Raw genomic sequence first — 70,942 nt, 5'->3', positions numbered from 1 at the left:
AATTTGTTCATTTCTTTTCTTCTTATTTTCACTGACAGCAGTTTAAATACTTTCACTGACTCATTTATCAGGTACATCTTTGAACCGAGTTGGACCACCTTCAGCCCTCAAACATGTCTTCATTTTTTGTGGCACAACAAGGCGCTAAAAACATTCCTCAAAGATTCTCAAGACATATTGAAATTACATCATCACACAGTTGCTGCAGATTCGTCAGCTGCTCTTACTTGAAGCAAACTTTCCGTTCCACCACATCCCAAAGGTGCTCTGCTGGATTGCGATCTGGTGACTGCGCAGGCCGTACATGATTTGAGCGCCGTGACATGGTGTGGTATCCTGCTGGAAGCAGCCATCAGACGATGGGTATTTTTTGGGCATAAAGACATGAATGTGGTCAGCAACAACCTTCAGGCAGGCTGTGGTGTTTAAATGATGCTCAGTGGTTACTACAGGGTCCAAAGTTTGCAAAGAAAATCCCCCACAGAGCATTACACCACCAGCAGTCTGAACTGTTAGAAATCAACTCATCGGGCAAGGCATCGTTTTTTTAGTCTTCTGTTGTCCAGACTTGCAAACTGTAGCCTCAGCTTGCTGTTGTTAGAGGACAGCAGTGATATCCAGTGTGGTCCGCTCTGCCTCAAGGTTTGATGTGTAAACAGCATTTTTACCCAGAGAATCACAGCTCACTGGATATTTTCTATTTTTCAGACCATTGTCTGTGAACAGAGATGATTGTGTGGGAAAATCCCAGCAGATCAGCAGTTTGTGAAGCACTGGGACCAGTAACATGTGCCATGTTGCTCTGTTTGAGCATTGATTTGCTGACATTTTATTATTTTATTAACCTTTATTTAACCAGGAAGATGAAGCTGACATGTGATTGACAAATGAAATGAACACTGAAATATTTGTGTTACACCCTGAACAAGTATACCTCATAAAGTGGCCAGTGAATGTATATAAGCAGTTGGACCAATTTCAGTTCATAGTAATATTCAGAAAAGATGCAAAAGAAGAAGAAGACAAAAGAAAAGAGCACAGTGACAATATTTAAAGCTCTGTGGTTATAAAACTGGGGTTTCATTACTTCACTCAGAGTTTCAGTAGACGTAAACTGTGTTTGATTTGTGTTTTGATTTCCAGGAGATGAAAGTAAATGATTTTACTGACAAATGCATCTTTTCAATGATTTAGACACAAACGAGGCCCACACTTCAGCAGACAAATCTTTTTCCGTTTATCTGCCCGGTGTTGTGATCATCTTTATAACTGGAGTTATCGTGGGATTTATCTACTGGAGGAAAAGTAATGGGTGAGACTATTTTTGCTGCAGTAATTCAAAGATGATATAGATGTAGAGAAAGTAAAAGGAAACATCGCATTTCAATAAATGAGAATTCGGTGTATGTTAAACATCATGTCTAGAATGAACACTTTTTATCCTTCCAAAAATAATTATCATTATTAAGAGAGAAGATAATATAAATGTAGATGTTCTTACTTGATTTTTCTCTGTTTGAATGTGAATAGTGTTACACTAATGCTGACATCCTTTCTTATCAACGTGGCTGCTTAAGGTCAGGAACATCTGGAGTGTCTGTACCTGAAAATCCCAACGGTTTGGTGAGCAATTTATTGCTACGATCTACAGCAGCTAGTTAAAAGTTTGCCAGTAAACATAAAACATGTACATTTATGTTTTAGGATGTTAACTACTTATATAGATAATTACAGATTAGTGTTATAATACTATTAGTGCCAACTTCAGTGTCCTTTATTTTGTGAAGAAGCTCTTACAGAAATGAGCAGAAACATTAAATAATCCAGGCAACAGATGGAGAGATTTAAAGATCAATAGAGTGTGTGGGTAGACCGGGTTGAACTTGATTAATACCTAAAATATTTCACTTTTCTAAAGGATGACGATGAGCCAGATCAGCCCTATACAAACCTTCAGCAGCCATCGAGTGATTCCTACCAGACTATCATCTCAGTGAACCATCAACACGACAACAAGACACGCTCAGCAAGAAGCGCAGGAACTGTGGGAGTGGATAATAAAGCTCTATGAAACATTTTAAAGTATATAAAACTTTAGGTGACATACTAATATAATAATATTCATATATTATAATAAACGTCCATCTTTTCACACTGGATAGTTGTTTCCCAGTAATGGAGACCATTCAGTCATAATACTCCAACTCAGGCTCTCAGATTTAATACAATACAAACACAATAAACTGTGGCAAACATGACTCTTTGTATCAGACTAGTTTTGTTTTTGAACAAACATCTCATCATAATTTGAACACAATGTCCATCCAGATAAACAGAGAGATCAGTCTGGCTTAAACAATGTTGGTGGTTTACCTTCTACTGTCCTTCCACTTTTATGCACTTCTATTTTAGACATAGTAAAAGTTTCAGTGTAGACACAAGAGGTGAAATAAGGAGGGTGCAAGTCTTCCTGCTTTCACTATAGTCTACCTCACACTGTCAGCCACAGTTACTTCCTCACCAGCATGACTGCACGGAAACTCTGCTTTCTCCTGCTTCTGCTTGTGGTTTTTAGCAGTGAAGGTAAATATATATAATTAAAAAAGAAAAGCTGTAAAGCCAGGTGTTTAAGAAGAAAGCTTTAGTTAGGTTAGTGAAATAATATATGTGATTGATTTTCCCACAACAACAAATATATAGAAACTATAATCCCGATTTTGTTTCATTTTAACTGGAACAATTTATAGAGACTCTTGTGAAGACAATTGGAAAGAAACCCGATTCCACTCAAATATGCAGCAAAACAACTCTGAATATTACTGTGATGATACTGTGTGAGATCAGCACAGAGAGGAGCCGAGGAGAACAGTGTCGTCTGCTCTATCGTTACGACCGAGGCTTTATTCATGGCTGTGACTCCAGGTTCACACTGATCAAAGAAAATGAGACTGTGTTTCTCCACCTGCTCAACTTAACATCTGAAGACAGTGGGAACTACACCTGTGAGTGTGGATTTCGTGGTGGATTGTATGTTCTCCATCTCTGTGACTGTGAGAGGTAAAAACATTTTCTATTTATACCCACACCGCAGATTCAAGGTGGATGTTTGGAACTGCGTTAACACTTTCTTTTCTGTCATACATGGTTTGAGGTCGTCATTCCCGCCTGCAGCGGCTTAATGAAAGGTTTCAGTCAGGAGATGAACATCTGGAATGTTTTTAAGCTCTTCTTCTGGCTAATTTGTTTAAAATTTCATTATAAAACTGCTCCAATCACAACTTTGGTGTTATTTCATCAGTGAAATGTTTGAATGATGCAATTGTAACTCTAATGTAATGAAAAGATAAACATGTTTTCCACTTTAATATAACAGGCTAATGCAAATTTCGTGACTTTTCATGTTTTCAAAATGAAGTTTTTTTGTGTGTGTGTGGCAACATTCAACAGACGATGGAGATTCTTCTGGCATGAAGTTCATGGCTACAGTTCCCATCATTTCTGCTGCTGCTTCACTCATCAGTGTGGCTGTGATAACCTGTGGTTACAGCCTGAGGAGAAATCCTCGCAGGTGAAAACTTTTACTGACGCACTTAAACTCATGAAATGACCCTTTGAAATCACTTGAGCACATTACTGCATACAGCAGCCACTGTGGTGTTCAAAGTATCTCATAGGTTCTTTTCAAACACCACACATTAGTTGTAGACATAGCTAGTCTTGTTTTTGAGGTATTTTTCACCCCATGACCTCTGATGTTTTTATCCTAACAGAGAAAACAGATCAGGTCTAACTAACTTAACAGGATCTGAAACTCGCCAGATGTTTGTGAGTTTTCCATAGTTCTGTTTTACACTTAATTGTGCCGAGGCTGCAGTGCATTATGTCTGTGTTTTAAGCTGCACTTTAATTAAATGTAAATGACAGTGTAAATTGTTGTTTAGGACAAAGAGGACCGCTACATGAGCCTTCATCGGCAAAACATCGATGTCTACCAAACTATCTCCTCCGGTCGCCTTCATCATGATGCTGAGGCCACTGCATGTCACAGTCATGTACAATAATAATCAGAGATGGAGTTTTTACCCTGACTACGTGATCTATAAAACTATGATGCTAGACATGCTATCTATAAAAGACACTGACATTTTAACTTGCCAGCATCATGTGTACTGTTAGTTTGTTTTGCACTGAAAAAAGAGAAAAATATTAACGTCCAGTAAAACTTGTAATGATGTTGTGAATGAATTGCCTTAATTCATGGCTTTTAACACCATTTAATTTCTGTTTTTTATCTGGTTTTAACGTTGAAAATCCTGCCACTTGGCTCTGTGGCCTCTGCCACCATTATGGTTTTTGCTATACTGGTCCACTTGATAGTCATATTTGATGATGATTTTACTTTATTTTGAGTCATTAGAATCAGAACGGGGGTCAGGAAAGAAGAAAAAAGATAAGCTGGGGAGAAAGTTAACAGAAGAAGAGGGAAAAATAGAGAAGAAGAGAAATAGATGGAGAGGAAGAGAGAAAAAATACTGAAAATCTATTTCATCATCTGCTGAAAAACACAAGGAAAAACCAACACAGTGGGGAACCCACAGCAACAACCAATAATATGCAGTAACTAGGCTAGTAAGTAGTAGTAAATAATAGATATTAAATGTTACTGAGCAGTAAATGGGCCCAGAGGGCCGAGACCTGAGGGCACCCCACCCGCAGCACAGGCCCAACAGAGCCAGGGGGCCGGGCCCCACCGAGCAGCCGCCCAGAGTGAGCCACTAAACACAGAGAACCACTAATGCACTGTGGGTGGGGGCACCAGCTACTGGCAGGAAGTGTGGTGGGGGGAAATAATACGTGACTATTTTTATGTGGAGTGGAATTAAACTGCCATAGAATATGCTTGTGGTGGATTTGACTCAACACAAGCGTATTGTCAAAGTGTTCTTTGGCATGCATCGAGACAGTTTCTCAGATACTGAAGTGACTTGAGCAGAGCCAGTTAAAGCCTACTGTGCTTGAGTGGGCAGCTCAAGTTTCCATGTGGAAGGTTTAGTGAGACAAAGACAGGAAGTTAAAGCTGCTGACTAATAATCTGCAGGTTCCTGATTTGAGTCTCTGTTAAGAGGATGGTGTCTCTGAGATAATTGCTTTTGTGCATCGATAAATAAACAGGGAAATAAATGAATAGAAAAAAGCATCCGAGCGGATGTGCACCGACGGTGTGCCCACTGGTCTTAAAGTGCCTTTGTGCCCCTTACCATTTATGGAGGTCCCATTTGGGCACATTGGCATGGACCTATAGTGTACATGGATATTGCTTTGTATTAGTTCTGGTATATTATACAACACAATAACATGATGCAGTGCTGCTGTGCACCATTTCTGCAAAGAGTGTGGTGCAAGCAAGGAAGATAAGATAACTCTTGCACAGTCATACCTAGTGCAATAATACAACAAAATTGGAAACGGTCCCACCATAACACAATCATTTAGATACAATATTGGACTTTGTTTACATGTAACTGCACAAATAGAATTTAGAAATGTAATTATTGACAAGAGTGAACAACCACTTATAATGTAATCTACAGCTGTGACCAAACAGCTAGATAGAGAATCAGAAGTGTTGTTTTCTACAAAGTTTGCTGTTTCAGTGAGAGTCATATGTCATATCATTTCAAACAGTGGCGATCCAGAAATGTTGTACAAACGAGTAAGACTAACTACAGACTTTAGCCAAAGTTGTTAAGTTAGCTAAAGAGTTGGGATTGTGTGTAAGGCATAAATAAACCTAAAATGCAATGTTTTGGACGTTCTTTGGCACATTTCCCTACTGTAGGGGTCTCTGCAAGCATACGGGGCTCTGAGAGGGAACAAGATGACAACGAGGAATTCTACTGGAAACAGTCGATCATGTCTGTCAAAGCTGAATTCAGGGCAAACTAGGCTAAATTAGTGTTTTTAGCTAACAGCTACAGTAAGCATAAAAGTGACTGTTGGGCTATTATTTGTTAACAGGGGCGATTTTAGCCCATTTTTGGGGTGCTTTGGTTCATTTTTGGGGTGCTTTGGTTCATTTTTGGGGTGCTTTGGTTCATTTTTGGGGTGCTTTGGTTAATTTTTCGGGTGCTTTGGTTCATTTTTGGGGGTGCTTCAGCACTTACTTACTTTTTTTGACAATATTTCCTGTTTGTGTGACACACTACTACTAAAAATATAAAAGGCAGAACTTGGTTGAGAGGTAACATTTTAACAACAAAAGTATCCATAATATTTTTTAATATTTTGTAATAATTTATTTGTAATAATTTATTCTGTTTCAGGAGTGTTTTTATGCATCTGTATTATATTATACAAACACATTAAAAGTGAATCTCTGTCCAAAATATGCACTCAGTTTACTTCTTACTCACTGTGAGCATCATTCATTATTCTCCTCCAGTAATTAAGGTTAGGATATGTATTTTTTTTATTCCAATCCATTCTTCTTTGGCAGCATTTAAATAACCTTGATCAGAATTGATGGTTTTGTTACAGACTTTTCAAAAAAGTGTTTTGCTTTTCTTTCACAAATGTGGGATTAAATTGTTAAAAAGTACAAAACAGTGATGTCATGTTTTGTGACGAGGACCCAGGCACAGAGAGACTTAATGAATTTAAGAATCTTTTGATTTAATAAAGAAATTTGCAGACTTGCACAGAGATGGTAAAAGGCGAAGACAACATGAGGACAGGGAGGATGCAGGGACCGACAGAGACGGTGAAGAAGTCTCATTGTGACGAGTAAAGTGTATCTTGGCTGGCTGGGCAGCTCTCTGGGTGCTCAGCCCCCCGAAGCTCTGATCCTAGAATCCTCCCTGAATTGTGTTAATACAGTATGTCAACATGAAAGCATAACTGTACAGGGTGGGCCAGTTATATGGATACACCGTAATAACATAGGAATGGTTGGTGATGTTAAAGTCCTGTTTGTGGCACATTAGTATATGTGAGGGGGCAAACTCCTCAAGTTCGGTGGTGACCATGGTGACCATTTAGAAGTCGGCCATCTGATACCAAATGATACCAAACAAGGCAAAGTAAATAATTTTTAAAAGTGAATGTAGAGGAAACATCAAAAGTTGTCACGGCTGGGGCAGCAGTCGTGTGGTGGAGTGAATGAGGACCAAGATGCAGACGGCGGTGGAGATGCGAGTGGAGATTTATTTACAGTGAAAATTACAAAGGTGAGGGAAGAAGCGAACATCAACCTAAACTGGGAAGAACTAACAGACAAAGCAGAAAACATGAGGGCAGCAGGGAAACACAGAGATGACACGAAGAAGACAGAGAGACGTGGAGACACACCGATGGACACGGAGACTTTTCACCTGTTCCTTTTGTTTGAAGTGGCCGAACTTGGCCACAGTAGGACGTGGTCTCCCGGTCGCAGCCCGCATGGGGCCGATGCGATGCACTCTATCAAAGGCGATGTTCTTCACCGTGTCCTCCAGCAGCTTCAGGTGGGTTTTGATGAAGTTTTTGCACTCTGAGCCTTCTTCATCACAAGATCCTGGAAGCACTGATCAATGTAATCTTGGAGAGCCTCTAAACTCTCCCCGTTGTTCTCCAGGGTGTTGGAGATGATTTAGACAAATATTGTTAGTTAGAAGACTATTGATAAGTGTATTTGGTAATACTGAAGCTTAAAGGAATTTGTTCAATTCTAAACTACCATTCGCTTTAATTTTCCGCCAAAATCTCCGGCGTCTGACGTCAGTTACAACATGAGTCGCTTACCTCTGTCACTCTGAAGTCACATTGAGTTTTCCTCACTGACTGTTTCAGACAGGATTGTGGGAGCAACACAAAAAGCAGCTTCAGCTGGAAACACACAGTTTAGTGTCTTTGCTGCTCGCTTTAAGTCACAATAAACAGGAAACTCATTGTGTCTCATGTCAGAATCACTCATATACAGGACAGGAAGAGGCGGAGCTTATTTCCTGCAGGGAGAGGTTAGCAGTCTGTGTCTTTCTCATTTCTGACTCCTAAAGAGCTGAAAAACACAGGCTGTTATTGGCTGGCTGACACTGGGATTAATGTCCTTGAAGCCAGCAGTCTTTAATGTCCAGGTTCAGAACGGGCAGGTGAAAAACAGTCCTTTATGTCCTCTGATGTTCAATAAACTGTCCTGATTACTGAGGGAGCAGAGAAAGTGTCTCCATCACTCACCACAGCTGGATGCTCTGAAATCCTGGAATCCAGCTGTGGAGAGGAGCGCCGGCGGCGTGGACGCAGTTTAGTAATCAGGGAACGGGAGGCAGGAGGGAAACACAGCTGGGACCAATTACACACACGAGACAGGAAACAGTAACACAGGACTGTCAAAGTAAAACAGGAAATATAACACAGAGTCCAAAGTAAGGAGACGTGGGACACAGTGAAGACACAGAAACAGAAACCAGAACTATAATCACAAAACAAACTCAGAAACATAAAGAGTGAATCAGCTGATTCAGTGTTTGTGACAAAAACATGGATCCTGGTTAATAACTTTTATTTGTTTGTTTCTGTATTATTTTGTGTATCGTTCTTATGAGCTGTTGTTTTGTCAGTGAAATATTATTTCATTGTTTTAAGCTTTTTGTTGACTTTGAAGTGCTTAAGTTGATATTTTTGAACATTTAATTTGTTCGATTATTGTCGAGTCGATAAAACTGTCAAACGCACAGCTGCTTCCAGCACGGCCGGAGGAGAGGTGGCCGAGCAGACGCACAACACACACAGCTCACAGGTTTGCATTTCTAGATATTGCAGATGTTGCAGAAATTGAGAGTAAAGAACTCAGAGATCCAGCGCTGTCTCCTGCCCCTTATTTATACACCACAACACAACGACAGGCGTAACTCACACAAACGGGTAACATGAGGCTCAGATGCTTTGGACGTGTTCACATATACTGGACACAGAATGATGAAGATGGAGCTGCAGGAAGGAGGAAAAGAGGAAAAACACAGAAAAGATTCACAGATGTGGTGAAAAAGGACACGACAGCTTCTGTTTGTTAGTTTGGTTTTTCTTTATTTGGTAAAGATTCAGAAATAAAGAGAAGATCACATGTTTGAATATTATATTAACGTTCTGTAATTACAACAAGTTGTAAAATCTTTCCAGAGTGAGACAGAGACTGTGCAGAGACTGTAGAAGGACAGAGCAGCAGCAGAGCAGTCCAGATACACTGATGATCCTCTGTCAGATCCAGAGGGACACACAGGGCTGATGCTGGACTCTACATTGTGTCTGACAGTGGAGCTGTTCTCAGAGCAGTTCACTCTGCAGCACTGACAGTCATCTGCACTTCATTCCTCTGTCAGTCACTGCTGGATGAAGCTCTCCTCTCCACCTCCCAGTAACATGGCCCAGTCAGAGCGTCTCTACACACAAGCTGCTGCTGCTTCAACCTCTCTGGATCATCAGGACACAGCTGCTCCTCTCTCAGCACACACACCGTCCTGTTTACCATCATCACCTCCACCTGCAGAGAGAAGGAGGAAGAGCAGAGGAGATAAACGAGTGTTTCCAGAGACTCTTCATCAGCTGTCAGTCAGTGATGCAGCACATCCAGTATAAAGAGCAGCAGGGACGTCAGTGCTGGGACTGTACTAGGACTCATTGTTGCTTCACTTTTTCTAATCTTTGGATTTTTATTGAAGTTGCTGAAAATGTTTTTCCCTCCTAGTTTGAGTTTGGACTTTCATTCATTAGAAGAACCTTGGTGTGTCCACTCTGAGCTCTGTAGGAACCCCAACAACAAGCCCAACAATCCAGATGGACGGTTCCAGCTGTTAACTGGAGGAATTCCATCCAAACATCTGCTCTCACTAAATTCTTCCTCACCTACAGACTGTGTTCTTCACTGCTTTAAACTTGGAAATCAATGCAGTCATTGGTCTGCGTGCTGCTTTGTTCAGAGAGCTGATTGGCTGTTGACAGTGTTTGATCAGAGCGTGTCAGCCGTTACTACGGTGACCATAAAGGTGAGAAACAGGAAGTGTTTGTGTCCAATCCTGAAGCCTGTCACCGTTCTCCTCTCACAGCTTCACTGAGAAGCTGCAGCTTTACAGGAAACACTGGATCTTTGTTTCATACTGACTGTGTTTAGTACAATACTGCTGACAGCACCACCCACTCACTCCATCACTCTACTGACCACAGAGTCTCCAGTCTGTAGTCTGGACTCTGCTGAAGATCAGACAGCTGCTTCACATCTGGATCCTTCAGGTTGTTGAACTCCAGGTCCAGCACTCTCAGATGGGAGGGGTTGGACTTCAGTGCTGCTGCCAGATAATCACAGCTGATCTTTGACAAACCACAGTCCCACAATCTGTATAAAGAATGAAAGATGTAAGTTTATTAGACAAAGTGCTTGAAATCATTCAGTGTTTCATCATCTGTTCAGAGCTGAAGAAGGTTCAGAATGTAGAAGTTTAGAAAATGGAAACTCCAAACAGCTGAAGCCAACAGGAAGCAGCTTCAAACAGGAAACTGTGCAGAGTTTCAGACTATATGTCCTGATGCAGCCAGTTGGATTTTGGAGATTTGAATCTCTGTTCTGTGACTAAGTCCTTGAATCATTTCTTCCAGTTGGTCCAACAAGACAGACTAAGTATTGGACATGTGTTGTGGCTCCATCAGGGGAGCTTCTAAATGTGATGTGATGGCCCCTCTGGGTCTGTCAGGTCACAGCACTGAAGAGAGCTCAAACTGGGCACACAGCTGTTCCAGTCTGGACCAAAGACTCTATACTGGGACTGAGGGACTGCTTTGACTGCACCCACTGGGACTTTTTAAAGGCTCATGTTCTCACTTAGATCATCGATTTCTACTGACATTTCTTTCTGGGAAAAATGGGGATTACTTTGGAAACAGGAAGTATTTTCCCCAATAAGCAGCCCTGGATTAGTAAATCACTCCAACATGTTCTCAGGCAGAAGAAGCTGTCTTGTTATGAGGGAGAGAAGAAAAAGATTGAGGCACAGAAACCTGTTGAAAGAGAGATAAAGCAGCTAAAATCAGGTGTAAAAGTAAAGCAGAGGATGAGCTGAATAAAGGACACTCAAGGCTGGCTTGGAAAGGAATGAAGTCCATGGTGGGGATGCAGAACAAGGAGCAAAGATGAATGTGATGCTGAATCAGCAGAAGACTTGGACTCATTTGATTCCAGCTTTGATATCATTGATTTCAATGAAGAGCTTTGTGATTGTAGCAAAGGGCTGGTAGCTCTGAGAGTCCCACTGATGAGGTGTTTGTGTGGAAATCTCTTAGTGGGACCAAAGAGAGAAAAAGCCCTGGTCCTGATGCTGTGGGAGGGAAATGATTGAAGTGTGCTGTGAGGAACTGACTGGGAGATTTTCACACATTTTCCAGTCCTCCTGGGAACAACAGGAAGTTCCCAGCATATGGAAACAAAGGTTAAGTGTCCTATGGCACTCAGTGATGATGGTGCTGTGGCCCCACCACCTCCACCTCTTTGTAAAGGAACTAACTGTAATCTGAAGCTTCAAATGGAACTAAGACTTCCTCCACTAGGTGGCAGTGTCTGATGAGAAAGTGTTAGTGGAGCTGGCCTGGAGTCAGAAACAGGAAGATGCAGGATTTGGGCTGAAATGGGCAAAAGTGGTTAGCACTAGTGCCTTAGAGCAAGAAGGTTGTAGGTTGAAGCTTGTTGGTCAGCTGGGCCTTTCTGTGGAGGTTGGATGTTCTCCCACAGTCCAATGAAATGCTGCTTAGGTTCATTGGTGCTTCTACATTGGCTGTAGGTGTGGATGTGAGGGAGTGCTTCTCTGTCGCTCTCTGTTGGCCCTGTGATGGACTGCTCACCTGTGCAGGTGGACCACGCCTCTTGCCCTATGACAGCTAGGGCACAGGCTGCAGCCCTGTGAGCCTAAGCTGAATAAACAGTTAGCAAAAATGATCCATAGATGGCCTGAAATCCCCCAGTTAGCAGTTTGGTAGATAGCTATGACATGCTAATCCCATCCAGCAGCTGTATTCTACCTGTAAGCTGATCCCTGCTGAGCCAAAGCACTTTTTCATATACAAATTACAACCTTTAATAGAAACCTATTGGTCAGCATCTTATTAGCCTGCTGTTAGCTTCATTCCACAGAAAACTGAGAGAAACTAACAGAGTTGATAAAGAATAAAGAGAAATGTGCTGATTTAAAGCCTTTGAAGTGCTTCAGATGATCTCTGTCCACTTCTGTCCACTCATTCATTCATGTAAGCTTTCTAATGCAGCTTTGATCTTCACAGTCTGCTTGATGAAACTCATTCTAACCCTGAATGTCAGAGTGTTCCTCCTTCTCTTTCCCATCATTCATGCTGGCAGTGGAGGAGATTTGGATGTTGGACTGTGTTTTGGATGATGTGTGTATGTTTGTGTTGGACTGCTGTCTGTAAAGCAAACGCACATTTTGCTTTGGATTTCAGTGTCACACAGACTTTAAGGTGCAATGAAGAGTTTGAGAGTTTCACAGTGAATTTTCCAGTGGAGGATTTTTCTTCTTCTTTGAAGGTTTGAAATGCGAACATTGTTCTGCTGCAGTCAATGGACTAAACCAGAGAAGAAGAAAACAGACTTTACCATGAAGATCCTCAGTGTGGATCAGTATAATATCAGCCTGATGTCTGCAGTTTAGTGTCAGCACAACTTTCACATCATATTCATCTCAGCACAACTAAAACATGCTGACTGACCTCAGAGTTTCAAGTTTACATCCTGGACTCTCCAGGAAACCACACAGATGCTTCACTCCTGGATCCTGCAGGTTGTTCTTGTAGCTCAGGTCCAGCTCTCTCAGATGGGAGGGGTTGGACTTCAGTGCTGCTGCCAGATAATCACAGCTGATCTCTGACAAACCACAGCTCCTCAATCTGTATAAAGAATGAAAGATGTAAGTTTATTAGACAAAGTGCTTGAAATCATTCAGTGTTTCATCATCTGTTCAGAGCTGAAGAAGGTTCAGAATGTAGAAGTTTAGAAAATGGAAACTCCAAACAGCTGAAGCCAACAGGAAGCAGCTTCAAACAAACACAACAAGAGAAAAAACTCTGAATGTTTCACATTAAAGTCGTACATTTCTCATAAAAACAGGACAAAGACTTGAAAAAGTCGTGTTTTTCCTTCCAGGAACCACATGGCTTCACTTTTAAAGGTGAAGTGTGACAGAAATGGACATATTTGAAGTCCAACACCTTTTTCCAGTCACATTATTAAAGCAGACAAACTACAAGCTCATTTTCATTCCAACAAGTCATCTTCTGACCTGGACTAACAACACTGGTCTCTATGTGCAGCTGGCTGTGAGACCAGTGCTCAGGGAGCGTCTACAAAGTGCAACACTGAAAGAACATCACACACTCATTTGCTTCCAGCACTTTCACACAAACATCTACTGTCATTATTCATGTTTGCAGTTCATGCTGTAACTCTGTGAATGTCCTGGAACTGTCAGCAGTGTGGTTACGTCCTTTTGACCTGAGTTTCCACAGCTCTTATAACAGCAGTGTACATTCACCTGCAGGCACACGCTGCCTCTGCTTCAGCTCTGTTTATGAAGCACAAACTGCAGGAACCAAACTCAGACTGGCTCATTTCAATCAAGTCTGCTTACAAAGACACTTTGAAACTCTTATCAGTATGTTTCCTGTCCTACTAGGAGGGATCAAACTCTGGACCTTTGTTGTGGATCAGTGAAGGATGCTTAGAAATCCCTCCTGCTGCCTGAGCTTGAACATCATCAGCACTTTAACACTGAGCAGATGGACGTGGAAAAGGCCTTCTGTCTTTGGTCGTGTCCAAATTCATGGGCTGCATCCTCCTGAGGACCTGGCCTTCGCGGTCTACGTGGGCCGGGTCCTCAGAAGTTCGGGTAGGCCGGAAGTAAACGGCCGTGAAATTGGACGGTCTAGCCTTCTGATTAGCGTCACCGCTGTCTCGGTGGAGTTTAATAAACTCAGCCGTCTGCTCCTTGCTATCTAAAATATAACAGGACACTGGCGTAAATTCTCGACCGTCTCATACTTCTGTTTAATCAGTTTTCTGTTTGACGTTTAGTCAGCTGTGTAAAAACCAAGGAGGAACCCACCTGGGGGATTAAGTTTTATTTTATCTAATCTAATCTAATAACTTTAATCTCAGCCAAACCGATTTACTCACGAACAAACAAAACACTGAAAAGAGCCAAACAATAACATTTTTAGGTTGTCTAAGTGACTTATATCTTACGTTTAACCCGAGTAGCGAAAGTCCGCGGTGATCTGAAAATGATGTGCCGTTCTCGGCCGCATCAGTAACCTCGAGCTCCCGGCGAGCTTTCGAGCTGGTGGGTAGCAGACGTCTCCGAAAACGTCGAAGCACTTTTGCAAATATGCGATATCTTGATAAACCGAGCTGATATTTGATGTTTACACAACTACTTTCTCGCCTGAAAATATGTTAAAAGTTTATTTTCTGACCCAGAAAGATTAGTATGAGTAATTTTAAAACTTAGTAGCGGCCGCCATTGTTGGAAACTGGAGTTTGGCTGGGCCGCGCTATGAATTCTGGGATATGGTAGGCCACGAAGGACACACCCGACCCATCCTTCAAATTCGGGGAAAAGGAGGACGCATTTGTTGGCTGCATTCGGAGGAGTCTACGAATTTGGACAGCCTTCGGCGCGTCGCTGTGACGTAATCGGTCTACAAATGCGGCCTCAGGAGGATGCAGCCCATGAATTTGGACACGACATTTATCTGACTCAACTGTTTCCTTATGTGGGCTGAAGAAAACACAGTTGTAGACTTTATTTATATGAAACATGTATATTTAATGCATTTAATGTATTTGAACCATATTTAATGCATATTACAGGATGTAACAGCTGCATATGTGTCAACAATAATGGCTTTGATTTTGCCCCCTATGAACATTTCTGTAGCTCCGCCCCTGCAGCAAACGTGTGTGAGAGCAGCCACGGCCCGCTCCTCCATGGTTTCGTTCACACTCATCTCATACTGAACACACACACTTTGTAGGAATCATCAGTACTTTGACTGTTTCTCAGGTTAGCTTCAGGTTAGCCATTTAGCATTTCTCCAGTCTGAGTCACAGAGCGTCACATGACGTGACAGAAGCTGATTGGTCAGCTGCAGTGATGGTGGTGGAGCAGCATTAATGATGATGCTGTAGAACAACAGGAACACGGGGATATCAGACTGTTAGTGGGTTTAGTCATTCCTGCTGCACTTTGTCCTTCTTATTGAAGTGAGCTGCTGAGAGCTCACACTGTTCTCTGTAGAAATGATGTCAGTCTGACTCGTCACATGTTTGGAGGCGTGTTTGATGTTTGCTCTTCTGGAAACTCTCAGTATCAAATATGGAAGATGCAAAGGAGACACGCTTCAGTCTGTATGGACCCGTTTCTACATGTTTGTACATCAGCTTATCAAATCCTGTCTGCTGTCTTCATTTATTACTCTTCACCTGCTTCACTGTCACTGTGTGGGCGGAGCTGCCTGAGCCCCGCTGTTAGGTTTTGTATTGTTGATTGTCATTTATGCTTAGAAATATTTAACCATATATGCTTAGAGGTGTATAATCAATTGTGTACTGATAGGATGTGTGATCTTTAGCAGGCTGCAAAGGCTTGGTGTGTATTCCACACTGGAATGCACACCTACATCCTGGGAGCACGAGAGAGGTCGTACCTTGTTTTATTGTTTTATGGCAGGATAAACGTGGCTGTATCTGTTTTAGGCTAAGTGCCTTTTGTTTAGATGAACTGTTGGACTTCCAGACCAGCAGGTTTAGGGAAGTCATTTATGGGGTCACACTCTGACCCCCCCCCCCCCACACACACACACACACACAGTATTCTTTGTTCACATGTATACCTATGTAGACGTCATATGTTAATGACCCTATGCATATTCATGTAACCACAATAAAAGGAGTGCAATGGGGAACGACACTTGGCTCCAGGCAGGTCTCCCTCATGCATAACTTTCTGCTTCTCATTTCAGATAAAACTGAGCTTATTGTACTCGGCCCTGAAAAGCTTAGAAATATGGTATCTAAGCAGATTCTTACTCTGGATGGCATTACCTTGGCCTCCAGTAACGCTGTGAGGAACCTTGGAGTCATTTTTGACCAAGAAATGTCCTTCAACGCACATATTAAACAAATATGTAAGACTGCGTTCTTCCATTTGCGCAACATCTCTAAAGTTAGAAATATCCTGTCTCAGAGTGACGCTGAAAAACTAGTTCATGCATTTATTACTTCCAGGCTGGACGACTGTAATTCATTATTATCAGGATGTCCAAAAAACTCACTGAAAAGCCTTCAGCTAATCCAAAATGCTGCAGCAAGAGTCCTGACAGGGACTAGAAAGAGAGAGCAGATTTCTCCTGTTTTGGCTTCCCTTCATTGGCTTCCTGTTAAATCCAGAATTGAATTCAAAATCCTGCTCCTCACATACAAGGTCTTAAATAATCAGGCCCCATCTTATCTTAATGACCTTGTAGTACCATATCACCCTATTAGAGCGCTTCGCTCTCGCTCTGCAGGCCTACTTGTTGTTCCTAGAGTATTTAAAAGTAGAATGGGAGGCAGAGCCTTCAGTTTTCAGGCCCCTCTTCTGTGGAACCAGCTTCCAGTTCGGATTCGGGAGACAGACACTATCTCTACTTTTAAGATTAGGCTTCAAACTTTCCTTTTTGCTAAAGCATATAGTTAGGGCTGGACCAGGTGACCCTGAATCCTCCCTTAGTTATGCTGCAATAGACGTAGGCTGCCGGGGGATTCCCATGATGCATTGAGTTTTTCCTTTCCAGTCACCTTTCTCACTCACTATGTGTTAACAGACCTCTCTGCATTGAATCATATCTGTTATTAACCTCTGTCTCTCTTCCACAGCATGTCTTTTATCCTGTCTTCGTTCTCTCACCCCAACCAGCAGATGGCCCCGCCCCTCCCTGAGCTTGGTTCTGCTGGAGGTTTCTTCCTGTAAAAAGGGAGTTTTTCCTTCCCACTGTCGCCAAAGTGCTTGCTCATAGGGGGTCATATGATTGTTGGGTTTTTCTCTGTATCTATGAAGCGCCTTGAGGCGACTTTTGTTGTGATTTGGCGCTATATAAATAAAATTGAATTGAATTGTATTGAATGAGTAACAAGAAGAACTTTGCCTACTTTGTGTCTTGCTTGCTGTGTAATTATATTGTCTTCAACGTTCCAGCGAATAGGTTCAAGCTACAAACCTATCACCCACCCACACAGAAACATTTCCTCTCTGGAGCTAAACTTCTGCTTCATCTCCGCCTCTTTTCTTCATCCTCCACCTCTCTTTTCTCTTCTTCAGTGTTCTGCAGCCACAGAGCCTCACAGCCGTTAGCACGCCCATACCTGAGCAGCTAGCATTACCCAGCATGCCGTGCAGCAGTGTCAGTTTGTAAATGTGCAAGAATTCCTGCTCCAAACTGTTTCACAGAGTGCTGTGTGCTGTGACCTTTGACCTGCTAAAGACAGTCAGCTGTGGATTATTCATTGTTGTGTCTGATACTTAGAACTGTGAGGAAGAAGCTACACAGTTAATCAGGGTCCCCTCTCTCTGAATCAGGAAAGGTGGGCAGGCCGCGTGTGGGCCGCGGGCCATACGTTGAGCATCACCGTTTGAAATGTGAACATTGTTCTGCTGCAGTCAATGGACTAAACCAGAGAAGAAGAAAACAGACTTTACCATGAAGATCCTCAGTGTGGATCAGTATAATATCAGCCTGATGTCTGCAGTTTAGTGTCAGCACAACTTTCACATCATATTCATCTCAGCACAACTAAAACATGCTGACTGACCTCAGAGTTTCAAATCGACATCGTGGATTCTCCAGGAAACCACACAGATGCTTCACTCCTGAATCCTTCAGGTTGCTGTAGGTTCCACTCAGGTCCACCTCTGTGGGATACGAGGGGTTGGACTTCAGCGCTGCTGCCAGATAATCAAGGCCAATATCTGACAAATCACAGCTCTTCAATCTGTATAAAGAATGAAAGATGTAAGTTTATTAGACAAAGTGCTTGAAATCATTCAGTGTTTCATCATCTGTTCAGAGCTGAAGAAGGTTCAGAATGTAGAAGTTTAGAAAATGGAAACTCCAAACAGCTGAAGCCAACAGGAAGCAGCTTCAAACAAACACAACAAGAGAAAAAACTCTGAATGTTTCACATTAAAGTCGTACATTTCTCATAAAAACAGGACAAAGACTTGAAAAAGTCGTGTTTTTCCTTCCAGGAACCACATGGCTTCACTTTTAAAGGTGAAGTGTGACAGAAATGGACATATTTGAAGTCCAACACCTTTTTCCAGTCACATTATTAAAGCAGACAAACTACAAGCTCATTTTCATTCCAACAAGTCATCTTCTGACCTGGACTAACAACACTGGTCTCTATGTGCAGCTGGCTGTGAGACCAGTGCTCAGGGAGCGTCTACAAAGTGCAACACTGAAAGAACATCACACACTCATTTTCTTCCAGCACTTTCACACAATCATCTACTGTCATCATTCATGTTTCTGCTCCTCTGGATTCACACGGAGCCTCTGCTCATGCCGTTGCCATGGTGAATCATAGTATGTGGCTCCATAACTGATTGGCCTGACTCTGATCAGCTGATCTAGAAGAGGAAACTCTGCTATATGTACATTATTACATCTACACCTGAATCACAACACTCACACAAATATATCAACTGTGTTTAATATTTTGGCATGTAGATCATTTATGTGCTTCAGCTCTTCTTACATTTTACCACCAACATGTTTCAAAAGGAGCAGCTTTTACTTTGAAGGCCAGCTGTCTGTGTTTCCTGTTTTCATTGTTGGATAATGAAATAAGTCGATGCTTCAGTGCTTTGAATTGTGTTACACAAAGCAAAGTTTTCTCGTTGTTCAGGCAGAATCGAGCGTTGAAGAATGAATTCACACGTCAATAAACATTTTCATCAGCACAAGCAGGACAATGAAAGCAGGAAATACCCCAAACTGCCATTTCTCATTCTACAACTTCAACAACTGCACATGAATTATACTTCATACACAGACCCACAGTCTCTGATTGCTCTGAAATCTCACTGACAGCCAATAGCAATAAAGAAAAGTCCAGACTGACAGTCTCTGTGGGGTTAGGCAGTGAACTGCTCACGCTGCGTTCAAGTGCATCACAAACTATTGGAATTGGATCCAACTTTGTGAAGCAGATTTTTTCTCAGCTGCTGTTTTGAACATTTCCTCATGAACTGTATTAAACTCTGTAAATGAACTGAGAACTATTTCTACATTTGAAACTATGGATTCATTTTCCCGTTCACTTCTGTACGTTAGTGTATAAATGAATGTTAGACTGGGCTCCATGGAAACACTTGGACTGGTCTCAGCTGCCTTCTTTCTGTAGTCCTTTCTCTTCTCCAGCTTCTGTTTGAAATCCTCTCACAGAGCCTGAAACCTGCTTTGCTGTCATGTGTGGGCCTGTGTTCCTCTGCTTTAACACAAACCTCACCACAGCAGCTGTGTGGGTCGTCTCTGTAGCAGCCAGATCAGCTTCTGATACATGAACATCATCACAGCTCCTAACTTCACCTTTATTAGCTTTGACATTCATGTCTTTCTTTTCTCTGTCTGTTTCCACACAAGCTCAAAGTCTCTGCAGCCTGTTTTTATCTGCTATCATCAGATCTCCAACAGCCTCATTCACATCCATCACACACTCTACAGCCTCACCAGTACTGACTTCATCTTCACTGACTGACGGAGCACAACATGAACCTGTGGAGGCTGAAAAGCTGTCCTGACAAACATCTCCCCGTCACCACTCCACTTCTGTCAGCCTTTAAATGAACGCTGCTCAAGTCTGTCACTTCTATTTGGAGCCAAGAGGAAAAACTGTTGTTCAGTCGTTTGGAAAGACACAACATTTCTGAAAGCACTCAAAGACACATTTGTCTTCAGACACATCCTGAACATTTAGGAACTAAAGAACGTTTCAAATATCAAAGATCAGAAATATAGAAAAACAACAACAGCTGCAGTCAGTGAACTCACCTCAGAGTCTCCAGTCGACAGTTTGGACTCTCCAGTCCAGCACACAGAAGCTTCACTGCTGAATCCTGCAGCTTGTTCTCACTCATGTCCAGTTCTGTCAGATGGGAGGGGATGGACTTCAGAGCCGAGGCCACAACTTCACAATGAGTCCCTGAGAGTCCACAGTCAGCCAGTCTGTGATCATAGAAAATACAAAATGTGTTATTATAAAAGCAGAAAGTCTGCATTATAAACACAGACTGAATGTATATGAAGACAAAACAGAGTGAGGTCATAATCTGATGAACATCTGCTCTTCACATCTGTGCTTCAGCTCCTCTTACTGTGTTTGACATGACACAACGATTGAGTCTCTCTCAGACCTGCAGACTTTTAATGAGAATCTTTGTTTGGCTTTAATCTGCAGATGAAGGAGGAAGATGGTGTCACATTTAGGCTTCCATAATGTCCACAGTCTGTCAGTGAGATCTGATCCAGAGTCAGAGTTAAGACACACATGTGGACTGTTTCCTGTCTTGAATCCAGAACATTTTGAATGAGCTCAGCTCAGTGAAGAGTTCCAGCTGGAAAGACGATCTCTGTTTGCTACCTGCTGCTGTCAGGTACGACTGTTCACGTCCACACTCAGGAAAAATCTGCTGACTGTCACCAAACGGAGCAGAAATCTCATCACTGGACAGTAATGATGAATGAACTCAGAGCTGCTGATATCACATCTGATTTCAGGGGAACTAAACACAGAAATGATTGGCTCGTTTTAGCTTTCTGAGCCATTAGTCTGCAGGTTTATCACTAGTTGGCAGAAACAGACTTGTATTAATGTTCAGCGCTTCAGTGTTTATGACTCCAGATCCAGGTGACAGCAAGTCAAAATGATGTTACCTGTCTGTGTCCAGCAGCAGCCTTTGAATATTGTTATAAACTCACATGGATCAGTTTGTCTTTGATTGGTTTGTAAAGTTCAAATTCATTTATATTCATCAACTCTAAATGAAAAATGTTTTTCTTCTTCTATGTTTATTATTAGAGTAACAAATTCTTATAGTTTCCTGTTGTTGAGAATTTCAGTGTAAAACCACTCGACCTGTGCATCACTGCACACTGTGAAAGTATTACTGCAGTTTAATCTATAATCCTAATCAGTGTGTTTACTGGACTGTAGTCAGACCTCCGTTATACCAAAGGAAACACTGAACGTCTTCAAAGTCACAATAAATTTATACTAAATGCTAATAAATACTGGAGTGTTAGAAAAGATGCTTCCAGCGTGTTTGTCTTTGATAGGGTTTATTCTGTTCGTCTACAGTCTGACCACTTGGGGGCGCTTTTGTCTCTTTTGCTCTGAGCCTTGGGTTTATTCAAACTGATTTTAATAAACTATTTTCTGCAAGTTGAAGCTTCATCTCCATCTCCAGTGGTTGTTGCATATTTTATGACTATATTAGTAACAGTCAGAGAGTTTAGAGTAAATTAGATCTTCACGTTTGATTTTTGACACAACATAAATGGTGAGCCGGTGTCAGAGGAAGTGACAGCATCCACCGAGGACCGGGGGGAGTGGGAGGACTGGGGGACCAGGCCAACAAAAAGGTGATCACTGATACAGGTCAGCAAATATTTGCTCATTTGGTGTCTTAGAGCAGACTCCGCCCAGCTTTGTCGTCCATGGTTGCTCTTTCAAAGGAATCTAGTAACATATTATTTTACTTAATGATCTACTGACACCACTGACTATGCAGGACAACCCCACGTCTGGAGCCAGTGCACATGTGCAGTTCAATTCCTGGGCAGGTTCTGAAGATGGCCGAGCTGTCGAGGACAAAGTTACTAATGTGAAGCTAATGTGGTTAACAAAGATCTTCATAACCATGTGGAGCACAGTGTGCTTTCACCGTGGAGAAATCACACTGAAGAACTCGGCACACATTTTGGGGGCCTTTCTGTTTGTTGCTACAATCTGCAAATTTCATTAAAAGTTTAATAAACTATCATCTGGTCTTTATTTTTAGTTAGCACATACCTTAAAAACTCTAAGCTGTAAGCTAATGATAGTTATATAACAGCAGATGCATGCTGGTGCAATAAGCTGTATGTTTTATTTTTGATCTGATTAGTCAAATAATCACAAAAATAATCGTTTGTGGCAGCCCTAGTGTGACCTCAAATAAGAAATGATTGCAGTTTATGACTGAGTAACTAAACTATCACCAACTGATAATATTAATGATCACATCTGGACTCACCGAGCCTTTCTGAAGTTCCTCACAGCTGGAATCAGTCTCAGTCGTCCCTCCTTTGTTGTGTTGTACTTCTTCAGGTCCAACTCATCCAGAACCTCCTCTGACATCTGCAGCATGAAGGCCAGAGCTGAGCAGTGGATCTCAGAGAGTTTCTTTGATTTGTTCTCTGACTTCAGGAACTCTTGGATCTCCTGAGATAATAAGATGTCGTTCATCTCCATCAGACAGTGGAAGATGTTGATGCTTCTGTCAGGAGAGGATTTTGTCTTCCTTTCTTTAAGATTCTTGATGACTCTCTGGATGGTTTCTGGACTGTTCTCTGTCTGACCCAGCAGACCTCCTAAGAGTCTCTGGTTGGACTCCAGACAGAGGCCATGAAGGAAGCGAACAAACAGGTCCAGACGACCATTTTTACTCCTGAAGGATTTTGTTAGTGTTTCCGTCAAAAAATTGTCCAGAGATGACTCTTTGTATTTTTTTCCCAGGAAGTCCTTCAGCACCTCTGACTTCCTGTTGGTGAAACAGTGGAACATGTAGACTGCAGCCAGAAACTCCTGGATGCTCAGATGAACAAAGCAGTAGACTGGTTTCTGGAAGATCACACACTCTCTTTTGAAGATCTCTGTACAAACTCCTGAGTACACCGAGGCCTCTGTCACATCCAGACAACACTGCTCCAGGTCTTCTTGGTAGAACATGATGTTTCCTTTCTCCAGATGTTCAAACGCCAGCCTCCCCAGCTTCAGAAGAACTTCCCTGTCAGCCTCCGTCAGCTCCTGTGGACTCGTCTCATGTCCCTCGTGGTACTTGTTCTTCTTCCTCTTTGTCTGAACCAGCAGGAAGTGTGAGTACATGTCAGTCAGGGTCTTGGGCAGCTCTCCTCTCTGCTCTGTAGTCAACATGTGCTCCAGAACTGTAGCAGTGATCCAGCAGAAGACTGGGATTCTACACATGATGTGGAGGCTCCTGGATGTCTTCATGTGGGAGATGATTCTGCTGGACAGCTCTTCATCACTGAATCTCCTCCTGAAGTACTCCTCTTTCTGGGCGTCAGTGAAGCCTCGTACTTCTGTTAGCCTGTCAACACATGTAGGAGGGATCTGATTGGCCACTGCAGGTCGGGAAGTTATCCAGACGAGAGCCGAGGGAAGCAGATTCCCCTGGATGAGGTTTGTCAGCAGCTGGCTGACTGATGACTTCTGTGTGACATCAGACAGCAGCTTCCTGTTGGTGAAATCCAATGAAAGTCTGCTTTCATCCAGGCCGTCAAAGATGAACAAAAGCTGAGAGACAGCCAGCTTCTCTGCTGTGACCTTCTGTAATGTTGGATGGAAAACATGGAGCAGCTCCAGAAGACTGTACTGCTCATCTCTGATCAGGTTCAGCTCCCTGAATGAAAGCAGAACCACCACACTGACATGTTGGTTCTCCAAGCCCTCTGCCCAGTCCAGAGTGAACTTCTGCACTGAGAAGGTTTTTCCAACACCAGCCACGCCGTTGGTCAGAACCACTCTGATGGGTCTCTGTTGGTCAGGTAAGGCTTTAAAGATGTCCTGGCACCTGATTGGAGTGTCATGGAGGGCGTCCATCTTGGAAGCTGTCTCCAGCTGCCTCACCTCATGTTGGCTATGAACCTCTTCACTCTGTCCCTCTGTGATGTAGAGCTCAGTGTAGATCCTGTTGAGGAGGGTTCTACTTCCTGTTTCATCACTTCCTTCAGTCACACGTTCACATCTCCTCCTCAGACTGATCTTATGTTCATCTAAAACCTCCTGCAGACCAACATCTGCTGAAAGAAAGAAAAACAGAAAGAAAACTCTTCAATGTCTGAACAACAACAAGAAGTCCAGTTTTCAGAAATGAGTCCATCAGCAGACAGATGTTCAGTCTTACTTTGTACACAGCTGCTCTGACTGGCTGTCTGCAGTCCAGCTCTGCTTCTGGATCTTTCTCCACACTGGGGACAGGACCAGTCTCCTGATGAAGCAGACTGGTCCCAGTATGAGGAGATGCACTGTCTGCAGAACCAGTGTCCACAGCTGGTAGAGACTGGATCCTTCAGGACGTCCTGACACAAAGCACAGCAGGACAGCTGCTCCTCCTCACAGACACAACTCCTCTTCCTCTTCCTCCCTCTGTGAACACATTTCTTTATCACTAAAATCATTGACTGTCAGTGACAAACATCCAGATTTGATGACACTGTGCAGAAGCTCTGATGGTCACAGAGAAAAGTCAAAGTGGAGAAACTTGTGTTTGAGTTCAGAATCCAAGTTTCCTTTGCTGTTCCTGCCTGTCTTATTAAACACAGAGTGATCAGCCTACAAACTCCACAGTAAAAGCCTTCATCACAGAGCTGATTATGTCCTTCACTGGATGTACTGGAAGTTTGGGATCCATCACTTTCAACTGACCTTTGACCTCCTCTAAAAACTGTGGTGGAGCAGCGGTGTCACATTCAGAGCTTTCAGCTTTATTTTGAAAGAGTTCAGTCATCAGGAAGTGAACTTCTGGGTTCTGATTTCCTTTCTATTCTTTTACAGAAGTGAAGAAGAAGAACTAAAAGCTTTGAAATGATCTGAGTGATATTTTTGAACATTGCCACCAAATTGAGTTCAGCCTCCAGCAGTAACTTTGTTTCATGATGCCTCCCTGATGATGTGATGTTTGATTACAAACCTGTTTATGTGTTAGACATTAATCACATGAACACAGGCAGAAAAAAGAAGCCAATGAAACAAATGACAGAAACGTGTTCATTCACTGCCATGATCCATATTTGATATGTACAGATGTTTGTAAAGAACACGTGTGCAGCGCTTTGTTCTGAGTATCTGCTGTCAGCACACAGTGCAGCAATAACTACAACCACACGTTTCTGTAGATCCTGAACATCAGCCTGGAGGAATCTGACCTCAGGTCTGCACACAGAGGAGCTTCACCTCTGGGATGATGCTGGCTTCAGCTCCTTCTACAATCAGGCAGAAGCTTCTGCACCATCAGGACACAAACAGAGAGGAGCTTCTATCCTCAGACCATCCAAGTCCTAAATCAGAACATGCTCCCCTCATAGCATCACCATCAGGGTTTAAACAGGACCTTACATCATGTTCTTGTCTCACTGTCATATTTCAGATCATACCTGATTCATTATGACGTCACACGCTGCTACACTGATCCTGCTGCTTCATTACTGCTGATATTACTCTGCTCACTCTGTTCAGTTACTCTGTTTACATCACTTTGCTCATTTGCTTTGTTCTGCTTGCACTGCTCTGTCAGTACATGCTGTGCTAATGTGGCACAAAGCACTTTAACATTACATCTGCACAATGTTTCATTATTTCATTTAATGATTGTTTCTAATGTTTTGTCCAGTCACAGGAGCAGCTCAGCACATTTCACTGTGTTGTACGTGTATGACGATGCCTGTGACAAATAAACAGCCTCGGACTCTTCAATCTTCTGCATTTCTTTGGAGATCAGCTCAGTGGCCTGTTGAGACCATCTTTCTGTTTCTGATGACTCAGTTCAGATTATTATCCTGATACTTTCTTTTAAAATGTGATGAAATCATTTATCTGATGTTCTGACACAAATACACCAAAACAATCCCAAACAGCATAAACCACCACGTTACACACAGTGTAATAAAAATACAGGCAACTACAAATAAAAACACTTTTAAAATATAAACTAAAATTACAAAGTGGTCACAGAATTTCAAACACCCGTAAATGAGTCAGCAGCTCTCTTACATGGTCAGCTGAGCTCCATGATTGAAGAACATTGTTGCTGCAGGTTCATGACTGAAATATGGAGGAAGTATTTCTTTGGACCGGTCACTCCTCACAGACACACAGCTGGATACTGGAGACTGTGACCTCTGACCTCTGCAAACACAAACACATCACATGAATTACTGATTAATCTCTGTTTAAAATCTTTTAAGCAGCTGCAAACACACAAACTGGATGATGTGATGGTTTCTGTCAGTAATAGTTGTCTCAGATTAGAGTACAGACGGCTGCAGAGACGTTCACAGCAGCAGAGAAGAAATCATTACCTTGGATTGCATTACTACTACGATTGATACTAGCATTATCGTACCCGGACCACCATTAGGAATCATTTATGATGTCACTGGTAGAACACATTTATAGAAACAACCTTTGAACTCTGACTCAGCAGCTCTCTTACATGGTCAGCTGAGCTCCATGATTGAAGAACATTGTTGGTGCAGGTTCATGACTGAAATATGGAGGTCCCTCTTTGGACCAGTCACTCCTCACAGACACACAGCTGGATACTGGAGACTGTGACCTCTGACCTCTGCAAACACAACCACATTGCATTCATTTCACATCAATTAGTACACCACAAAAGGCATGCAAGAAACACAGTATGAAGGCAAACTTCTGGCTTCAATAACATTCAACAGGTCAGGTGGAAACTTTTCTCAGATTTGATTCATGTTTTTATAGAACGATCCAGCTAAAAAAAATATACCATTAGGTCAGGGGTCAGCAACCTTCAGGACCCAAAGAGCCATTTGGAGCCAGTTTCCACGCAAAAGAAAACACTGGGAGCCACAAATACTTTTTGACATCTAGAATGAAGATAACACTGTATATACTGTTTTTTACCTTTATGCTTTGTGTGAACAACTAAGGTGTGTTGCTTATGAAATCCATGAAGTGCTACAGAGAAAATTACAGGTTATTTATGTAATGAACACATTTGAACTCTTAAAGAAATATAACCAAAGGAAAGACACCCAGCTGAACTAAAATGATGTAGCAAACAAAAGCTGCTGTGAGCCGCCACCCTTATATCTCCTTTGGGCTTTTGGAGCCTTGACCTGACTTTTAAAAAATAATTGGAATAAAGCTCTATGCTGCTGAAAGATGAAAAATAGATATTTGCAAAATTCTGCCTAAATATGTATTTTACCTGGTTAATGTGTGTGGCGGGGCGTGGTCTGCAGCGCCGCTGCAGGGGAGGCGGACGCACCTGAGCGGCACCCGCAATCACGCCTCGCCGCCTTAACGTCTGTGCTGTTGTGTGTCGGGCTGTGAGCTGCAAAGCTACAGCTGGCTGTGTGCGTACAGCAACCGTGTGTGAAAAGTGGTCAATAAAGAGAAGCTGAAAAGCGAGTTCATGCAAACATCGTCGGGTCTGCCGTGATATGTTTACAACGGGACTTCTGCTCCTGAACCTCTGCGCACAGCGTCTGCAGGTCGGGGCTGTACGAAGTCACTTTCATCTTTACAGGACTGTAAGCTGTCGTCTGTGAGGCGTGAGCGGTAGGGATGGGTATTGATAAGATTTTCACGATTCCGATTCCATTTTCGATTCTGTTTAACGATTCGATTCTTTATCGATTCTTTTTAAAAAAGGAGAACACTAAGGTCGATTAGCTTAGAACTTTGTTTTATATCTTCTCTTTGAACAAGATAGAAATTTAGGAGTAACATGGCCTTACAAACCCAACAGTGAGATCTTAAGAGATCCAGCCTACGGCTCTTCAATGTGGTGTCACAGGGACCCCGGGGAAAAAAATTGTAAATGTAAAATAATAAAATAAATATTCTTCTGTAGCAATAACAAAGTATAACATAAATTATTCTGTAGCAATTACACAAGAATATCCAGTAATGTCCCTGCCTACAATTAAACACATTCACTTACCGAAAATCGGGGCATCTGCTGTGGCAAATGGGTGCAAGCCTTTGACCACAAACTTAGTCACTGCTCGGTAACATTAGTCTATCCTGGCTTGAAAGGAGACGCTACCGGTAGACTGCAGCGAGAACTGCCAGCGAGCGCCAGCCAGACTCTGTCTCTCTCATCATGGTCACCTAAACGCGCAGTAATGGCAGTAATGGCAGATAAGGCAGATCGCGCTAACATAATATGCACTGTTAGCTGATTATTTACCTGCCGCATTAACGGGAGAGGACGTGCAAACGTTACCGCTGCTGCTGGGTTGAGATTCACGAGTCCGGAGCGGAATTAAAAACACGACATTCATTTAAGGTCATCGTGTGTTTTGTGAGCAAATGCTTTTGCATATTCGTAGTGTTTCCTCCCTTAAATGAAGTATCTACTTTGCAAGTATTGCAAGTTGCCCTGTTGTCATCCGTTCTCGTAAAGTATAACCAATCTTTTTAGCGTTTGAGCCGCCATGTTTCCTGCCAGGTAAATGACGCTCCGCAACGTGGTGACGTCATTCAGGGTGACTGGAATCGATAAGGGAATCGTTTGCAAAAATGGCAAACGATTCCAAGGAATTGAAACAGTGGGAACCGGTTCTCAACAAGAACCGGTTTTCGATACCCATCCCTAGTGAGCGGTGTTTGTTTTTAAACATAGTTCACGGTGGAGAACAGCTGCTGACATAATGTGGATCCGAAGAGCCATAATTGGCCTACCTGGGGCTGAAAGTCTCGATAAATGCACGGCGTTTCGGCGGGTACACCGGCTTCCGCGAGTGTGACGCTTATTTGAACGATGAAAAAATAATAAAATATAATTTTCTTTATATATTTCAATATCACAATAATCTTCCAATTTAGAACTACAAGTTAAAAAAGAACATAAATAAAATACACTTCAGCTAAATACTTCTAATTTATTTTCCCAAACCACGAGGAGCCGCACTGTAAGGACTAAAGAGCCGCAGGTTGCCGACCCCTGCATTAGTGTTAGTCAATGTTGCAACTGAACTGAAAAACAAAAGATTTTGGTCCAAAGAAACAAAGTCACTGTTAATACAACACAACCCCCCCAAAAAGAGCCATGTAGACCCCGGGCTCTATGGGTCTTGTGCTCGGAGCTTGTTCCTGTGCTGCCATGATTAGTGCCTCTGTGCTGTCTTTCAGTCCAGCTTTGTTCAGCCACTGGTAGGATTTCTGGATGTCAGCCACTTCCTCTGCCTGCTGGTGGTGCAAACTGTGTTGTTCTGAGTTTCATTGGACGTCTTTGTCCAAAGCACCAGACAAAGGGCAAAGTAGATGCATTTGCATCAGCAGGAAAATACACCCCAAACTAGCATCATCATTATACAACTTTAACAACTGCCACTAAATGATACTTCATACACAGACCAGTGTTAGGTTAAGTTATGATGTCACTGGCAGAACATTTATAGAAACAACCTTTGAACTCTGAGTCAGCAGCTCTCTTACATGGTCAGCTGAGCTCCATGATTGAAGAACATTGTTGGTGCAGGTTCATGACTGAAATATGGAGGTCTGTCTTTGGACCAGTCACTCCTCACAGACACACAGCTGGATGCTGCAGATGCTGCTCCGTCCTCTTCCTCCATCTTCTTGATGTCAGGGTGGAGTTAGTCTGAGAGGTAAACACACACACTCAGAGGTGCTGTTGTACTGGAAGCATCACACTGACGGCTTTCTAATGTTGGAGCTTTGGCCCTAAAGTCCAAACCAGTTATTTTAGAGGCTCAAAGTCTTTAAAAAACACCAAAACCATCACATTATTTAATAAGTACATGATCAGGTGGATGAAGGAACTCAGTGTGTTTGGGATCATCATCATGGTGAGGAGCCCACATGTTACGGCTCCTTTGGAGAGAAGCTGAGGATCACTGCAGGAAGTGAGCTCATGAAACCAAACTGCTGTTTGTGAGCAGCATGACTCTGTTATTGGACCTGGGCCCTGTGCTTCGTACGTCGCTTACTACATCCAAGATCAAATGAAACATCCAAGACCAAACCATCGCGCTAACCGTGAGCGCGCTAATCCGGTTCCCCGAACACACCTGCTGTTGACGATTAGTACAGCTGGACGCAGTAATGTGACATCACTGGGTGTCGTAAAAGGGGCTACGCATCGATAGTAGAAACATTGATCGGCAACCCTCTGATTGGTCGGCGAAAATGTCGACGGAGCGCGCTCGGCTCGGTATTTTTCGGCAGCAGAGCAAGAACTCTTGAGTGAGGGATTTCAGGAGTTTCAGAGTTTAATCAGAACGCAAGGGAACACTGCAAAGGCTGCAAAAGCAAGGAGAGAGGGCTGGCAGGAAGTTGCTGACAAATTAAACTCGTAAGTAATTTAATAATAACAATAATAATGGAGTGGATTGATATAGCGCTTTTCAAGGCACCCAAAGCGCTTTACAATGCCACTATTCAGTCACTCTCACATTCACACACTGGTGGAGGCAGCTACGGTTGTAGCCACAGCTGCCCTGGGGCAGACTGACAGAAGCCAGGCTGCCATATCGCGCCATCGGCCCCTCTGGCCAACACCAGTAGGCGGTAGGGTAGATTTATTATATTACACTATATTATCCAATATTATATTACATTATATTATAATATGTTATATTTTATCCTCTTTCACATTAGAGCCACGACAGGACCCACTAGAACATGGGAACAGGTAAAAGTGAAATATAAGAATATTCTACAGAATGGTAATATTTATCACTTATATTGCTTTTTGTCTCTTGGAAAGAGACCCTGGAATAATCTGTTTGTTTATAACAGCAACCAAGAAAAGGGCAGAGCAACAAAAGACAGGTGGTGGTCCTGCACCCCCTCGTCAACAAGTTGGTTAAGTAAATAATACCCTCACGGGAAAATCGATATCTCTCTATGAGCACACTGTCGCGCTGAGCTAAAGGATCCTGTCTGTCCCGCAATATACGCTGAATTCTGAGGACTCTCCTTATCAATCTTGCACCTTCCGCAATGGGTGGCTCGCGTATACGGACAGGACATGGCTGCGACAGACTTCCCAAATCCACCTTCGCTTTTATAGCCGTGGTCTCTCATCTTGATTACACGAAGTAATTTACAATTGCTACTCTGAAATATGAATTACATCTGTAATAATCACATACATGTAATAGAATGTTAATAGTACATTTCCCTTTTTTAGGAAATGACCTGTATGTATCTGTGTGAAATCAATAAATGGATCAGGTGCTGCATTGTCTTTAGTTACATTGATGTTATTTATTTATGGTGAAACAGTGGTGGAATATCGCTGTTGCTTTCGTATGAATGACGCGGGCATACCTGCGTGGCCGCGATCTAATCCTGTTTACATAAAGTAAACCTGCTCCCCAGCAGGTTTACGCTTACGGCTCTGTTGCTATGACAGCAAGTCCCGGATGGGCTTCGGGGAACCGAACGATCCAGGATCACGCGAAATCGTCAACAATCTCATCCAGCTAACTTACTTAGCGCGGTACGAAGAACAGGCCCCTGCTCTGTGTTCTACATATGATCAATACTTCAAATATCTGTAAACATCTCATCTTATATTTGTTGCACTTGGTCACATCTGTCTTTAAAAATAGATTTTTAATGTCACTGAGAGTTCTTTTCTACCTTTATTGATTTATTTTGGAATAAATTAAATATAAAGGTGCCAAAAACTGCCTGCAGCTTCTGCTCTGTGACAGGAAACTACTGTCAGGCTCAAAATGACTTCAGATTATTCATCACAGAGTGTTTATGGATCACAGGACACGTTACAGTTTTACAGCCTCACGGACATAAAACTCTTAAAGTTTGTTTCTGAAGGGATTTTCAGATCAGACCTGATGTTTCTGCCTACAGCCTGTTTACCGATATAATCAATATCAGACATCAGAGCAACAGAAACCTCGGTGATCAGGACGCCGGCACTGAGAACAGGAAGTGGCTCAAACGTCGCACTTTCATAAAGTGAACTCCACTCACAGAGTTTCTGTCGCCATTTTAGTTTTAAAAGACGTCGTGATAAGGGCGGGTCTTACTGTGAACCTGCGCGCTCATTGGCTAATAACTTGAGATTGACAAGTCGTTATCCAATGAGCGCGCGGCTTCTCCCAACATAAAGTAGTTTCCTTTGAAAAACCAAAGTCTGATTATTTTTGCCTCCACTGACGGAGCCTGTTGTTCCCGCCACAGAGACACAGTAATGTCAGAGCGGTGTTAACACTCACCTGCCTCAGCACAGCTCTCACTCTCCTCCTGCTCTCTCAGCTAAACTCACTTCCTCTCTACTTACAGGAAACCAGCGCTCAGAGGAGCCGACCGGCCTCACGTTTCACCCACAGACACGAACAGCGTGGAATTATTTTATGTCATAAGAAGAAACATATTCATGTTAACACTCGCCTGCCTCAGCTCCACCTTCCTCCTCCTGCTGCTCTGAACGGAGGATCAACACTTTCACTTTCACTGCTCCTCCCTAAACACAGAGGATGCTGGGACTTGTAGTTTTTACCTTGTGTGATATTTATGGCTGTGACACTAAATCACAGCACGAAGACTTCCTGCAAATATGTCACAGGCGATAAAAGTTTCACATTAAAGGTGAAGTTATTTTTCTGTCTCATGTTCAATAAACAGTGAGCTGGGAAAACTGAAGAACAGACTTCAGACGTTCCCTGCAGAGTTTCTGCTGCTCGGTCGTCTGCATGTTGCTGAGACTGAGCTGATGATGAAGCTGTGATGGGTTTATGGCACGTTTGGTTCTGGAGAAGAGTTTTACTGTCGGTGCAGGTGAAATGATCAGAGGTTACAGCCTCTGGTTAAAGTGGAGGCAGCGATCAGGACGGCTGAGCAGCAGAGGTCTCGAGGGTCCTAAAGTGTAAAAGCATCAGTGTTAGTAACACAAAGATCACAGAATGGGATCATCCACACAACACTAACATCTAAATCCACGGCAGGAACTCTTCCAGTGTCCTGAAAAATCTGTGTGCACGATGCTGAGATTAAAATCTGTCTGCTCATCTTAATGCAATATTGTGAAGTTACAATTCTTTTCTGTAAAAAGAATTTTCATTTTTGTATATAAATAAATGTTGATGTTGTGCTTTGGGATCGTGTGCTTCAATTTGACTTATAATGTGCCAAATGACTGCAACAGGCGGCTTAAGGCAATGCCATCCAGAGTAAGGATCGTGTTAGCCACAGTGTTTCTAAGATTTTTACGCCCCGTTACAATAACCTCAGTTTTATCTGAACTTAGAAGCAGAAAATTAAAGCTCATTATGTGTCTAAGACATCCCGGCAGTTTAACCAATAAAAGCGGGTATCATATGCATAGCAGTGAAAATGTATGCTATGTCTTCTAAAGCACGTATAATGTAAACAGAACTGGTCTTTGCACAGAAGCCTGTGGAGCTTCATAATTAACCTCAGTGTGTGAAGAGGACTCTCCATTTAATAATAGCTGTAATAAAATGTTCTGGCCAACGGTGTTAAACGCTGCACTTGGGTCTAGCAGGGAAGATTTCAACTTTTCAATATGAATGAAGGCTGAAAACTGATTAGATTAATGTCTGATGATCTTTTCTGTGCTTCTTCAAGTTTGTAACACCGAACATATTAAAGGATGATATAAGGTTCACAGGAAGAGTTTAATTAGACACACATTTACTATTTTTCTTTATACTCTTTCTTTCTTGACATGTTTAATATGCTTACTATCAGAGGAGAAAATGAACCTTGTGTAGTTTAAAAACTTTTTATTTAATCAAACTGTAATGTTGTTGAACTCTGACGGACGTGACTTTTAATCTTGTCAACAAATCCTTAATCACCTAAATGTGTCATTTATCATCTTGTAAAATGTTCCCTCTGCTTCTGTTGCACATCTCCCCCGACACTCTCTGCTTCACCAGCCCTGTGCAGCTGGTCCAATCGCTGCGTCCTTAAACTGGTGTGTTTAAATCTCTTTACCTCTGTTGTGAACTTCACACAAAGTTTGTGGTAACAAAATCAAACTGAGGAGGATCTGGTTTGAAAAACACACACTCGCGAGACAAAATAAAAACAGACTGCTCAAAGCAAAAGCAGAGCCCTCACAGCTGGTAGCACAAAACACAGTGACAACGTGCGTATCAGATACCCTCAGTGCCAAAAGCATAAATATGAAAACATGGGATCACCTAAAAATGGCATTGAGGGGGTGTTACAGTGAAATAAAATGAAACATTTTCATCTGAAAATGTTTCATTTTAGTAAAAACAATTCTCTGTAGTCAAGAACAACACCAACACAGAGAAGAAGAAGAGGGGGTCGTTTTACTACACATCATAAAAACGCAATCATTCATCTTCCAACTGTATCTTTCTGTTCTGGATTTAGAATCATTGGTTGTTTACTGATCTGTACTTTGGGAGTCATACTGTTGTGATACTGGGGAGAAAAGGGTAAGGTTTGATAGACTAAACCATTACACACAAAACTTGAAAAACCTAAAGAGTGTGTGAGACTGCTAGCTGTGTCGTTCAGCAATAAACTCATCTATAAATGTGTTAGTAAAGAGTGACTTGTACTTCTGTCCCATTAAGCAACGGTTTAACAAATTTCACTGCAAACTATAAAAGTCATCTGGATTTAAATAGAACATAGTAGTGCAGGAAACACTAGTATAAGGTGTCTATGGAACAAATCTCCTTCAGCGTTCAAAATGACCAAAGTGAGGCCTACAGGCGTTTCTCTCAGTTGGTTGTGTTCAGGGAAAAAGCAGCTAAATACACTGAGACTGCTCCACATTGTTAGTGAGTTAACTCTGGATATCTGTAGGTTTGTCAAACTTGGAGTGAACAAAAGCAGAAAACAGTAAAAGATGCAGACAGTGAAAGTCTGGTTTATTTCATGAACACAATGAAACATTGTCGGCAAAGTAGCATACATGATAAATAGATACACATAACACGGACAGTGAGAAGTAAAACTCGTCGTCTTACCACATGTTATATTCTGTAAACTTAAAATAAACCACAGAAATGAGTGTTTTAAAGTCATTATTAAAAACATGAGTCAGCATTACTGAAGTGACACTTTAACGATGCTTCACATCACCGTGTTTATGATGATAAAACATGTTCTCTCGTTAGTAGATGTCTGCGCTGACACTTGTCATGAAAATGTCCTGAGCCAGGGTTCCTCTTCAATTATCACTGATCATTAATAGGGTCACAAAAGATTTGTCACATTATCCCCATAAACAAAATGCTTTTATAGAAATCATTGTGACACAAATATTTAGATTCTTGTTTCACAATGTGCATGAACTCAAAATCTTTAGAGTTTCATATTTATAAAGTATCGCAAAGAATACATTTATACCGTTGTATGAGCTACACTTCTTGTAAAAAACTGATTGGAAATGCGTTCGAGAAAAGCTCCTGCTGTGACCTTCCTTCTGTGAGGGCACACACACACACACACACACACACACACACACACACACACACACACACACACACACACACACACACACACACGTACGTGTCTATATACACACATACACAAAGCTGTGTAAAGCAACTATTGGCGACTGTCAAGCCTTTGAGTCGCCGAGCAGCTGAATAGGCGAATAATGTTGACGCGCCCGCTGTTTAAAACGTAAGTCAAAGTTCCAGGTTAAAACTCCTTTATTTGTTATCAAATCCTTAAAATCGGTAGAAAAACAGTGATCAAAACATTCCAAGCTTGAGCGGTCAGCAAAAGTCGACTTCCCCCATCACCCACTCATTCACAAAAATTCCCTCAGGACGTGAACAGATGATATAGCAATCACTATTACCGACACCACGTGACCCAAAGCTACGCCTTATCCACAACAGCAACTATAAATAACGAATCTAAACGTATATACATAAAATACAGAAATGAATGAGGTGGAATGAATACTACAAATGTACATAAGGTGCAGCTGCAGTCTGGCAGTGGGAGCAGTGTGACAGGTCAAGTGTTAAGAAGGGAGATGGCGAGGGGAAAGAAACTGTTCCTGTGTCGGGTGGTCCTGGTCTGCAGGCTTCTGTACCGTCTGCCAGAGGGCAGCAGATCAAAAAGTCTGTGTGCAGGGTGTGAGGGGTCTGTGATGATTTTCCCTGCCCGTTTCCTGGTTCTTGAGCGGCACCCCCCTGCCCTCCTGGATGGCAGGGGGGATTCGATTCTGAGAACTCACGGCAGTGTGCCTCCCCGAGATGTCATCCAATTTGTGCCCAGAGATGTTATTCCGAGCGAGCCCTTCCGAGATGTATCCAGTCTGCAGTCAGAGATCTTATTCTGAGTATCCACAGCAGCCGTAGCCTCTCCAAGATCTTCTCCGTGCTGACTCAATGAGCCCATTTTGAGAAACTCACGCCTCTTCCCATCGTTCCAATCCCAGCGGGCAGCCTTGTGGGGGTTTGAACAGCCGGTTCCGCTTTCTCAAGCCAGCTCCGATCAGCCAGAACCCTGTTACCATGGTTCCGAATAGGTAGATATCTTCAGCACGCAGACTCACCCGAGCCCAAACTTCTCGTTGAGAAATTGCATTTAGGGACCAGTTTTCAACAGGACAATGACCCCAAACACACCTCCAGGCTGTGTACTAGAAGAAGTATACTAGATGGCGGCGCGCACAGACGCAGCGGCTCTATGCTCTCCACTTGGGTGCCTTTCTTTTTTGTTTCTCCACTTTTTCTTCTTCTTTTGTTTTCCTTATTGTGAAGCCAAATTTTCCTACAACCATCTGGAATTATGCAAGATCGGATATAACAGCCAGATCCCCATTACCAGTGATTATCAGAGGGTGCACAACATCCCCCCGGAGATAGCGAGAACATCGGGTGCTCCGTGGATTGTTATCGGCTCTGCCAAGAAACGCAGGCGGCGGAAGGAACACAAACAAAAGCGGGGATGCCTGTCGGGCCTGCTGGCCAGGCTAAAGAAGCAGCCTTTCAAACCACCGCTCCCGAGCATCTTTCTGACCAGCGCACGGTCGGTCGTCAACAAAATAGACGAACTGAACCTACTTCTCGCCGCACAGCCAATCGTCCGTGACTGCTGTGTCCTGGTCGTCACGGAGACATGGCTCACTCCGCGAGGCTCCTGCCTACGACAGCCGTAACGCTCCGACAATCCATCAAGCGGTGGTAGCTTAGCAAAGTCGTACTGAAACATCTGACAGATTTTCGAGCGCCGTGCACATAAAATCGTTTCGAGGTCAGTAAACACAACCAGAGTTCATACATAAGGCACACGGGGTTATAAGGGGCTCTGTCGACTTTCAGAAAAATCAAAGGATTGATTTTAAGTGCGCCGTATTTTCCAAACAACACGGTAATAACGACGGCCCGCTAGCATGCTCTACCAAAAATAGTGCTTTGTTGTGTATCTGACGGACGAAAGCTAAACCAGTTCCACACCACTGAAGCTGCAGCATTTTTACAAACCAGTTCTGGTTCATCCGTTTCATTTAGCGATCCACTTTCGCTCTTCTCATTCTGCGTCATCATCCAATTCCACCTGTGATCTTGTGTCACCATTGCTCTCTGAGCTTTGTGTTGCTTCTTCTGTCACCTGACAAATAGGACATACATGACAATAAGAATAAAATGTGGAGCTGCTTCAGTGTGTCTGTCACTTTGTGCAGATCTTGACTGATCAGTAATGTTTGTAGGCTGAGTGCATTTTTAAAACAAGTTGTGCAAACTGCACTACAAGGTGGAATATTTGCAAAATCATAACTATGACCTATGAATACGTCAGTGCCATTAAGATGAAATTCTTGTGTCACCAACATTTTAACGTTAGGCATATAATTCTAACAGCCTCTGTAAACTAATATCCTGGCTGCTCGAGGCTGCTGTTTTCTCTGACAGCTTCACTTAGATTAGAATTAGAAACGCTGCTCTGAGACTGAGAGAACTAACAGTGCTGCATGTTGTGCTGTTAGTTTCCAAAACACGTTATTCATGGTTACATACAGTTTTAGACTGATGTGGGCCAAAGCCTAGCATAGCCTGCAACGTTATTGTGACGGACACATTTTATGTGTCAGACCCAGGACCCTGAGCAGTTATGGACTAATATTATAATGTATGTATTTTGTATTGCTGTCCCTCGTTCTCCCTGCTTGTAGACGTGTGTGTGTGTGTGTGTGTGTGTGAGTGTGTGTGTGTGTGTGTGTGTGTGTGTGTGTGTGTGTGGGGCCCTGGCAGGTGATTGGCCACACCTGCAGCTGATCAGGCCTGTCGGAGGAGCTATTTGAGAGTGTGGTGGAGCTCTCTCCGACGCTGGATCATTGCGTGGCTTCACGTCAGTCTCTCGACCAGTTCCTAGTTTGAGTCTGCTGCATTATTGTGTGTCTGACGGCTTCCTCTCGCTTATGTCCCCAGGAGTTACGGGGAGACGAGAGGACAGCGAGCACGGGGTGCTCATCACGGAGAAGCGGAGACAGGAGCACTAGCACTGGGAAGAGGACACGTCACGGGAGTCGGGAGAGCACGGGATTTATTGTCATGTCTGTCCATCGCTGTAAATAAACGCACTGCTTGTACATAGAGCACCGCGCCTGTGTCCTCCTTCCCTACACCCCCACGGTCTGCCAGCCAGACCGTGACATTATGAGTGAACTTGGCTTTAAGTGACTTACAGGTTTCTCTGAAAAATACTTTCTTATATCCAGGTTCTTCCTCTTTGCTGCCGTCCTCCTCTCCTCCTGGGAGCGCAGGCTTGCCGCTGCTAAAACTCAACGGAGCTCCCTGAAAGGTTCAGCCAATCACATTGGCCATATTTGTCACATGAGGTAGGACTCCAGTACAGGACGTAATTTAACTCTTTCGGCACCGCTGGGTGAATGAGACGTTGACAGATTTTTTTTTCTTCTTTCTATCAGGTTTGCTTTTCTTTACTCGAAGAGATCAAATTATTGGTGAGGACAATTCAATAATCGCTGGATATTGGTGGGGACATGTCCCCTCCGTCCATGCCAAATCGACGCCCTTGCCCGAATCGATTCAATCCATGATTCGATCCGATTTGGGGAAATTTTGCCTCAGACAGTCAGCAATATTATAATTTAGATCATACCCCCCCCCCCCCCCCACACACACACACAGCCTTATGGGTACAGTAGTCTCCTGCTACACCTCCTTTTAGCTAAAGACATACTTCATAATGACTCACTCAGCTCACAAGAACAGGAATGCAGAGCATTATCAAACGTTAAAATGATACACATCTCTCACTTGTTCACTTACATTTAAACGAAACACATAATTGTAAACATCTCTAACAGCCTAAGCCAGCTTTGAATAGGGCCTGAATGGATAACTTCAGAGAATTACACATCCAATCTTACACGAGGTCTCACCGCTCGACCAGATCTGGTAACAGTCCCTGTTGGTGTGAGGTGGCTCCTATTTCTCCTTAGAAAACCTGTCTGTCTCTACCACATAAGATCTGGGAGCACTGGCAGGTCCAACTACTGCTCCAGTGGTTCCTTCAGTAGTAATCCACACCTTCTGTCCTGACTCTATGTCTGCGGTTGTAGTGTTTTGCCTGCTCACGCCTCCCCTCCTCATCCTTCTCGCGAAAAGCCTGTAGGTCGGGCCACTTTGGCACCAGCTTCGCAGCAGCTTGTGGCAGAGAGGTACGCAGGTGTCTCCCCATGAGCAACTGTGCCGGTGAGAGCCCATGTTCCAGTGGGGTGGCCCTGCACGCTAGCAGTGCTCTGCTGTAGTCACAGTCCTCTCAAGTCTTTAATGGTACGATCAGCGCGTTCTGCCTCCCCGTTGGCTTGGGGGTACCTGGGGCTGCTCGTTTCATGTGTGAACTGGTACTCTTTAGCAAAGTGCTTGAACTGTTCTGATGAAACTTGCGGCCTGTTGTCCGATACCACAGTCTCGGCAACTGCATGTCTTGCAAAGGCCTCTTTTATAGCATTAATAGTGACCTCTGCTGTTGTGTCTCTCAGTTCAGCAAGTACCAACGACCAGATTTGGTGTGTGGTAGTAACAGGCAAATGAACTTTTGTTTTTTAATGATTTGAATATATATGAATGCTTGTGCATAAATACACAAACAATACACATATGCTTTCATGCTTTCAATTGTGTCATTTACGTGATCTAGGTCAGCGGTCTCCAACCTTTTTTGCACCACCGACTGGTTTATGCCCGACAATATTTTCACGGACCGGCCTTTAAGGTGTCACGGATAAATACAACAAAATAAAACTAGTACCGGTACCGAAAAAGAAGATTTATTCATAACACACGTGAAAAGACCCAGGAAAACCGAGTTAATGATAAAAACGATAACAAAATAACGCTGAAAAGCGATAAAAACCCTGAAAACCAGACATTTCACACCTGAGCCTCAACTCTCGCGGCCCGGTACCAAACGACTCACGGACCGGTACCAGTCCGAGGCCCGGGGGTTGGGGACCGCTGTTCTAGGTAGCTCTGTTTTGGAAGTTCAGTTCAAGCTAGAAATGTGCTTTGGAGTTTGTACGTGTTTTGTCTCTAGGGGCCACCACATATATTTCTATTTACATTCAGGTGACAGCAATCCATGGATGGTTTCGACATGCAAGAGGATATTTTCCCCGGTGCCCAGCGGGAGAAGACATTGCTTGCGATGTCGATGAGGTCCTGTGGCCAGACCCCAACAGACGGCGGGATCCATGAGCCCACGTATGCACAATTGTCATGATTTTTTGTGTGTACAGTATAGTGTTTTTTCTATTACTGTATTATGTTTGTGTTTTGCTTTATCTGAATTCATGGTGCTGCAGTGGACAATATTGAGTAGGCCTATTTGCTTTTTTTGTTTGTTTGTGTCTCCTGAAAATGTGCCTTCAGAATAAACAATGACAATGAAAGACTGCAGTGTTTTATATGAAGTAGACTAGTGTGTCCCCCTGATCTGATCTGCATGTGATGCAAGTATGTGTCATTTTGTCAACAGAGTTACATCTTGACAGAGGAATGTTAGGTTTTGACAGCAGAGTTTCAGTTTGGCACAGATGTGAATGGTATATTTTGATGTGTCATGTTTACTTGTGTTTAGAGTTTTGGCACAATGAGCGACGTTTTGCAAAATGTGTTCAAGCAACGGGCAAAAACTGTAACATGTTTTTCACCAAAGATTTCAGCAATTATAAAAATTCAACTCAAGCTATTCAGCTATTAGCATTCACACTGCATTTTCTACAGGAAGTACATTTTATATACCAGTTTCAGTTCAAAGTGCATTAAAAATAATAAATAATTATTAAAAATAATACCATCAATATGTTACTGCACTACACTTACTGGACTTGTGGAAGTATTTTGAGAACCATAAGAGATTCTTACAAATGTTTGAAAGAAAAAAAATCTTTAACATAGCTGGAGACTCGTGTAGAAATATGAATGAGTTTATAAAGTTTCTGTCATGGTGTGCTGTGACAGGCAGGTAGTAGGACCCAAACACAGGACTCTTACGTGGAATGAAACTTGAATCGGCAGCTTTTATTGCTGGAAACTCAGGTGGACTCAAGAAACTACAAACTAAGAAACAAGAACTAGGAAAACAAATCAGGAACTATGAACAAGAATCAAGTAAAGAACACGGAGGAGAAAAAACACCCAGCCCACTGAAAACTAAAGAAACCCCCAAAAACATGAAGAACAATCATTAAGGAACATATTTACATATTTAGAGTTACTGCAACACCAACACTGGGTCACAGCTTCAGTGTCAGTCGGTGACTTTTGGTCTGCAACAGCAGCAGAACAGACTTCTCAGTCTTTTGAAGAAGCCCTTTTTCTTCTTCTTGCTCTGACGGTCTTCGGACTTCATTCTGGCTTCAGGTTCTGGAAAAGGTTCCTCAAAGGGAACATCAGGAACCGGCCCAATTTCAGAACAAGATCCGTTGATCATATGATCTTCACCTTCAACACAGGATTTGGACTCGCCATAGGGTTCCTCACAGGGAGCGTCGGGCTCTGCAACACTTTCTGACAGAGCTCCTTCGATCGTAAGGTCTCGAGTACTCAGACTGGATGCCCTTTCAGAAAGAAGTTCCTCACAGGGAACGTCGGGCTCTGCAACACTTTCTGACAGAGCTCCTTCGATCGTAAGGTCTCGAGTACTCAGACTGGATGCCCTTTCAGAAAGAAGTTCCTCACAGGGAACGTCGGGCTCTGCAACACTTTCTGACAGAGCTTCTTCGGCTGGTGGAACATTTGCCACTGAAAGGCCGTCAGAGGAGCGCTCACCATTTGTGCTCTTCACATCAGGACTTGAAGGGGGCTCAAAGATTTCACATATCCGGATCCTTGCTACATCAGCAATGGTCTTCAGCAACAGGGGTGCAAAGTTTGCAACTTGGATAGACAGAATTTCTTCAGGAAATTTCTGTCTAATCTCCGTCAGGATGCTGTCGACCAGATCGTCTCGGATAGAGCGGGTGAAGACGGCCTGTGTTTCCATCGCCGTGAGGCTCTTGGAGACACGATCTAAAGTGGCCTTGGTGACACTGGTGGAGAGGATACTTAGACTCTGGGAGGCCATGTTTAGGAGGGGACGAGGAGGAAGCTCCCAGAAGCCCTGGAGAACGCGGGGAACTACCTCGACCACTACCTCCTGCGCGGTGAGCAGTTTGCTGTTAGGCTGTTCCTGCTGCTTCTTTTTCAGGATTTCAACGTAATCCTTCACCGCGCTGAGGAATTTAGGTGCTCTGTAGAAAAACATGATAAGAGTTATCTGTTAAACATATTCAAAGCATCATTTAAATATTGAAACACTGTAGCTGGACTGTTAACCCTGTAACCACCTTTGTATCATACATGAGTTTCTGAGACCTCGATCTCATCAACATGATCAATACTTGCTATAATTTCTAAATGTTGTGGACAAAACTCTTTTTTAGTCTAAAGTTAACATTGTCGTTAACACAAAGTTGCCAAAAACACCCAGTGTATCAAATGTGATACAAAAAATAAATACACAATAAAAGTAAATCATACACAGCATGACATAGCAAAGAACTCATGTGTGGCTTTTGTTTAAAGGGTTGATAAACATCTCAGTTCCAAAGAATCTGAATTTTCTGGCTGTTTTTTGATGGGTTGGGTCTTACAGGGTTAATAACTGTATGTTACATGTGACTCACTGAAATTTAGGAGGTACGGCCTCTGGGAACTGAAGAAGCAACCTGGCTTCAAATTCAACGTCCCTCATTTTATTGCTGACGTTCACCGCCCACACCTGAAACAGAAAACACATTTACAGTGCGCTTATGTGTAAAGGTTATGTGCACGTAATGAAAAAAAAGTCTTGTGGGTTTTCTCGTCTTACCAGCCTTAGAAGAGGTTTGGCTTCCTCTTCGTCAAAATCCTCTAACTCAAACTCCCACAGCCTTCAAAAGAAAGCAAAGCAGAGGTTTTCTCTCAGCACTTACACGTCATCACAAACAGACTTTCAGGTGTGACAGTAACTCACTGCTCTCTGAGCGTCTCCCTGCTCTTCTCCACCAAAAGATCTCTCAGATCTTCAGCAGTGAGGTTCGGTGGAATTAGATCTTCCTGCTGAAGTCTGAGAAACTCCGTCATTATCGCAACCTAAAAGTAAAGGAGACATTTAATCACCACCACTCTCAGGTCCTCAGAAATGACCTGATATTTTCTGTCAGCTTTGGTTTGCATGAATCTGGGTCTAACCTGAGCCTTGTAGCCCGGAAGATACCAGCAGATCTTTACAGCTGTTTCATAAATCGGTGTGTTGAACAACACCTGTCAAAGAAATAGCAATTTAGTCATTGTTACTTAAAATGATTCTCAGTTTGTCAACTTTTAAAACGACATCAAATTCTTCAAATTACTGAAATGCAGTAAAAGCAAAAGCGTCACATACCCTGATAGGCTTATAGATTCCTTGACTCTTTTCCATTTAAACGTGTTCAAATCAAAGTCAGGAAGAAAAACGTCAACTGCTCTCCAACGATGGCGTACGGGGGATCTGGACCTGAAAATGCTCTCAGCTCGGTGGTCTCGCACAGATGAGCTCTTTTGACAGTCTGATGTTTATTTATGAATGCAGAATTTCTTGAGCAGTCACCATGGAAACTTGATGCAGCTTCATGTTGTTAAATTAAAAGTAAACACTGTGTATTTTGCACTACACTCCACTAAACTTATCATATAAGTAAATAAAGTGTGGGTTAGGTCCCTCCTGTGGAAAGAGCCACACAAACCGATGGATCAGAAAAGACAAAGTCAGCTACAGCATGCCTTTTCATATTATGTGCCTGCTTATCTCCATTTCTTTACAGTAGATGGGAACTTTTGCAGTAAAGCAATGGCTTACAAACAGTGGACTGTGGACTAATGCAGACATCTGAAGCCTGACAGCAGCTGGTATATACACAGCTTTGGACAAACTGGCCCTTTAAACAGCCCAGAGGAAGAAGAGACCTCTGCGTTATCAGTGCAGCCTAAAGCACAATAATAATAATACTATTAATATGATTTTTAGAGCAATAATGCCCCAAATAATGAAGTCATTAATTACACATTCATCATGCTTCACAGGAGGTCAGGAGTGACCGATGAACGTGATGCTACATTAGAGTCTGTCCTATGAGTTCAGCAGGAGGAGGTGAACCCACAGCTGGGACCAGTTCTCTAGTGGGTCCAGTATCATACTTGTGTTCATCCTGGTCTGAACCTGGTCAGAAGAACTGACTTCACTTTTGAAAATTCAATACTTATAAAAGGTAACCCCAAACAGTCTACAACGGCTGTTTTCTGTCCACCGAAGCAAATTTGATTGACGAGGTTTTTGTACCTTCACTTCTCCAAAAAGCAAATAAAGAGATTAAACAAAGATTTACTGAACGACCGTCAGAATTCCCAGAGCTAACGTAGATCGCTTTATGCTCTTGAGTCAGGAGGGATAAGAAAAGTGACTGCAAACATTGTGGAACGATTCATAGCGTTTGATTGCTTGTGTGAATGTATTAAACAGGAAACCAGGAGCTGCAGAAACCCAGTAATGCTGAAGACGCATGCGTGTGCGTTTATTACAGGTTTTTCTGAATGCTTAAACCCTAACTGTGATTCTTACAGCACAATTCCTAAAACTATTGATACTTATAGCAAAACCACTCACTGAGTGTGCAAAACTAAAAGCACAAACACTGCTTTGCACTCAGTTTGCCATTTTGTAACACACACTTTGCAAACCTGTAGCTACAATCCACTGCACAGCACTCTTTTTGCAGAACTGTAAACACAACTCACTGCTTTGCACTCAATTTCCAAATGATCAACGCACTCCTAGCAAAACTATACACATTTATGGCCATTATTTACACTATTTTGTCAACTGTCTGGCACACTGCCACATGTGAAAGCTTTTTTAGATAATTAGTTCACTTTGCAATCAGCCTAAGCACTATGATACAGGTAAGCTCTGTGTGTGGAGTACAATGGAGGGAGCAGGAAGAGTGAGAGGAGGCCGAGGAAGAGGACGTGGAGGTGAAGAAGTAGGATGAAGAGGACGACAAGGACAAGGAGGAGCAAGAGGAGGACGAGGAGGGGGGAGAGGACGGGTAAGAAGAGTAAGAAATAGAATTGCTGATGACATCAGAGCTACAATAGTGGACCATGTCATCAACCGTGGAGTGACCCTGAGGGAAGCTGGCCAACGTTTTTTTTGGTTTTTCTCAAACTTAAGTAACTGAAACCTTTCATTGAACTACAGCAGAAACAGATTGGAAATGCCAAGTTATTCTAACACTAGTGGACTTGTTAAACAAAACATTTGTTTCACTTCTTTCTCAACATGCAGCACCATTAAGAACAGTGGACCAGCATAGTTGGTCTGCATGAGCACACTTACTGCAACAGTTGTACATGCTGAAACTGGTTGCTGGCAGCTGATGTGAAGAAATGTCTGGACACATCAAAAGTTTTCTTTTTCATTTTTTCCCTCCCTTGGATAACATACACATGGCAAATAAAAACATGTAACTAGGGTGACGTGAAGTGTGTATCATCAGGTTTAACTAAAATATAATGAGGCTGTCCATCTGTGAAGTAATTGTTCCTTCAAAAACCACTGTGACAACAGATTTTATTTCATTCATTTGATGGTTTTCTATTCTGTATACTGGAACTTTTTAATAGCCCCCCTGTCCACACATCCTTGACATGAGACTTTCTGCAGAGTTGCACATGATGAATGCACACAAAACTTAAAGTGTTGCTGTCATATTTTTTTGGATGTGGTTTGTTGTCATAATCAAGAACGTGTCTTATTTTTTTATTTGTTTTGTTGCTGATCGGCCATTGGACTGCTGAGCCTGCAGTGAACAGCCAGTCACTGACTCTTGATGCTAGAGCAAGGACAACTGAGCTCTCTCTCTCTCTCCCTCTCTCTCTCTCTCTCTCTCTCTCTTTTAAATAAATAATACGTTCGAGCTGTTTATGTTTTTGACTTGTTATGGACTCTGACTGGCAATGGGAGGGCTGGCGGACTCATATTATGGAGGTGGAGGGTAGACACATTTTGTGTGCAAGAGACCACATACTACAGTGGTGATTGACACAGACTTCAATGGACATTTAGGTGAAGGGAACAGAGGTTATGAGGTGTTGGGTAGGTGTGGTGTTTAGGAGAGAAATCTAGAAAGACAGATGTGGGGCAGATTTTCCAAGTGGAAATGGCCGTGGTGCACACATACTTCAAGAACAGGGAGGAACTTGTAGAAATATATGAAAGTGGAGGAAGCTGCACACAGGGCAACTAAATATTATGCAGAAGGTGAAATCAAAAAGACAGGAGACAAGGAGGTGTCAGGGAGAATGCAGCTATGCAGCATCAAATGGTAGTTTGAAGGATGAGTTTGGACATCGAGAAGAGGAAGTGAGTGAAGGCAGAGACATGCAGGAGTATAAACAGGCTCTGGGTAGTAGGGAAGACTTACCAGATGGCTGGGATAGTACAGCTTTATTGAGATAAACTGCCAAGAAGGGGTTTGACGTCTTCTCTGCACAGAAGAAAGGGAAAAAAGAAAAGTGATTTTGAAAGTATTTGAAGGAAGAGATTTACAAAGAAAAAGAAGTGTAGTTAGTGAAATGAAGAAAATAGACCAAGAAACTGGGAGGCTAGGCATGTAGCAGAAAGAGGTGACAAAGGAAAAGGCTCAGTGCCACGTATGTGAAGCTGGACCCCAAGGAAATGAGGGAATGAGACTTGCTAGGCAGAGAGTGAGTTTGAATGGATGTTCAAACCCAAAAAAAAAAAGATATATTCACATAACATAGATTGAAAGAAGCTGCAGGTGGCACAGCAGCTTTAATGTCTTCCAGACAGGAAGTTTTGGAAAGAAATATCATCATTTCCCAGATTTTACTATCTTAGTGTTCTGTAACAAAATCACTGTTGTGCGCATGGTGTTAGAGATGATGATGATTACAAACAAACTTAATGTGCTAGTCGTGCTTTTCTTGAGGGATTTGTCCTTCCACCAGTTTTCATGTCATTGGAATCATTTGTATTCACTGATTCTGGCACTTATTTCATCAAACCAAACTCCAAGTAAATACTTTCGGCTTTTTGGTTTTGTCAAACGAACTAATGTAAAGAATGCCTGGCTGTGCACTACACCACGCAGTGGGAATTTGTCTTCTCCAGTTAAATTCAGGATTAACTTGCTTTATAACACAGACCTCAAAAGTAACCGTTATAACCCCAAACACAAGAAAATGTGATCTACAGCACAGTGAGAACTGGCAACGCTTATCTGGAGGGGTCAGAGTGAATGAACTGGACACCTGTAGAAGCAGGATTTGATTTCCACTGATTTCCTTTCCGATCTGATACCAAGTAAAATTCAGGGTGGTATCGACGATACTGATCTGATACGATACTCTGTACAAAAACTTATTTTTTTTACTCTCTTTTATTTTATCTCAAATTATAGCGTCGTAATGATCACAGGACATCAGATTACTTGTTCTTATCACTTAATGATGCAGAATTATCATATAGAAATGAAAAACCTGAAGTTGTGGCTATTTGTTGCCTGCCTGCAGCATTAAAGGACTCTGAGAGACGTCTGTCTCGCCCTGGCAGCACCTCTCCCTCTCGTCCTCTTCAGTTCGCCTCAACATACGCTCGTCATATTCTGTGATATGATTCACTCTGAGGTGTTTGACCAGGTCAGCGGTGTTACCACAACACCTCACATTCTTGCCACATGTATGGCAAACCACGTCTCAGCTGTTCGTGGAGGTAAAATACGTCTGCACATGACTCTGTTTACGCTCAGCCATTGTTGTGAGTGTGCACGCCAAGGGGCCGGACACAATGACGGGTATCGGAGGAATCGATATTTCAGTATCGATCCGCACATCACGAGTCGAGATACGTTTTAAACTGGTCCAAAAAACAAATGCATATTTTCCCGAACCACTGTTCCTTGACTAAGGTGGGTAACGTGATGAGGTCAAGGAAGGGTGTGACGGAGATTTGATTGAAAAACTTTGTCGTCCGTTAAAGTTTCACGTTGGCTTTTTCATCTTGAAAGCCCTCTCTGCTCGTGTCCAACCCGTGTGAACAATCACAGATGTGAGAAATGTAAACAAACCGTCCGCAGAACGCTGATCAGGTTATTTTAAGCGCAAGAAAACAAAAACGTTGCGCTCACCGTCGGCGTCACGGACGAGGCCTGGGGGTCCGGGCCCGTCCACAAAGGTCATTGTAACACAAATCATACGATTGCTAATGAAAATGCTATAAAGCTACATCGCAGATAAGTCTCTGGAGTAACAATCAAGGCCATGTTAGTTATTTGATGAATAGTATCTGTGCCACTCATGGCGCATGACTGAGGAGGACGTTGACCTCTGCAAGTCAGGAAAGTCTGCTGCTCATTGTATAAATATGAGATTTTTTTCAAAAACCAGCCATCATCTCGGAGGCTGACTCCAAAGTACCATCTCACTTCAAACTTGCAAAACAAGTCGAGTCGATGCGAGCGCACTGCTTGTTTCTAGTTAGTCTTTAAGGATGACAGCATTAGTCTGCTCCTTTGTATGAAATAAAGTGAGTCGAGTCCATGTGGTCTGGCACCCACCCACATTTCTCTGCTAGTGATCCATGAGGACTCCACCTTGTTGCCAGTTCTCTTGTGTGGAAGCTTCAGGAAATGACAGCTTCACTCTGACGTGTGTGAGCTGTGTGAGGTCTGTGGTTAGAAGTTTACAGTGTTTGCTCTTTGTGTCGTCTGTAATATGCTCTATGGCTTTAAAAAAATGGCCACATGTTTCTGTAGCTGAATTTGTCCATCTCTGACCTTCTGAGACTGTATTTTCAAACAGGGACGTTCTGACTTTTCTTCACCTTGTACTTCATTCTGCAAATGTTTTATACTCTATTAGAGTTATTACATTATTCTGTTATGCTATAAAATCAACCCCCATATAAGATCGTACTTAAGAAATACATTTAAAACCCTTCCTGTGCAAATAACCCAAGTTATCTAGAAGAAATAAAAACTGCACCGCAAACCAAACTCAGGTGTTCGACCTGTTGAGCTCGGGAAACTAACTGGTGTTTCATTTTAGTGAGTGCTTTGTTAGATTCCTTCATTTGAACCAAATGAAGTTGATTAAAGTTGATGCATTGATGTGTTTGAAGTGTTTTGTTAGTTGCGATGGATCTCCTGCTGTCTTTTTTCCTCATTATTAAAAGAGGATTTCTTTGAATTTCAAACATCCATTTCCTGTTTATCTGGTCCCGGGTCACAGGTGCAGCAGTCTAAGCAGAGAATCCCAGACCTCCCTAAACAACCACTTCCTCCAGCATATCCAGGACAATACTGAGGCATTCCCAGGCCTGCTGAGAGATATAACCTCTCTAGTGTGTCCTGGGTCTGCCCTGGAGACTCCTCCTCATGGGACAGGCCCCAAACACCTCACCCAGGATATTTTTAATGAAAACATCACAAATAAGTCGTCAGGTCTGATGGTCACATTTGTGAGATTCAACCACCATAAAGCAGAGATCACACAGGACACACTGTGTAACCCTCAGCTCAGGTGTGTTCAGGACATTTGCTTGGAAGAAGCCGTCTGTGGATAAATCCTGCTCTCCACCTCAGCTGTCAGGTTTATCCAGAGAACGGCCGTCCTGACTTCCAGCAGCCCCACAGTCCTCGTTTCTAATAAACTGGCATCACTGAAATGAACTGTCTGCCTCGCTGTTCAATAATCTGCTCTTTGCCAATTTCCCAGCAGAAGCTTCCACTCATATCAGCATTTTTCTGTGATTCTCACATGAACTAAACATAAAAAGCTGAAGCCAACCTCAGAGTTCCCCGTAGTGAGGAAGAGTTTCCTCTGAGCCACAGCTGAGTTTGATGCGTCCACAAAGGAAGACTGACGGGAGGACAGACTCTGGGAGAAAGGCAGATATTAAAAGATATGAATACAAAGTACGCTGCAACAAACAGGACAGCAGATTATGAAGAGCGGTTAGACCTTCATGTGTCAGTCATTGAAATGTGATCAAAGTTACCTGTTTGACATCCTGATAGAAGAAAATCAGCTTCTTGGATCCGTTTGCAGCAAAGAATTCATGGATCAGACTGAACTGGAAGAATCTGACATTAATGACTCAAAGGTTCAACTCTGAGGAAGGATCACGTCTCTGAACTTACTCTGTCATCAGAGACGATGGCGTCTTCCACCGCCGCCTCCTCCAGGCTGCCGGCGTCGGCCAGCCTGCTCATCAGGTATTTATGTCGGGCATCCAGAGCTGCCCGCCGTTCCTCCTTCACGGCTCTCGCCTGTTTGGCTACTTCTCTCCTCGCCTCATTGGACAGCAGCATCGTCCTTTTACCAGACACCTGGAGAAACATCAGCTCAGTCTACAGACGCAGAGACCAGTGAGAGCTTGGCCCAAACATCTGCAGGTTTCTGAGGACCACGTTTGACCCTGACTGGAGGCATCGATTCTGAGAGTGACTGCCTAAACTGAGCTACTGTCCCCCCTCCACTGAGACGTTGTCCTGTGATGTGTCATGGGGGGAAGTGTTCCTCACGGTTGGACTCGTGACAAGTTCAGTCAGTTTATTCAAACTTTAAAAAGACGCATTTTCAGTCTCTGGATTTCAGCAGAAACAAATGTGAACACAGCACTTTTTGATTGAGTATAAAAGGATGAAAGAGTCAGTGATTAGTAACATTGTTGCTGACTGATGCTGTTGTAGAGCTGTCTTTGGATCCTCACCTTCCTGGAAGCCTTCCCTGGATTGCTCATATATCATTAACTTGTTTGTGTTCAGTAGAATCAGGTGTTGTGGATGCAGGTCGTAGCTGTGTGAGGCCTGTACAGTCAGCGCTGTGTGAGCGCTGTGTAACGTTAGCTTAGACTTCTTTCTGTTGTTATCATCCTTCAGGTTAATGTTGTTTTCATTATGCATCACAGGAAGTGTGGGTGGCTGTTAGCCTCACAGCTCATGGAGAGTTGCTGCTGCTCTGCCTCCTTTTTGATGTTTCTGCTCTTTGTGGCTTTGTGTTACTTTGTGTCGTGTCTGAAACAAAGTGAGTCCATGTTACTAACTGTAGTCGGCTCTCTGTCTCGTGCACAGCTGACTGTTGTCTGAATGAAAGTGTTTTTGTACTTTGTGTAATCTGTTGGGTCTTTGAGCCCTTTTTAAACAGCATATGAGCCATATGTATGTGTGTATATGAAAGGTTGTTTGTAATACATCAAATTGTTGCTTATTCTAGAGCTGCTGCTGTGCCTGATTGGTCTACTCGCTCGAAACTGAAGGTTGACTTGATTCTTTTGGTTTTTTACATTTTGTCAATAAACCAACTTCTTTATGATTTGAACGGCGTCTCTGACGTGTCACAGGCCTGTCAGCTTTCTTGGTGATTGGTATAGATTTGAGCTTCATGCTCTGGCTGTTGTTGGGTTTTCCTCTTTCATATTAAAGCTTTTGTCCTACATTTGGCTCTAAAGTCTAATTCTAATCCCAGCACTGTGTCTGGGTGTGTGATGCTTGTTTTCCTGCTCTTTCTCATGAAACAGTCACAACATTCTCAGTCCAACTTTCACTCTTTGCTGCGTTTGCTGCAGCTGCAGTGAACATGGTGCCGTTTGCCTTTAAGAAAGTTGTGCACAAAGGCTTTTTCTCTAGCAGACAGCTGTGTGGCTAAAAGTCAGATCATTTTTTACCACCTCAGTCACACTGGACTGAAACAAGAGTGAAACTAGGAAGAATCAGAGTTTGTCCAGTGACTGCACTGATTTTCTTCATATTCACAAACTGATTCTAAGTAGTTGCATCAGCTAATCACCCGGACACTGAGCGTCCAACACGCTCCCTGAAGGGAAACGATTACATCCTCCAAACAATCACAATCTGTCTCTGAATGACTGGAATTATTCTCTGATTTGTGAATAACTGGAGTTTATCAATGCAGACACGTTGCCAACATGATGAAGTCAGTCTGAGTCGCATCTCTTTGGCTAACTTAACTCAAGTGGTTGCCGACTATTCTGGTTCTATTCCCATATAACAGCAGGGTTGCTGAGCACCTCTGTCACTCTGCACTTATGTTCCCAGTTCTCTTTTGTGGAGGAATTTTCCAGGAATTCCTGGGACCAGCTTTCCATGAGAGACCCGATCAGGAGCGACTGTCCTGGACACTCCCAGCATCACAGGGACTCACAAACCCGTCTACCACAGTGAGAAGACTGATGGTCACAGGCCCACATGTAGCTTTAGATCACACGTGTGCACTTCCTGTGGTCACTGCTGTAACTCTAGACTCACCGAGGGGCCAGTGGTTGGTGAGGCAGCAGCAGCTGAAGTCATGTGACTAATGGCTCTCAGCTTCTGTCCTCCTATTCGCCGGTGTCCTTCACCTGTCACACCTGGTCAAGAAAGAGTGAGAATGTTCAGAGCTTTAATGGAAAAGAATATTATTACATATAAAAGGCCTCTAACAAGTATTGTAGTGTTAATCAGGATGAAGTCCATCATGAAGACTTCAGAGTGCTTCAGACAGTCGGTGTTTCATCCACAGAGCCTCCAGTCTGCATATCAAAGGATCCTGAGGAATGACAGTGAACCCCGAGTTCCCCTCATTACATTCATGTGTGTGACTGTGAGGAAAAGGTGATTGTATGAACGTGTGTGAGCGAGTGAATGAGGCTTGTATCAGAGTGGAGATAATGTCAGCGGCACAAGCTGGACGCTGCAGGTGTCACATGTGAATCTGTGCATCAGTGTCTGCACCTTTGTGGAGGTGAAGCTCAGGAGGTTTGGATTTGTTCAAAGCTCTGTCTGCTCCATCTTTCTTTCCCTCAGGCCTCTCCAGATCAGGAAGGAGGTCCTGTTCTCCTTCTCCCTCCTGGATTTCTGGATCCAGGGAAGGATCAAAGTCTCTCAGCCCAGCATCAGAGCTTCTGGCTGGGGGAGGACTGGAAGTTTCAGCTGGAGGCTGAGAGCCTGGATCTGCTATCTGAGTCACAATTCAAATATTCTCAGTAATCTCAAAAAGCAACAGAAAGGTGCCATTTTCATGAGCAGTGGGTTATCCAGCAGTTTGATTCATGTCAGCAGCATTTAGTTTGTAACTGCTGACTCACCTCTGGCTGTGTCCTGCTCTCAGGGTCACAGTGGACACTGTACCTTTGACCGAAGCTGCAAAGACAGTCAGCAGGGGTCTGGATGCATTCAGCACCACGTCCTTGTTGGGCAGACACCTTCAGTGACAGGACAGACAGTCCAAAGTAAGGAGACGTGGGACACAGTGAAGACACAGAAACAGAAACCAGAACTATAATCACAAAACAAACTCAGAAACATAAAGAGTGAATCAGCTGATTCAGTGTTTGTGACAAAAACATGGATCCTGGTTAATAACTTTTATTTGTTTGTTTCTGTATTATTTTGTGTATCGTTCTTATGAGCTGTTGTTTTGTCAGTGAAATATTATTTCATTGTTTTAAGCTTTTTGTTGACTTTGAAGTGCTTAAGTTGATATTTTTGAACATTTAATTTGTTCGATTATTGTCGAGTCGATAAAACTGTCAAACGCACAGCTGCTTCCAGCACGGCCGGAGGAGAGGTGGCCGAGCAGACGCACAACACACACAGCTCACAGGTTTGCATTTCTAGATATTGCAGATGTTGCAGAAATTGAGAGTAAAGAACTCAGAGATCCAGCGCTGTCTCCTGCCCCTTATTTATACACCACAACACAACGACAGGCGTAACTCACACAAACGGGTAACATGAGGCTCAGATGCTTTGGACGTGTTCACATATACTGGACACAGAATGATGAAGATGGAGCTGCAGGAAGGAGGAAAAGAGGAAAAACACAGAAAAGATTCACAGATGTGGTGAAAAAGGACACGACAGCTTCTGTTTGTTAGTTTGGTTTTTCTTTATTTGGTAAAGATTCAGAAATAAAGAGAAGATCACATGTTTGAATATTATATTAACGTTCTGTAATTACAACAAGTTGTAAAATCTTTCCAGAGTGAGACAGAGACTGTGCAGAGACTGTAGAAGGACAGAGCAGCAGCAGAGCAGTCCAGATACACTGATGATCCTCTGTCAGATCCAGAGGGACACACAGGGGTGATGCTGGACTCTACATTGTGTCTGACAGTGGAGCTGTTCTCAGAGCAGTTCACTCTGCAGCACTGACAGTCATCTGCACTTCATTCCTCTGTCAGTCACTGCTGGATGAAGCTCTCCTCTCCACCTCCCAGTAACATGGCCCAGTCAGAGCGTCTCTACACACAAGCTGCTGCTGCTTCAACCTCTCTGGATCATCAGGACACAGCTGCTCCTCTCTCAGCACACACACCGTCCTGTTTACCATCATCAGCAGTTCCTGCAGAGAGAAGGAGGAAGAGCAGAGGAGATAAACGAGTGTTTCCAGAGACTCTTCATCAGCTGTCAGTCAGTGATGCAGCACATCCAGTATAAAGAGCAGCAGGGACGTCAGTGCTGGGACTGTACTAGGACTCATTGTTGCTTCACTTTTTCTAATCTTTGGATTTTTATTGAAGTTGCTGAAAATGTTTTTCCCTCCTAGTTTGAGTTTGGACTTTCATTCATTAGAAGAACCTTGGTGTGTCCACTCTGAGCTCTGTAGGAACCCCAACAACAAGCCCAACAATCCAGATGGACGGTTCCAGCTGTTAACTGGAGGAATTCCATCCAAACATCTGCTCTCACTAAATTCTTCCTCACCTACAGACTGTGTTCTTCACTGCTTTAAACTTGGAAATCAATGCAGTCATTGGTCTGCGTGCTGCTTTGTTCAGAGAGCTGATTGGCTGTTGACAGTGTTTGATCAGAGCGTGTCAGCCGTTACTATGGTGACCATAAAGGTGAGAAACAGGAAGTGTTTGTGTCCAATCCTGAAGCCTGTCACCGTTCTCCTCTCACAGCTTCACTGAGAAGCTGCAGCTTTACAGGAAACACTGGATCTTTGTTTCATACTGACTGTGTTTAGTACAATACTGCTGACAGCACCACCCACTCACTCCATCACTCTACTTACACCAGAGTCTCCAGTCTGTAGTCTGGACTCTGCTGAAGATCAGACAGCTGCTTCACATCTGGATCCTTCACGTTGTTAAGTTGTAGGTTCAGCTCTCTCAGATGGGAGGGGTTGGACTTCAGTGCTGCTGCCAGATAATCACAGCTGATCTCTGACAAACCACAGTATTTCAATCTGTATAAAGAATGAAAGATGTAAGTTTATTAGACAAAGTGCTTGAAATCATTCAGTGTTTCATCATCTGTTCAGAGCTGAAGAAGGTTCAGAATGTAGAAGTTTAGAAAATGGAAACTCCAAACAGCTGAAGCCAACAGGAAGCAGCTTCAAACAGGAAACTGTGCAGAGTTTCAGACTATATGTCCTGATGCAGCCAGTTGGATTTTGGAGATTTGAATCTCTGTTCTGTGACTAAGTCCTTGAATCATTTCTTCCAGTTGGTCCAACAAGACAGACTAAGTATTGGACATGTGTTGTGGCTCCATCAGGGGAGCTTCTAAATGTGATGTGATGGCCCCTCTGGGTCTGTCAGGTCACAGCACTGAAGAGAGCTCAAACTGGGCACACAGCTGTTCCAGTCTGGACCAAAGACTCTATACTGGGACTGAGGGACTGCTTTGACTGCACCCACTGGGACTTTTGAAAGGCTCATGTTCTCACTTAGATCATCGATTTCTACTGACATTTCTTTCTGGGAAAAATGGGGATTACTTTGCAAACAGGAAGTATTTTCCCCAATAAGCAGCCCTGGATTAGTAAATCACTCCAACATGTTCTCAGGCAGAAGAAGCTGTCTTGTTATGAGGGAGAGAAGAAAAAGATTGAGGCACAGAAACCTGTTGAAAGAGAGATAAAGCAGCTAAAATCAGGTGTAAAAGTAAAGCAGAGGATGAGCTGAATAAAGGACACTCAAGGCTGGCTTGGAAAGGAATGAAGTCCATGGTGGGGATGCAGAACAAGGAGCAAAGATGAATGTGATGCTGAATCAGCAGAAGACTTGGACTCATTTGATTCCAGCTTTGATATCATTGATTTCAATGAAGAGCTTTGTGATTGTAGCAAAGGGCTGGTAGCTCTGAGAGTCCCACTGATGAGGTGTTTGTGTGGAAATCTCTTAGTGGGACCAAAGAGAGAAAAAGCCCTGGTCCTGATGCTGTGGGAGGGAAATGATTGAAGTGTGCTGTGAGGAACTGACTGGGAGATTTTCACACATTTTCCAGTCCTCCTGGGAACAACAGGAAGTTCCCAGCATATGGAAACAAAGGTTAAGTGTCCTATGGCACTCAGTGATGATGGTGCTGTGGCCCCACCACCTCCACCTCTTTGTAAAGGAACTAACTGTAATCTGAAGCTTCAAATGGAACTAAGACTTCCTCCACTAGGTGGCAGTGTCTGATGAGAAAGTGTTAGTGGAGCTGGCCTGGAGTCAGAAACAGGAAGATGCAGGATTTGGGCTGAAATGGGCAAAAGTGGTTAGCACTAGTGCCTTAGAGCAAGAAGGTTGTAGGTTGAAGCTTGTTGGTCAGCTGGGCCTTTCTGTGGAGGTTGGATGTTCTCCCACAGTCCAATGAAATGCTGCTTAGGTTCATTGGTGCTTCTACATTGGCTGTAGGTGTGGATGTGAGGGAGTGCTTCTCTGTCGCTCTCTGTTGGCCCTGTGATGGACTGCTCACCTGTGCAGGTGGACCACGCCTCTTGCCCTATGACAGCTAGGGCACAGGCTGCAGCCCTGTGAGCCTAAGCTGAATAAACAGTTAGCAAAAATGATCCATAGATGGCCTGAAATCCCCCAGTTAGCAGTTTGGTAGATAGCTATGACATGCTAATCCCATCCAGCAGCTGTATTCTACCTGTAAGCTGATCCCTGCTGAGCCAAAGCACTTTTTCATATGCAAATTACAACCTTTAATAGAAACCTATTGGTCAGCATCTTATTAGCCTGCTGTTAGCTTCATTCCACAGAAAACTGAGAGAAACTAACAGAGTTGATAAAGAATAAAGAGAAATGTGCTGATTTAAAGCCTTTGAAGTGCTTCAGATGATCTCTGTCCACTTCTGTCCACTCATTCATTCATGTAAGCTTTCTAATGCAGCTTTGATCTTCACAGTCTGCTTGATGAAACTCATTCTAACCCTGAATGTCAGAGTGTTCCTCCTTCTCTTTCCCATCATTCATGCTGGCAGTGGAGGAGATTTGGATGTTGGACTGTGTTTTGGATGATGTGTGTATGTTTGTGTTGGACTGCTGTCTGTAAAGCAAACGCACATTTTGCTTTGGATTTCAGTGTCACACAGACTTTAAGGTGCAATGAAGAGTTTGAGAGTTTCACAGTGAATTTTCCAGTGGAGGATTTTTCTTCTTCTTTGAAGGTTTGAAATGTGAACATTGGTCTGCTGCAGTCAATGGACTAAACCAGAGAAGAAGAAAACAGACTTTACCATGAAGATCCTCAGTGTGGATCAGTATAATATCAGCCTGATGTCTGCAGTTTAGTGTCAGCACAACTTTCACATCATATTCATCTCAGCACAACTAAAACATGCTGACTGACCTCAGAGTTTCAAGTTTACATCCTGGACTCTCCAGGAAACCACACAGATGCTTCACTCCTGGATCCTGCAGCTTGTTGTTCCAGCTCAGCTCCAGCTCTCTCAGATGGGAGGGGTTGGACTTCAGTGCTGCTGCCAGATAATCACAGCTGATCTCTGACAAACCACAGCTCTCCAATCTGTATAAAGAATGAAAGATGTAAGTTTATTAGACAAAGTGCTTGAAATCATTCAGTGTTTCATCATCTGTTCAGAGCTGAAGAAGGTTCAGAATGTAGAAGTTTAGAAAATGGAAACTCCAAACAGCTGAAGCCAACAGGAAGCAGCTTCAAACAAACACAACAAGAGAAAAAACTCTGAATGTTTCACATTAAAGTCGTACATTTCTCATAAAAACAGGACAAAGACTTGAAAAAGTCGTGTTTTTCCTTCCAGGAACCACATGGCTTCACTTTTAAAGGTGAAGTGTGACAGAAATGGACATATTTGAAGTCCAACACCTTTTTCCAGTCACATTATTAAAGCAGACAAACTACAAGCTCATTTTCATTCCAACAAGTCATCTTCTGACCTGGACTAACAACACTGGTCTCTATGTGCAGCTGGCTGTGAGACCAGTGCTCAGGGAGCGTCTACAAAGTGCAACACTGAAAGAACATCACACACTCATTTGCTTCCAGCACTTTCACACAAACATCTACTGTCATTATTGTCACCAAACTCTGTGGATCCTTTATTGCAAATTCAAATGGGATCAAATGGTCAGACAAAAGAGGGTTATGAGGAAATATGATGAAATGTTGTGTATTAGCAGCAAGTTATTGAATCTTTTTCCTCAGAAACCAAACAAAATGATTGACAAACATGTTTTTACAAACTCAGTGTTGGACTTGGATCAGCAGGATAAGCTGATGTTTAAAGGCATTTGAGTCTCGCTGTATGAGAGTCCAGTTCTTACTCAATATTTATGGATGATGTTCTTTCAGTGTTGCACTTTGTAGACGCTCCCTGAGCCTCACAGCCAGCTACACATGGACCAGCTGACATTACCCAGCATTAGAGGCGGCTGTAAAAAATTCATGTTCCCATTTAAATGGTTTTAATTTGAATAAAACGATGTTGATTCATTCAATCCTGAATCGATGTTTAATATAAATGTATTTTGCCAGAATCTCAGGTTAAAGCTCACAAACTATTTCAACAAGCAGCAAACAGATAAAACAGTAAATGAGAGCAGCTAAACACACAAAGATGGAAACACAGAGCGTGGATCGTTCACTCGACGGCACGTACACGGACACGCCGTCGGGGCTGAAAGTGGACAGCTCACAGATCCTGAAGCTGCAGGTTTCATCTGTCTCCAACCAAAACTGAGTGAAGCAGCAGCAAAAGAAGATCCAAACTCTGCTTCACGTTTGATAAATATGCTCATGAATTCTCTCTGACTTTGGCTGTTCCTGCCTGCACAGCTCTCTCTCTCTCAGTGTACTCCAAGAACAGCTTCAAACATCTGTTTCTGCATCATTCACTGTTTATTAGCCACCAGTCTGCTGTTGTGTTCAGTGCTGTCGGCCTCTGACAGTAAAGCCTCATTTCTGCTGTTCCATGGAAACTTTTTAAAATGATGACAGATTACAAACTCTCAGCTGTGTCTGTAATCAAACCTCTGTAACTTTGCTTCACTTCAGCAGCATCAGCTCATGTTCACATGTTGCTTCATGGTTTGCTTCAGTTTTTGATCGACTGCAGAATATTTTGAAGGTTATCTGCTATAAAAAGCCAGAAGAGGAAAATCTGCTTCATGTGTTTCTGTTTGATCCTCAGTGACTTTGACACAAAGGCCTCTGCTGTGATGATCACACCTCTGATCAAGTCTCACAGTGTCACAACTGATAAATGATCAGAGTTAGAATATTTCTGACTGTCTGCTGTGTGCCGTGACCTTTGACCTGCTAAAGACAGTCAGCTGTGGATTATTCATTGTTGTGTCTGATACTTAGAACTGTGAGGAAGAAGCTACACAGTTAATCAGGGTCCCCTCTCTCTGAATCAGGAAAGGTGGGCAGGCCGCGTGTGGGCCGCGGGCCATACGTTGAGTATCACTGTTTGAAATGTGAACATTGTTCTGCTGCAGTCAATGGACTAAACCAGAGAAGAAGAAAACAGACTTTACCATGAAGATCCTCAGTGTGGATCAGTATAATATCAGCCTGATGTCTGCAGTTTAGTGTCAGCACAACTTTCACATCATATTCATCTCAGCACAACTAAAACATGCTGACTGACCTCAGAGTTTCAAGTTTACATCCTGGACTCTCCAGGAAACCACACAGATGCTTCACTCCTGGATCCTGCAGCTTGTTGTTCTTATTCAAAGAAGAGGAGTCATTACTCAGGTCCAGCTCTCTCAGATGGGAGGGGTTGGACTTCAGTGCTGCTGCCAGATAATCACACCTGATCTCTGACAAACCACAGTTCCTCAATCTGTATAAAGAATGAAAGATGTAAGTTTATTAGACAAAGTGCTTGAAATCATTCAGTGTTTCATCATCTGTTCAGAGCTGAAGAAGGTTCAGAATGTAGAAGTTTAGAAAATGGAAACTCCAAACAGCTGAAGCCAACAGGAAGCAGCTTCAAACAAACACAACAAGAGAAAAAACTCTGAATGTTTCACATTAAAGTCGTACATTTCTCATAAAAACAGGACAAAGACTTGAAAAAGTCGTGTTTTTCCTTCCAGGAACCACATGGCTTCACTTTTAAAGGTGAAGTGTGACAGAAATGGACATATTTGAAGTCCAACACCTTTTTCCAGTCACATTATTAAAGCAGACAAACTACAAGCTCATTTTCATTCCAACAAGTCATCTTCTGACCTGGACTAACAACACTGGTCTCTATGTGCAGCTGGCTGTGAGACCAGTGCTCAGGGAGCGTCTACAAAGTGCAACACTGAAAGAACATCACACACTCATTTGCTTCCAGCACTTTCACACAATCAGCTACTGTCATCATTCATGTTTCTGCTCCTCTGGATTCACACGGAGCCTCTGCTCATGCCGTTGCCATGGTGAATCATAGTATGTGGCTCCATAACTCAGACTGAGCATGCTCAGAGCTGATTGGCCCGACTCTGATCAGCTGATCTAGAAGAGGAAACTCTGCTATATGTACATTATTACATCTACACCTGAATCACAACACTCACACAAATATATCAACTGTGTTTAATATTTTGGCACGTAGATCATTTATGTGCTTCAGCTCTTCTTACATTTTACCACCAACATGTTTCAAAAGGAGCAGCTTTTACTTTGAAGGCCAGCTGTCTGTGTTTCCTGTTTTCATTGTTGGATAATGAAATAAGTCGATGCTTCAGTGCTTTGAATTGTGTTACACAAAGCAAAGTTTTCACGTTGTTCAGGCAGAATCGAGCGTTGAAGAATGAATTCACACGTCAATAAACATTTTCATCAGCACAAGCAGGACAATGAAAGCAGGAAATACCCCAAACTGCTATTTCTCATTCTACAACTTCAACAACTGCACATGAATTATACTTCATACACAGACCCACAGTCTCTGATTGCTCTGAAATCTCACTGACAGCCAATAGAAATAAAGAAAAGTCCAGACTGACAGTCTCTGTGGGGTTAGGCAGTGAACTGCTCACGCTGCGTTCAAGTGCATCACAAACTATTGGAATTGGATCCAACTTTGTGAAGAAGATTTCTTCTCAGCTGCTGCTTTGAACATTTCCTCATGAACTGTATTAAACTCTGTAAATGAACTGAGAACTATTTCTACATTTGAAACTATGGATTCATTTTCCCGTTCACTTCTGTACGTTAGTGTATAAATGAATGTTAGACTGGGCTCCATGGAAACACTTGGACTGGTCTCAGCTGCCTTCTTTCTGTAGTCCTTTCTCTTCTCCAGCTTCTGTTTGAAATCCTCTCACAGAGCCTGAAACCTGCTTTGCTGTCACGTTTGGGCCTGTGTTCCTCTGCTTTAACACAAACCTCACCACAGCAGCTGTGTGGGTCGTCTCTGTAGCAGCCAGATCAGCTTCTGATACATGAACATCATCACAGCTCCTAACTTCACCTTTATTAGCTTTGACATTCATGTCTTTCTTTTCTCTGTCTGTTTCCACACAAGCTCAAAGTCTCTGCAGCCTGTTTTTATCTGCTATCATCAGCTCTCCAACAGCCTCATTCACATCCCTCACACACTCTACAGCCTCACCAGTACTGACTTCATCTTCACTGACTGACGGAGCACAACATGAACCTGTGGAGGCTGAAAAGCTGTCCTGACAAACATCTCCCCATCACCACTCCACTTCTGTCAGCCTTTAAATGAACGCTGCTCAAGTTTGTCACTTCTATTTGGAGCCAAGAGGAAAAACTGTTGTTCAGTCGTTTGGAAAGACACAACATTTCTGAAAGCACTCAAACTTCTTCACATTTGTCTTCAGACACATCCTGAACATTTAGGAACTAAAGAACGTTTCAAATATCAAAGATCAGAAATATAGAAAAACAACAACAGCTGCAGTCAGTGAACTCACCTCAGAGTCTCCAGTCGACAGTTTGGACTCTCCAGTCCAGCACACAGAAGCTTCACTGCTGAATCCTGCAGCTTGTTCTTACTAATGTCCAGCTCTGTCAGATGGGAGGGGATGGACTTCAGAGCCGAGGCCACAACTTCACAATGAGTCCCTGAGAGTCCACAGTCAGCCAGTCTGTGATCATAGAAAATACAAAATGTGTTATTATAAAAGCAGAAAGTCTGCATTATAAACACAGACTGAATGTATATGAAGACAAAACAGAGTGAGGTCATAATCTGATGAACATCTGCTCTTCACATCTGTGCTTCAGCTCCTCTTACTGTGTTTGACATGACACAACGATTCAGTCTCTCTCAGACCTGCAGACTTTTAATGAGAATCTTTGTTTGGCTTTAATCTGCAGATGAAGGAGGAAGATGGTGTCACATTTAGGCTTCCATAATGTCCACAGTCTGTCAGTGAGATCTGATCCAGAGTCAGAGTGAAGACACACATGTGGACTGTTTCCTGTCTTGAATCCAGAACATTTTGAATGAGCTCAGCTCAGTGAAGAGTTCCAGCTGGAAAGACGATCTCTGTTTGCTACCTGCTGCTGTCAGGTACGACTGTTCACGTCCACACTCAGGAAAAATCTGCTGACTGTCACCAAACGGAGCAGAAATCTCATCACTGGACAATAATGATGAATGAACTCAGAGCTGCTGATATCACATCTGATTTCAGGGGAACTAAACACACAAATGATTGGCTCGTTTTAGCTTTCTGAGCCATTAGTCTGCAGGTTTATCACTAGTTGGCAGAAACAGACTTGTATTAATGTTCAGCGCTTCAGTGTTTATGACTCCAGATCCAGGTGACAGCAAGTCAAAATGATGTTACCTGTCTGTGTCCAGCAGCAGCCTTTGAATATTGTTATAAACTCACATGGATCAGTTTGTCTTTGATTGGTTTGTAAAGTTCAAATTCATTTATATTCATCAACTCTAAATGAAAAATGTTTTTCTTCTTCTATGTTTATTATTAGAGTAACAAATTCTTATAGTTTCCTGTTGTTGAGAATTTCAGTGTAAAACCACTCGGACCTGTGCATCACTGCACACTGTGAAAGTATTACTGCAGTTTAATCTATAATCCTAATCAGTGTGTTTACTGGACTGTAGTCAGACCTCCGTTATACCAAAGGAAACACTGAACGTCTTCAAAGTCACAATAAATTTATACTAAATGCTAATAAATACTGGAGTGTTAGAAAAGATGCTTCCAGCGTGTTTGTCTTTGATAGGGTTTATTCTGTTCGTCTACAGTCTGACCACTTGGGGGCGCTTTTGTCTCTTTTGCTCTGAGCCTTGGGTTTATTCAAACTGATTTTAATAAACTATTTTCTGCAAGTTGAAGCTTCATCTCCATCTCCAGTGGTTGTTGCATATTTTATGACTATATTAGTAACAGTCAGAGAGTTTAGAGTAAATTAGATCTTCACGTTTGATTTTTGACACAACATAAATGGTGAGCCAGTGTCAGAGGAAGTGACAGCATCCACCGAGGACCGGGGGGAGTGGGAGGACTGGGGGACCAGGCCAACAAAAAGGTGATCACTGATACAGGTCAGCAAACATTTGCTCATTTGGTGTCTTAGAGCAGACTCCGCCCAGCTTTGTCGTCCATGGTTGCTCTTTCAAAGAAATCTAGTAACATATTATTTTACTTAATGATCTACTGACACCACTGACTATGCAGGACAACCCCACGTCTGGAGCCAGTGCACATGTGCAGTTCAATTCCTGGGCAGGTTCTGAAGATGGCCGAGCTGTCGAGGACAAAGTTACTAATGTGAAGCTAATGTGGTTAATCAAGATCTTCATAACTATGTGGAGCAGAGTGTGCTTTCATCGTGGAGAAATCACACTGAAGAACTCGGCACACATTTTGGGGGGCCTTTCTGTTTGTTGCTACAATCTGCAAATTTCATTAAAAGTTTAATAAACTATCATCTGGTCTTTATTTTTAGTTAGCACATACCTTAAAAACTCTAAGCTGTAAGCTAATGATAGTTATATAACAGCAGATGCATGCTGGTGCAATAAGCTGTATGCTTTATTTTTGATCTGATTAGTCAAATAATCACAAAAATAATTGTTTGTGGCAGCCCTAGTGTGACCTCAAATAAGAAATGATTGCAGTTTATGACTGAGTAACTAAACTATCACCAACTGATAATATTAATGATCACATCTGGACTCACCGAGCCTTTCTGAAGTTCCTCACAGCTGCAATCAGTCGACGTCGTCCCTCTGCTGATGTTTTGTACTTCTGCAGGTCAAACTCATCCAGAACCTCCTCTGACATCTGCAGCATGAAGGCCAGAGCTGAGCAGTGGATGTCAGAGAGTTTCTTTGATTTGTTCTCTGACTTCAGGAACTCTTGGATCTCCTGAGATAATAAGATGTCGTTCATCTCCATCAGACAGTGGAAGATGTTGATGCTTCTGTCAGGAGAGGATTTTGTCTTCCTTCCTTTTAGATTCTTGATGACTCTCTGGATGGTTTCTGGACTGTTCTCTGTCTGACCCAGCAGACCTCCTAAGAGTCTCTGGTTGGACTCCAGACAGAGGCCATGAAGGAAGCGAACAAACAGGTCCAGACGACCATTTTTACTCCTGAAGGATTTTGTTAGTGTTTCCATCAAAAAATCATCCAGAGATGACTCTTTGTATTTTTTTCCCAGGAAGTCCTTCAGCACCTCTGTCTTCCTGTTGGTGAAACAGTGGAACATGTAGACTGCAGCCAGAAACTCCTGGATGCTCAGATGAACAAAGCAGTAGACTGGTTTCTGGAAGATCACACACTCTCTTTTGAAGATCTCTGTACAAACTCCTGAGTACACCGAGGCCTCTGTCACATCCAGACCACACTGCTCCAGGTCTTCTTGGTAGAACATGATGTTTCCTTTCTCCAGATGTTCAAACGCCAGCCTCCCCAGCTTCAGAAGAACTTCCCTGTCAGCCTCCGTCAGCTCCTGTGGACTCGTCTCATGTCCCTCGTGGTACTTGTTCTTCTTCCTCTTTGTCTGAACCAGCAGGAAGTGTGAGTACATGTCAGTCAGGGTCTTGGGCAGCTCTCCTCTCTGCTCTGTAGTCAACATGTGCTCCAGAACTGTAGCAGTGATCCAGCAGAAGACTGGGATTCTACACATGATGTGGAGGCTCCTGGATGTCTTCATGTGGGAGATGATTCTGCTGGACAGCTCTTCATCACTGAATCTCCTCCTGAAGTACTCCTCCTTCTGGGCGTCAGTGAAGCCTCGTACTTCTGTTAGCCTGTCAACACATGTAGGAGGGATCTGATTGGCCGCTGCAGGTCGGGAAGTTATCCAGACGAGAGCCGAGGGAAGCAGATTCCCCTGGATGAGGTTTGTCAGCAGCTGGCTGACTGATGACTTCTGTGTGACATCAGACAGCAGCTTCCTGTTGGTGAAATCCAATGAAAGTCTGCTTTCATCCAGGCCGTCAAAGATGAACAAAAGCTGAGAGACAGCCAGCTTCTCTGCTGTGACCTTCTGTAATGTTGGATGGAAAACATGGAGCAGCTCCAGAAGACTGTACTGCTCCTCTCTGATCAGGTTCAGCTCCCTGAATGAAAGCAGAACCACCACACTGACATGTTGGTTCTCCAAGCCCTCTGCCCAGTCCAGAGTGAACTTCTGCACTGAGAAGGTTTTTCCAACACCAGCCACGCCGTTGGTCAGAACCACTCTGATGGGTCTCTGTTGGTCAGGTAAGGCTTTAAAGATGTCCTGGCACCTGATTGGAGTGTCATGGAGGGCGTCCATCTTGGAAGCTGTCTCCAGCTGCCTCACCTCATGTTGGCTATGAACCTCTTCACTCTGTCCCTCTGTGATGTAGAGCTCAGTGTAGATCCTGTTGAGGAGGGTTCTACTTCCTGTTTCATCACTTCCTTCAGTCACACGTTCACATCTCCTCCTCAGACTGATCTTATGTTCATCTAAAACCTCCTGCAGACCAACATCTGCTGAAAGAAAGAAAAACAGAAAGAAAACTCTTCAATGTCTGAACAACAACAAGAAGTCCAGTTTTCAGAAATGAGTCCATCAGCAGACAGATGTTCAGTCTTACTTTGTACACAGCTGCTCTGACTGGCTGTCTGCAGTCCAGCTCTGCTTCTGGATCTTTCTCCACACTGGGGACAGGACCAGTCTCCTGATGAAGCAGACTGGTCCCAGTATGAGGAGATGCACTGTCTGCAGAACCAGTGTCCACAGCTGGTAGAGACTGGATCCTTCAGGACGTCCTGACACAAAGCACAGCAGGACAGCTGCTCCTCCTCACAGACACCACTCCTCTTCCTCTTCCTCCCTCTGTGAACACATTTCTTTATCACTAAAATCATTGACTGTCAGTGACAAACATCCAGATTTGATGACACTGTGCAGAAGCTCTGATGGTCACAGAGAAAAGTCAAAGTGGAGAAACTTGTGTTTGAGTTCAGAATCCAAGTTTCCTTTGCTGTTCCTGCCTGTCTTATTAAACACAGAGTGATCAGCCTACAAACTCCACAGTAAAAGCCTTCATCACAGAGCTGATTATGTCCTTCACTGGATGTACTGGAAGTTTGGGATCCATCACTTTCAACTGACCTTTGACCTCCTCTAAAAACTGTGGTGGAGCAGCGGTGTCACATTCAGAGCTTTCAGCTTTATTTTGAAAGAGTTCAGTCATCAGGAAGTGAACTTCTGGGTTCTGATTTCCTTTCTATTATTTTACAGAAGTGAAGAAGAAGAACTAAAAGCTTTGAAATGATCTGAGTGATATTTTTGAACATTGCCACCAAATTGAGTTCAGCCTCCAGCAGTAACTTTGTTTCATGATGCCTCCCTGATGATGTGATGTTTGATTACAAACCTGTTTATGTGTTAGACATTAATCACATGAACACAGGCAGAAAAAAGAAGCCAATGAAACAAATGACAGAAACGTGTTCATTCACTGCCATGATCCATATTTTATATGTACAGATGTTTGTAAAGAACACGTGTGCAGCGCTTTGTTCTGAGTATCTGCTGTCAGCACACAGTGCAGCAATAACTACAACCACACGTTTCTGTAGATCCTGAACATCAGCCTGGAGGAATCTGACCTCAGGTCTGCACACAGAGGAGCTTCACCTCTGGGATGATGCTGGCTTCAGCTCCTTCTACAATCAGGCAGAAGCTTCTGCACCATCAGGACACAAACAGAGAGGAGCTTCTATCCTCAGACCATCCAAGTCCTAAATCAGAACATGCTCCCCTCATAGCATCACCATCAGGGTTTAAACAGGACCTTACATCATGTTCTTGTCTCACTGTCATATTTCAGATCATACCTGATTCATTATGACGTCACACGCTGCTACACTGATCCTGCTGCTTCATTACTGCTGATATTACTCTGCTCACTCTGTTCAGTTACTCTGTTTACATCACTTTGCTCATTTGCTTTGTTCTGCTTGCACTGCTCTGTCAGTACATGCTGTGCTAATGTGGCACAAAGCACTTTAACATTACATCTGCACAATGTTTCATTATTTCATTTAATGATTGTTTCTAATGTTTTGTCCAGTCACAGGAGCAGCTCAGCACATTTCACTGTGTTGTACGTGTATGACGATGCCTGTGACAAATAAACAGCCTCGGACTCTTCAATCTTCTGCATTTCTTTGGAGATCAGCTCAGTGGCCTGTTGAGACCATCTTTCTATTTCTGATGACTCAGTTCAGATTATTATCCTGATACTTTCTTTTAAAATGTGATGAAATCATTTATCTGATGTTCTGACACAAATACACCAAAACAATCCCAAACAGCACAAACCACCACGTTACACACAGTGTAATAAAAATACAGGCAACTACAAATAAAAACACTTTTAAAATATAAACTAAAATTACAAAGTGGTCACAGAATTTCAAACACCTGTAAATGAGTCAGCAGCTCTCTTACATGGTCAGCTGAGCTCCATGATTGAAGAACGTTGTTGCTGCAGGTTCATGACTGAACTGTGGAGGAACTTTTTCTTTGGACCAGTCACTCCTCACAGACACACAGCTGGATGCTGGAGACTGTGACCTCTGACCTCTGCAAACACAAACACATCACATGAATTACTGATTAATCTCTGTTTAAAATCTTTTAAGCAGCTGCAAACACACAAACTGGATGATGTGATGGTTTCTGTCAGTAATAGTTGTCTCAGATTAGAGTACAGACGGCTGCAGAGACGTTCACAGCAGCAGAGAAGAAATCATTACCTTGGATTGCATTACTACTACGATTGATACTAGCATTATCGTACCCGGACCACCATTAGGAATCATTTATGATGTCACTGGTAGAACATTTATAGAAACAACCTTTGAACTCTGAGTCAGCAGCTCTCTTACATGGTCAGCTGAGCTCCATGATTGAAGAACATTGTTGCTGCAGGTTCATGACTGAAATATGGAGGATATTCTTTGGACCGGTCACTCCTCACAGACACACAGCTGGATGCTGGAGACTGTGACCTCTGACCTCTGCAAACACAACCACATTGCATTCATTTCACATCAATTAGTACACCACAAAAGGCATGCAAGAAACACAGTATGAAGGCAAACTTCTGGCTTCAATAACATTCAACAGGTCAGGTGGAAACTTTTCTCAGATTTGATTCATGTTTTTATAGAACGATCCAGCTAAAAAAAATATACCATTAGGTCAGAGGTCAGCAACCTAGGGATGGGTATTGATAAGATTTTCACGATTTGATTCCATTTTCGATTCTGTTTAACGATTCGATTCTTTATCGATTCTTTTTAAAAAAGGAGAACACTAAGATCGATTAGCTTAGAACTTTGTTTTATATCTTCTCTTCGAACAACATATAAATTTAGGAGTAACATGGCCTTACAAACCCAACAGTGAGATCTTAAGAGATCCAGCCTACGGCTCTTCAATGTGGTGTCACAGGGACCCCGGGGAAAAAAATTGTAAATGTAAAATAATAAAATAAATATTCTTCTGTAGCAATAACAAAGTATAACATAAATTATTCTGTAGCAATTACACAAGAATATCCAGTAATGTCCCTGCCTACAATTAAACACATTCACTTACCGAAAATCGGGGGCATCTGCTGTGGCAAATGGGTGCAAGCCTTTGACCACAAACTTAGACACTGCTCGGTAACATTAGTCTATCCTGGCTTGAAAGGAGACGCTACCGGTAGACTGCAGCGAGAACTGCCAGCGAGCGCCAGCCAGACTCTGTCTCTCTCATCATGGTCACCTAAACGCGCAGTAATGGCAGATAAGGCAGATCGCGCTAACATAATATGCACTGTTAGCTGATTATTTACCTGCCGCATTAAAATGAAGTATCTACTTTGCAAGTATTGCAAGTTGCCCTGTTGTCATCCGTTCTCGTAAAGTATAACCAATCTTTTTAGCGTTTGAGCCGCCATGTTTCCTGCCAGGTAAATGACGCTCCGCAACGTGGTGACGTCATTCAGGGTGACTGGAATCGATAAGGGAATCGTTTGCAAAAATGGCAAACGATTCCAAGGAATTGAAACAGTGGGAACCGGTTCTTGTTGAGAACCGGTTTTCGATACCCATCCCTAGTGAGCGGTGTTTGTTTTTAAACATAGTTCACGGTGGAGAACAGCTGCTGACATAATGTGGATCCGAAGATCCATAATTGGCCTACCTGGGGCTGAAAGTCTCGATAAATGCACGGCGTCTCGGCGGGTACACCGGCTTCCACGAGTGTGACGCTTATTTGAGCGATGAAAAATAAAAAAATATAATTTTCTTTTTATATTTCAATATCACAAAAATCTTCCAATTTAGAACTACAAGTTAAAAAAGAACATAAATAAAATACACTTCAGCTAAATACTTCTAATTCATTTTCCCAAACCACGAGGAGCCGCACTGTAAGGACTAAAGAGCCGCAGGTTGCCGACCCCTGCATTAGTGTTAGTCAATGTTGCAACTGAACTGAAAAACAAAAGATTTTGGTCCAAAGAAACAAAGTCACTGTTAATACAACACAACCCCCCCAAAAAGAGCCATGTAGACC

The 70,942-nt window shown here is 42.9% G+C and overlaps 4 protein-coding genes and 1 long non-coding RNA gene across 5 annotated transcripts; 1 reads left to right on the top strand and 4 right to left on the bottom strand.

Moving 5' to 3' along the window:
• Positions 1–12,719: 12,719 nt before the first annotated feature.
• Positions 12,720–30,773, bottom strand: LOC146682089 (protein NLRC3-like). The gene is made up of 6 exons (XM_085448511.1): positions 29,579–30,773; positions 26,591–26,690; positions 24,252–24,330; positions 22,362–24,147; positions 20,119–20,292; positions 12,720–12,915 (listed from the first exon to the last, which is right to left on the bottom strand). The coding sequence occupies exons 1-6, from the start codon at positions 29,686–29,688 to the stop codon at positions 12,720–12,722; spliced, it is 2,445 nt and encodes an 814-aa protein (XP_085304637.1). The 5' UTR covers positions 29,689–30,773.
• A 7,534-nt stretch (positions 30,774–38,307) lies between these two features.
• On the top strand, positions 38,308–40,727 carry LOC146682088 (uncharacterized). The gene is made up of 3 exons (XR_014918006.1): positions 38,308–38,422; positions 38,503–38,912; positions 40,669–40,727. It is a non-coding gene; the product is annotated as an uncharacterized LOC146682088 (long non-coding RNA).
• Positions 40,728–41,601: 874 nt separating this feature from the next.
• On the bottom strand, positions 41,602–44,261 carry LOC146682087 (uncharacterized). The gene is made up of 6 exons (XM_085448479.1): positions 44,009–44,261; positions 43,816–43,887; positions 43,598–43,716; positions 43,454–43,514; positions 43,269–43,363; positions 41,602–42,833 (listed from the first exon to the last, which is right to left on the bottom strand). The coding sequence occupies exons 1-6, from the start codon at positions 44,042–44,044 to the stop codon at positions 41,852–41,854; spliced, it is 1,365 nt and encodes a 454-aa protein (XP_085304605.1). The 5' UTR covers positions 44,045–44,261; the 3' UTR covers positions 41,602–41,851.
• A 2,649-nt stretch (positions 44,262–46,910) lies between these two features.
• On the bottom strand, positions 46,911–54,293 carry LOC146682086 (uncharacterized). The gene is made up of 8 exons (XM_085448818.1): positions 54,222–54,293; positions 53,768–53,884; positions 53,415–53,640; positions 52,950–53,050; positions 50,823–51,011; positions 50,681–50,755; positions 50,470–50,559; positions 46,911–47,147 (listed from the first exon to the last, which is right to left on the bottom strand). The coding sequence occupies exons 1-8, from the start codon at positions 54,291–54,293 to the stop codon at positions 46,911–46,913; spliced, it is 1,107 nt and encodes a 368-aa protein (XP_085304944.1).
• An 8,508-nt stretch (positions 54,294–62,801) lies between these two features.
• On the bottom strand, positions 62,802–68,690 carry LOC146682085 (protein NLRC3-like). Its single transcript, XM_085448514.1, has 3 exons — positions 66,957–68,690; positions 65,067–66,852; positions 62,802–62,995 (listed from the first exon to the last, which is right to left on the bottom strand). Exons 1-3 carry the CDS (start codon positions 67,228–67,230, stop codon positions 62,818–62,820), a joined length of 2,238 nt encoding a protein of 745 aa, XP_085304640.1. The 5' UTR covers positions 67,231–68,690; the 3' UTR covers positions 62,802–62,817.
• Between the last annotated feature and the right edge of the window lie 2,252 nt (positions 68,691–70,942).

Source organism: Copadichromis virginalis, linkage group LG23 (assembly GCF_057382275.1).
Source record: "Copadichromis virginalis isolate Kocher_CV1m ecotype Utaka linkage group LG23, C_Virginalis_male_GT1.1, whole genome shotgun sequence".
Classification (NCBI taxonomy): domain Eukaryota; kingdom Metazoa; phylum Chordata; class Actinopteri; order Cichliformes; family Cichlidae; genus Copadichromis; species Copadichromis virginalis.
This window is presented reverse-complemented; position numbering and strand designations above follow the sequence as displayed.

What these genes read in the sequence shown, in the direction of transcription:
- LOC146682089 (XM_085448511.1), bottom strand. Translation starts at nt 29,688, where the DNA reads ATGGAGGAAGAGGACGGAGCAGCATCTGCAGCATCCAGCTGTGTGTCT. An exon ending in CATGAACCTGCACCAACAAT is followed by an intron (nt 26,691 to 29,578) that starts GTTCTTCAATCA and finishes TTGTGTTTGCAG; the next exon opens with AGGTCAGAGGTCACAGTCTC. An exon ending in AGGAACTTCAGAAAGGCTCG is followed by an intron (nt 20,293 to 22,361) that starts GTGAGTCCAGAT and finishes CTATGATCACAG; the next exon opens with ACTGGCTGACTGTGGACTCT.
- LOC146682087 (XM_085448479.1), bottom strand. Translation starts at nt 44,044, where the DNA reads ATGGAAAAGAGTCAAGGAATCTATAAGCCTATCAGG. An exon ending in AGGGAGACGCTCAGAGAGCA is followed by an intron (nt 43,515 to 43,597) that starts GTGAGTTACTGT and finishes TTTCTTTTGAAG; the next exon opens with GCTGTGGGAGTTTGAGTTAG. An exon ending in GCCGTACCTCCTAAATTTCA is followed by an intron (nt 42,834 to 43,268) that starts GTGAGTCACATG and finishes GTTTTTCTACAG; the next exon opens with AGCACCTAAATTCCTCAGCG.
- LOC146682086 (XM_085448818.1), bottom strand. Translation starts at nt 54,293, where the DNA reads ATGCAAACCTGTGAGCTGTGTGTGTTGTGCGTCTGCTCGGCCACCTCT. An exon ending in CGGCCGTGCTGGAAGCAGCT is followed by an intron (nt 53,885 to 54,221) that starts GTGCGTTTGACA and finishes CTGTCACTGAAG; the next exon opens with GTGTCTGCCCAACAAGGACG. An exon ending in TGAGCTTCACCTCCACAAAG is followed by an intron (nt 53,051 to 53,414) that starts GTGCAGACACTG and finishes TTTCTTGACCAG; the next exon opens with GTGTGACAGGTGAAGGACAC.
- LOC146682085 (XM_085448514.1), bottom strand. Translation starts at nt 67,230, where the DNA reads ATGATTTTAGTGATAAAGAAATGTGTTCACAGAGGGAGGAAGAGGAAG. An exon ending in TCAGAGCAGCTGTGTACAAA is followed by an intron (nt 66,853 to 66,956) that starts GTAAGACTGAAC and finishes TCTTTCTTTCAG; the next exon opens with CAGATGTTGGTCTGCAGGAG. An exon ending in AGGAACTTCAGAAAGGCTCG is followed by an intron (nt 62,996 to 65,066) that starts GTGAGTCCAGAT and finishes CTATGATCACAG; the next exon opens with ACTGGCTGACTGTGGACTCT.